The sequence below is a fragment of the Podarcis bocagei genome (assembly GCF_964188305.1).
Source record: "Podarcis bocagei genome assembly, chromosome: 7".
Lineage (NCBI taxonomy): Eukaryota > Metazoa > Chordata > Lepidosauria > Squamata > Lacertidae > Podarcis > Podarcis bocagei.
Window position 1 is genome coordinate 13,896,677 of NC_138132.1, and position 72,089 is coordinate 13,968,765.

General features: G+C 41.5%; 1 protein-coding gene across 3 annotated transcripts; it reads right to left on the bottom strand.

Moving 5' to 3' along the window:
• Positions 1-19,725: 19,725 nt before the first annotated feature.
• Positions 19,726-24,422, bottom strand: LOC308590575 (phospholipase A2 inhibitor and Ly6/PLAUR domain-containing protein-like). Of its 3 annotated transcripts, XM_081200744.1 has the most exons (5): positions 24,290-24,420; positions 23,522-23,629; positions 22,412-22,555; positions 20,401-20,532; positions 19,726-19,960 (listed from the first exon to the last, which is right to left on the bottom strand). In XM_081200744.1, the coding sequence occupies exons 1-5, from the start codon at positions 24,309-24,311 to the stop codon at positions 19,797-19,799; spliced, it is 570 nt and encodes a 189-aa protein (XP_081056870.1). In that variant the 5' UTR covers positions 24,312-24,420; the 3' UTR covers positions 19,726-19,796. The 3 variants fall into 3 exon arrangements, 1 of the variants encoding a protein (XP_081056870.1); XR_014009795.1 differs by lacking the exon at positions 23,522-23,629 and having other exon boundaries at positions 24,290-24,422; XR_014009796.1 differs by lacking the exon at positions 22,412-22,555 and having other exon boundaries at positions 23,541-23,629; positions 24,290-24,422.
• Positions 24,423-72,089: the final 47,667 nt, after the last annotated feature.

A 72,089-nucleotide genomic window follows, 5' to 3' on the forward strand; every position in this document is an offset into this window, starting at 1 on the left:
ACATTTGAGCAGAAAAGACTGGACGGGATACTGTTGCAAGCACCTCTTATGAAACTTTGTTGAACTATAAAAGGTGCTTGGGGAAACTTTGAGTTTTTGAAGGGACTGATGGACTACTGGATTTATTAACTTAAAATAATTTGGAACTTTAATGACGGATTACTTCCTTCTTTGTCTCTGAAACCTGGTGGCACTCCCCCTACAGGGCTTACGGATTATAAAATCCTGGGAACTGACTTTTGTTTTGAATTCCACTTTACTGGTTGTTTACTCCTGAATTTGTCTCTTCCATGGAACAATAGACAATCTGACCTTGAACACTGACAGATGTGTAATGAGTGGTGCAGGGAGAACAAGAGCATCTAAAGCTAAGGAATCTAAAGAGGCCAAGGAAAAAGAAAGAGAAAGAAAACCAACACAATTTGTACAAACGACACTGACCCAAGGACGCCGATCGTCGGTCCCAGCTGTACTGGTATCTCAGAGGGAAGGGGAAATAACAGAGAAGTCCACTGAAGAAGTTATGGCAGCAGGTGGGTCAGACACATTATTAAAACAAATATTGGAGCAACTATCAAGTTTAAACCAGAAAGTGGACGACCAGTCTTTGAAAATAGATAAAGCGACCTCTTCGATTCAAAAACTAACCGAACAAGTTTCCCAACACACACAGGCTATTGAGAATTTGCAAGGAGCAACAGCGGAAAATCGGGAATTAGCTGGAGAAGCAATTCAGAAAGTGGGAGCTTTACAAAAAGAAGTTGAAGAAATTAAAGGAGAAGTCAAGCCCCTGCACAAACAGGTGGGTGAACAACAAATCTATCTGTCAATGGTGGAACTGAAAAATCGCGAGAGCAACATCAAATTGAGAGGCATCCCGGAACTCGAGCAAGGAGACTTGATTGGATACTTGACGCAGGAATTCACGAAGTTCTGGGGTTTAAAGGAGGACACAGACTTCAAGATTGTCTCGGCATATAGATTGGGAAGATTGGTAAGGAAAGACAGATCCAGAGACTGTTTGATAATTTTAAGATCAAAGGAAGAGAGAGACAAGATCCTAGGTCTACACTTCAAAAAAGCAATTGAAATACAAGATAAAAGGGTGGAAATTTACAGAGATATTCCGAGACAGTTGCTGGACCTCAGAGCCACCTACTCAGAACTAGCAAAATTGCTGAGACACAACGCAATTCCCTATAGGTGGGAGTTTCCACAAGGATTATCCTTCACTTACAAAGAAAGGAAGGTTAAAATTAGAACACCTGAAGATAACCAAAAGTTCCTTCACGACCACGGAGAAGATCTCCAAAAAGGAGTGGATTGGCTTCCAACCTTACCAGTACCAATACTGCCTGGAAGCGGGCCAACGCCTGCACCCTCGGGATCTGAGCAAAAGGAAGACACCTCATCCTAAGAATATCTTAATTAGAACAGGATGTCTCTGCAGCTACTTAGTTGGAACATAAATGGCGGGAATTCTCCCGAAAAAAGGAGGAGGATATTTCATATCCTGAAAAAAGAACAATTGGATGTAATATGCCTTCAAGAAACACATGTGACTAGGCTCCATAGGAAAGTATTAATCAATAAAAGACTTGGCCAGGAATTTATCTCATCAGATAAAGTTAAAAAAAGAGGCGTTGTAATTTATGCAAAGGAGAACCTGTCACCAAAATTTCTATTCAAAGATGATCATGGAAGAATTCTCGCAATTGAAATCCAAACACAAGGGGAAAAGATTTTGATATTAGGAGTTTATGCGCCAAATGATGGAAAATCAGAATTCTATAAGAAGCTGCATGAGACAATGATGGACTATTTGGACTATTCTAACATTATTGTGATGGGAGATATGAATGGGGTGGTGTCTACAAACATGGACAAATCCCAAAATCAAAACTTAACAACAGACGGCAGACTCCCTAAAACCTTTTTCGAAATGACAGACAATATGGACTTGATTGACATTTGGAGGACAAGGAACCCCTTGGGTAAAGAAGGAACCTTCTTCTCTGAGGCCCACTTGTCATGGACACGAATTGACCAAATTTGGATATCTAGAGGGCTGGCCCCGAAAACAAGAAAAGTGGAAATCTGCCCAAAAACCTGCTCCGACCATAATGCCTTAAAAATGGAATTGAGACTTTTTCCAACTGGATCCTTCAGGTGGAGAATGAATGACACCTTGCTAAGAGACCAAGAGATTGTTAAGAAGGCCCAAAAAACGCTAAAGGACTACTTTGAAATAAATTTGAACACTACGGTGGAGAAAAGAACAATCTGGGACGCAAGTAAAGCCATAATGAGAGGGTTTCTGATACAACAGAATACAATAAAGAGGAAATTTTGGAATGGAAAAAAAGAAAAAATTCTAGAGAAAATAAGCGAAAGAGAGAAAAAGCTGAGAACCAAACCAAAGTCAAAAGAGGTGCTAAGAGAGATCAAATTCCATCAAGCACAATATTCGAAACTGATCAATCAAGAGATTGAGTGGAAAATTAAACAAATGAAGCAGAGATCGTTTGAATCAGCAAACAAATGTGGAAAGTTGCTAGCTTGGCAGCTGAAAAAAAGACAAAAGTTAAACACTGTCACAAACTTGGAGATTCAAGGAAAAATAGTTCAGAAACCAGAAGAAATAAGAAAGTGCTTCCACAGATACTTCAAAGAACTTTATGCACAGGGGCCTCAGAAAGAACCGGAAATAGATCAATTTTTGAGGATAAATGGACTACCTAAAATAAGTCAAGATAAAAGATCAATTCTTAACAGCAAGATAACTCAACAGGAAATTGAAGGTGCCATCCAGAACATGCAGCTGGGCAAATCTCCAGGCCCGGATGGACTTACCTCCAAATATTATAAGACTTTGAAGGACTACTTGACACAACCGTTGTTGGAGGTTTGTAACCAGATCATGGAGGGGAGAAAGGCACCGGAAACGTGGAAAGAAGCATTTATCACATTGATTCCCAAGTCAGAAAGGGAAAAGACTCAGCTTAAGAACTACCGTCCCATCTCACTCCTGAATGTGGATTACAAAATATTTGCAGACATTTTAGCAAATAGACTTAAAAATGTACTAAATGAAGTAATTCACAAGGACCAAGCAGGCTTTCTCCCTGGCAGACATATGTCTGACAACACTAGGAACATTATTGATATACTGGAGTTGTTGCGAATTAGAAACACAAGGGCTGCCTTAATCTTTATTGATGCGGAGAAAGCATTTGACAACATTTCTTGGATGTTTATGAAGAAAAACTTGAAAGGGATGGGAGTGGGACGGGGGTTTGAAAATGGACTAGAAGCAATCTATTCAGAACAAAAAGCTAAATTGATAGTGAACAATGTGGTATCGGAGGAACTCCAAATTGAAAAAGGGACACGACAGGGGTGCCCTTTATCCCCTCTGCTATTTATTTCTGTTCTGGAGGTATTGCTGAATATGATCAGGGAGGACCAGTTGGTGCAGGGTATAGTGGTCGGAGCGAAACAATACAAACTGAAAGCTTTTGCAGATGACCTAGTCATCACAGTACAGGAGCCAGAATCTAGCACAAAAAGAGTTCTTGAACTTATTTTGGAGTTTGGTCGGGTGGCGGGATTCAAGCTAAACAAACAAAAAACTAAGGTTTTGGCCAAAAATTTGACGCCTACAGAGATAGAGGGGTACCAGAGAGAGACAGAGCTAAGCGTGGTTAAAAAAGTGAAATACCTGGGGGTATCTTTGTCCACCAAAAATTTAAATCTATTCAAAGATAATTATGAAAAATGTTGGTCGGAAATTAAAAAAGACTTGGACATTTGGTCAAGATTGAAACTTACCTTGTCAGGCCGAATCGCAGCTATAAAGATGTGTGTTCTGCCAAAAATGCTATTCTTATTTCAAACCCTCCAGGTCATGGACAGAATGGAATGTTTCGGAAAATGGCAGAAGGATATATCTAAGTTTGTCTGGCAGGGCAAAAAGCCCCGAATTAAATTCAAAATACTAACTGACTCAAAAGAAAGAGGGGGGTTTGCCCTGCCGGATTTAAGGTTGTACTATGAGGCTGCAGCCTTCTGCTGGCTGAAGGATTGGTTTTTGTTGGAAAACACCGATGTCCTAGATCTGGAAGGGTTTGACAATGTTTATGGTTGGCATGCATACTTGTGGTATGACAAGGCGAAGGTTCATAAATTGTTTAAAAACCATATTGTCAGAAAATCAATTTTTGCCGTCTGGATGAAGTATAAGGACTTATTAGAAAGCAAGACCCCGAGGTGGTTATCACCAGTGGAAGCCAAGATCTCAAAAAAAAAGGCCCAATATGGAGGCCTACTGGCCAAAATATTGGGAATTGATTGAAAGAGTTGGAGATAATTGGAAGCTCCAAAGCCAGGACAAACTAAAAAATAAGGTGCGAGATTGGTTACATTATGCTCAAATTCAAGAGGTATTTAAAATGGATAAAAAAGTGGGTTTCCAGTTGGAGAAATCGAAACTGGAGACGGAGTTACTAGAACCAAAGACTAAGGTACTTTCGAGGATGTATGACTTGCTGCTTAAATGGAACACACAGGATGAGACAGTTAAATCTGCTATGATAAAATGGGCACAGGATGTAGGACACAACATTATGTCTGAGGACTGGGAAAGGTTATGGAACACCGGCATGAAATTCACGGCATGTAGTGCCTTGAAAGAGAACATTATGAAAATGGTATACCGGTGGTACATGACCCCAGTCAAGCTGGCTAAAATATATCATCTTTCTGATAATAAGTGTTGGAAATGCAAGGAGGCAGAAGGGACATTCTTTCACCTCTGGTGGACCTGCCCGAAAGTAAAGGCCTTTTGGGAAATGATACATAATGAGCTGAAAAAGGTATTTAGATATACCTTTTCTAAGAAACCAGAGGCCTTTCTTCTGGGCATGGTGGACCGGAAGGTGCCAAAGAAGGACAGAACCTTATTTATGTATGCAACCACAGCAGCTAGGATTCTTATTGCAAAGTTCTGGAAGACACCAGATTTACCCACACTGGAGGACTGGCAGACGCAGCTGATGGATTACATGGAGTTGGCAGAAATGACTGCCAGAATTCGAGATCTGAGCGAAGAAACAATGGAGGAGGACTGGAAAAAATTTAAGGGCTACTTGCAAAAACACTATAAGTTGTTTGAATGTTAAGATTGTGCACGATTAAGAAACGTTATGCTTCTGCAATTTATTTAAGTAAATGATAAAGTAAGTATTGATGGAAAAAAACGAGACAAATTAGAAACAAAATATTATGTTTAATAAGAGTGTTAAAACTAAATTACAAATTTTCAAAGTTGGTAACATAATAAATTTAAAGGTATAATAAGATGGGAAACAAGATAACAAATTGCTGAACTGGCTAGAATAATGAATGCAATGCCGAGAGGATGCGAGGAGGTCCAAAAGCGAATTGTCGAAAGATGTTATGAAAGTTTCTTAACTTTTTCTTCTTTTTCTTTACTTTTCTTTATATATAAAAAAATGTTTCTTGCATGTTGTTATGTAAACAAATCTGTTAACCTATGGAAAGAAACGCAATAAAATTTTTTTATAAAAAATAAAAATAAAATTATATTATGAAACGGAATGTTTAATTTGGGTAAGAGATTGGATTAGATTGGAAAAAACTAATATACTGGATCTTGAAAGTTTTAATAATAGAGCAATGGGAGAAACTGCTGAGAGGATATATGATTTACTGCCTCATACACAATTAAATAAAATTTTGTAAAGGTGTTCTATAGGTGGTACTTAACGCCAGTTAACTTGGCAAAGATATACAAATTGAAATCCAACCTCTGTTGGAGATGTGATGGAGAAATAGGAACAACAATACATATGTGGTGGAGGTGTGAGGAAATTAAGAAATTTTGGATAGTAGTACACGAAGAACTAAAGAAGATGTTGAAAAATTGTGCTTTAATGGGACAAGATTCCCATTCTCATGGATTTGTTCTTCTTTAAGCACAAAATGGCAAGGGAGTGGCATAAGGTGATCTATCACCCATATCCAGGTAGCTGACCAGTGGCCTGACTAAAGAAGCTCCTTTTTACTATGTACTACATTTCTGAGAGACATGAGAATAAGACAGTTTGTCCTCTGTTCTCTTTTCCTCTAATTTTCCCATTCTCTTGATCTCACGTCTTTCTGGCTATCTCACCATAAGAACTATTTTTGTTGGCAGCAGCTCATTGGAAACAGATTCTGAAATGAGAGAGTGGGGGGATGGTTTTGAGTTTGGTAGTCCTGGGTGATTTTAACATCCATGCTGCCACAGCCATACAAGGGAAAACTCTGGACTTCATGGAAACCATGGCCTCCATGGGGCTGTCCCTGAATAAATCTGGACCTACTCATTGCCATGGACATGCCTTAGATCTGGTGTTTACCTCTGTGGTCATGGGTGATCTGACACTAAGTTTCAGTGGAACAAGAGAAGTACCATGGTCAGATCACTTCCTGGGGCAACTGGACTTTACCGCAATCCTTCCTCTCAGCAGGCAGGTGGGACCAATTTGAATGGTTTGCCCCCGCCACTTAATGTAGGTTTCTTTGCAGATAAAGTCACAATATATGTAGGAATATTTATGTGTAAATGAATGACGGAAGTAACACACTCTATTAGTTACTGACAAGGAAATGACCCATCTCAGTGACTGCTCCTGGACTCCTGAGTGTTTTAATGAAAGACCATGCATGAGACATAAAATGGAGCCATCAGTCAGAAACCCTATTCCTCATTGCAATGTAGGCTCAATAGCCACTCACTTATGAAAAGCCTCATCATAGGCTTGCCACGTTTCCACCCCTGGGGAACCCTATAAATCAAAACTAAATATTTGCAAAGAATAGGGGCCAAACTCCAACCCTGACAAGCCCATGGCAATTGAGGGTGCCACCCTGCACAATCCCTTAGCAGGGAAGAAAATGCCTCACCTGTAGCAGTATCAGCAGCCATGACCGACTCCTGTGTGACTTCCACAGCTGGCCCTTCCTCTGTAGCAAAACCAGTACCTGCCTCCAAGGCATCCAGACATGCTAAAATTAAATCAACAACACCCTGGTTAGGCTTTTCTATTCCTGTTGCTGAAAGCTGCGGGGCACTTCCCACAGCTGTTGCCAGCGTGGAAGCTGCAGCTGTGACAGATGTTGATTTCTGCCTTTCCAAGGCCTCAAGGCACATCAATATAGCCCTCCAGTCTGGCTCTTCCTCCTCCTCAGAGGGGGTTGTCAGGGTTGGCTGTGCCTGCATCTTCTGGGATGCAGGAGCTTTTGGTTGGCCTTATGGACTCCTCTACTCCTGCTTTTACCTGGAGCCATGCTCAGAAACTGCACCCTTCTCCTAACAAGACTCCTCAAGTTGGAGAAGAATTCGCAAATATAAAAGATTCCCCTCTGCCTCAGTCACTATGAGACAGAAGCACACTTGCAAAATGAACCCTCAAGAGCCAACCACTAAACGATACTTAACATGAGCTTTGTGGTTGCGTGGGGAGTTTTGAATCTGATCTCTCTCTACTCCTGGGCTTAGGACACAAACCATTATACAACACTACTTACCAATAAATATCAAAACTGTTGTCTAGCCACAGCAAAAATTGGTGAGGAGGACCTGAAGAAACCCCTTTCAACCATCCCTGTACCACTCCTCAAGCCCAGGCTTCAGGGATGATATTCCAACCGCCAGCCCCTGCTGCCTAAATCCCCGGTCTGTACTAAAATGATTTTTTGCCAGCCGCTAGAATCTAAGAGTTGCTGACTTAGCTCGTTACATATTGCCAGAAACTTTAGAACTCCTAAGATCTATCACAAAAGGATGCCTGGATGTGAAACTATTTTCTCACTATAGGCCCTAACTACTGCAGGCACATTCTGATCACGCTCAAAAAAAGAAAAAATAATTTAATTTGTGCTTATGACAATTTGAGCTTAGCTAATTTAGCTAAGTTTGTTATAATGTTATGATGGACCACTCATCTTAGAATGCAATGGAAGGTGATTCCTAAGTACTTGAAACTTTTTACTTCTTTGATTTCTCAATCACCAATGCACCATTTAAAGGAATGAATTCTGAATGAACCAGAGGCAGGGGGTGGTGTCTATATGTGAAAACATACCCAATGCCAACCTCATGAAACAAAAGAACATTCTGTCAGACCTTCTCCCATGCGTTTCTGGTCTCCTCCCACCCTCCAAAATTTAGAGTCCATTTCCCCAGTGTTCCAATATTTTGAGCTTCCTTTATCCTTCATAGAGCCAATATCAGTTTGCATTGCCTATCCTACTGCACATCCCCTCCCAGATTTGATTTTTTTTTTCAAGATTTCAACTTTCTATTCACCTGGAGAAAGGATGGCCAAGAGGAGACAAGCACTCAGGAAAATTTTCATAGTGCTAGAGAGATCAAAAGCTGAGAAGCACTCAGAAGAAACAAGCAGGTAACACGGGGCAACAATTTTTTACTTTTTGAATGTTGTTTAGATTTCTACAACTGATTTAGGGTATTTTTGCACTGCTGAATCAGGAAATGGCATCCGTTTCTCTCCATCAGGTCAGGTTTTCTGTAAACTGAATGGTGGGCATTGATAAAGGTAAGTACACGTAAATTGCATGTTGCTTCACCATTTTTCAAACTTCAGGGTTTGAACTTCTGTTTCTTGGAACTCCTGGAATGCTCAGCGGCACGGAGGTCTCTCTTCAGAGTCCAACAGTAGTCAGTCATCATGACTGCGTCCCAGCGACCCTGATACCTGGTCTCCATCTCTTTCATGTCCTGATGGAATCTCTCCCCCTGCTCGTCACTCATTGAACCCAGGTTCTCAGGAAACCGGTCCATATGTGAAAGTAGGTAGTGCATCTTGATGCTCATGTTGCACCCCAGGTTTCTGAAAGCAGTCAGCATGTTGTTGGCAAGTTCTGCGTAGCTTCTGGCCTTATTGTTGCCAAGAAAGTTCGTCACTGCCAGAACAAATGCCTTCCACGCTTCCAGTTCCACGCTTCCACGCTTTCAGTTCATTGAGTTTCCGAACTCTGGATCTCTGATGAGCTGACGGATCTGAGGACCATCAAAGATGCCAGCTTTCAACTTCTCCATGGTCAATCCTGGAAAAGCCTGGCACAAGTAAATGAAGCAGTCACCATCCTTGTCCAGAGCCTTGGTGAACTGCTTGATTAAGGCGAGCTTGATGTGCAGCGGTGGGAAGAGTATTCTGTCTATGTCCACCAGAGGGTCGTTGGTGACGTTCCTTTCTTTGCAAGGCACCAATTCCTCCCGCACAGGCCAGTCCTTCTTCGTGTAATGCTGAGCACAGTCCCTACTATCCCACATGCACAGAAAACATGGGTACTTGGTGAAGCCAGACTGTTGTCCCAACAAAAAGTTCACCATCTTCAGGTCAACACAAATAAACCAGTTATGCTGATCATAACCAATTTTCTCCAGCACATACTTCACCGCTTCATAGTTCTCCTTCAGTGTACTCGAGCGAGCCAGGGGTATAGAGGCAAACTGGTTGCCGTTGTGTAGCAGAACACATTTCAGTGATCGCTTGCTGCTGTCAATGAACAGTCTCCAATCTTTGGGTTCGTACTGTGGCACTCCAAGCTTGAGCAGAAGCTGTGCAATATCTGCACAGACACCAAGTCCTTCCTTCGAGAAAAAACGGAGATACTCTTGATGCCTGTTGTGGAAGAAGCTGATGCGAGCACTGTCAGAGAGGAGGTTTTTTTCCTTCAATCTGGATGCCAACAGTTTGGCAGAGTCCTTTGACAAGCTGAGGTCACGAACTAGATCATTCAACTCCTTTTGGGAAAATGGATGTGGAGCATCATCTTCAAGAACCACTTCTTCTTCATGTCCTTCAACATGGAGGCATCTTCGTCACTAATGTCAGGAAGTTCTCTGAAGATAGGCACTAGAATTTCATCACAATGAGCTACAGGACGACGTGCTGATTGAAGATCAGGATACTTTGTGGGGTGGCTGCCCCATTAACTTAGTTTTGATCCCCCAACTTTATACTTTGCTGCACCAATTTATGGAAGATTTCGAGGTTTTATGACTTCAAATTGATCCCTTTTCGACATAATCACCCAGAACTATCGGACCTGAATACTTCTTGTCATTAAAATAATCATTTCCAATCAAAACAATTATTTGACAAGGCATTTTACCCCCACCAACTTCTTCTAAAATGCTCCACACAAGCGTACATGTGAACAAAAACGTAAAAAAGACATGTGGCCATAGCTCAAAAACTTGACCTGATTGAGCAAAACCAATGTGATTTTTTGATTCAGCGCATCAGATTCGTCCTAAATCAGCTGAAAAAACGCAGACAACAAATTTGTTGTTGACCAGTGTAATCAATGGAGGAAGAGGCTGACTTGGAGGGATTTATAGGCCAAGAAGAAGGTTGACATGGAAAGAAATGGTACAGTGAGGGGGTGGGAAATGATGAAAGCAATGATTGCATGCCTTCCCAGACAGCCTGTAATTTTATCATGGAACAAAATGCATAGTGTGAAAATTGAATTAAATATTTCTGGGAACCGCATGAATTTTGCCAGCTACCTTTTCTATTCCACCCCATTCTCGGTACTAAGAAACATATATTTAAAGATATTGAATCCCTTTTGGGAACCCCATGAAATTTAACCAAAGAACTTTCTGCAATTTTACGTATTTGAGTCGTTTGCCACCATTACTTCTCATTTGCGCGCACGCACACACACACACACAAACCATTGTCACCTTCACCTGGTCCTTATTTTTTCTTAAGAAAAAGTGCACTCACCACCTCTGTCGCCAACCCAGATGCCGTCACTGCCCACTGGTGGAAGAAGGGGGTGCGGTGGGTGCAGCACGCCCCAGTTGTCATCCTTGGGGGTGACATTGTTGCACTGGGATGTCCACTGTGGGCAGCGCCCCCCTGGGATACTCGCCCCGCCCCCACAGGCAGCTAGCCCCACCCCCAAGTGCACAGCCAGAGCAGGGTGCCGGAGCAGCTAGCGCCACCTCTGTCACCACCATCTTGAAACCAAAATCACGTGAGAAGAAGCCTGGCTTCACCATCTTCTAGGGAGATCTTGATTGTCTCCCAACCCCAAGTATTTTTGTTCATTAACAGACAGAAGGTCAACATGTACTCCCCTGGGCTGCTGTTTAAAATCCTGCTATTTTCTACCCTTGTTTCTTTGTGGACGAATCACTGTGTGAAGCTTACCCAGCAGTGCTACTTGGCGGGCAACATCATATTGCACTCTACCATTACAGCTGCTGGACACTGCAACCTTCATCTTCCGCCTCCTTCATCTTCTGCCTCCATGCATGCACCCTGGCCTCTGCATGGCTTGCGCTGCTGAAGCACCCTTAGTGGGGTGAGCCTCAACCACTGGTTCTTTGCATCATGAGGCAACTGTAGTGGCCCCTTTGCCTCACTGCTGCTGCTGCTGTATCTCTCCATTGTTCTCACCAACCGCTCAGAGGCAGAATGTTCCACAGAATGATATTGTAACCAAGAAGCACTATCATCGTCAGGAAGCCAGACTGCAATGGTGTCAACCCTCAAGATGCCAGAAGTGCATTCTGACGTTCCGACAGGGAAAACATCCACCATGCCTTCACCTGTTTTTCCTCCTTTCCCCACTTTAATGCTCTCTTGCACACAGACAACTCCCCTTTCCAGGTTTCCTTCTCTCTGCTATACTGCAGTCTGTTTTGTGCACATACCTTACATTGATATGTTATTCCACTTATTTCAAATCCTAAGAGGAATCCTGTCAGTTAGTTCTTCAGTTAAAGGTAAAGGTACCCCTGCCCGTACGGGCCAGTCGTGTCCGACTCTGGGGTTGCGTGCCCATCTCGCTTAAGAGGCCGGGGGCCAGCGCTGTCCAGAGACACTTTTTTTTATATATAAATTTTTTATTGGTTTTACAAATTTTTTATAAACAATACAAACAAATAAAAAGACATACAAACATGTATAATTTCATAACCTTTTTTTCATATCCCTCACTTCTCAGACTCCCCCATACCTCCCCTTCCTGCAACCCAATTTCCAAAATTATTTCAGCAACTTCTAAATGGTTTTATCAAATATATGTCTTCCTAATCTTTCCTTCAACTTAATCTTATGTCGCTGTAATCTCCTTTTCTTTCTCAAAACCTCGACATTTTAGCATTCATCAATTTTATAATAGTTCTTAAGATAGATTTTAAATTTCTTCCAATCTTCTTCCGCCGTCTCTTTCCCCTGATCACGGATTCTGCCAGTCATCTCAGCCAGTGTCATATAGTCCATCACTTTCATCTGCCATTCTTCCAGGGTGGGTAGATCTTGTGTCTTCCAATACTTTGCGATGAGTATTCTTGCTGCTGTCATAGCATACATAAAAAAGTTCTATCTTTCTTTAACACCAATTGGCCGACAATGCCCAAGAGAAAGGCCTCTGGTTTCCCAGAGACACTTTTGGGTCACGTGACCAGTGTGACGAAGCTGCTCTGGTGAGCCTGCACCAGCGCAGCACACGGAAACGCCGTTTACCTTCCCGCTAGAAAGCGGTACCTATTTATCTACTTGCACTTAAGTGTGCTTTCGAACTGCTAGGTGGGCAGGAGCTGGGACCGAACAACGGGAGCTCACCCTGCCGTGGGATTCGAACCGCCGACCATGCGATCGGCAAGTCCTAGGCGCTGAGGTTTTACCCACAGCGCCACCTGCGTCCCTAGTTCTTCAGTTAGAGTAGGCAAAGTCCAGTTTATTGAAATTCTTTGCCTCCGTTTAATTAAATATTTCTTATAAATTACTACATTGAAGCTGGAATTTCATGTTGAAGACAACACATTGTTCCATGAGGCAAATACAGTGCACAAATGTCCTATAGAATATTTGAGGGCTCAACGTCTCTTTCACATGAGGCAGCACAGGAATGGAAGAAAGACATTTGGGTACAGCAGAAAAAGTCGGACAAATAAGGTGAAAGAAGGGCTTGTTTGAAACAACAGCAATACTCCATGAAATATCACGAATTGCCCTGCCAGTCTATCCCCACCTCAGTTTCACCACAATGCCCATGGGCATTGCAGATGCTGTCAATCAGGTACAAAGTTGGAACATCACATTCACATATATTTATCTTTCCAGTGATCTTGTGATGCTGGAACCTGTTTACATTCTGGTATCCCACCAATTCTATGTTTAGTTTCCAGAGCTTAACTATGAAAAAGCACCTTGCTCCACCTGTCCTGAATCTTCCAACATTCAATTAAGTTCTATTGTTATCAGAGAGGGAACAAAAACTTTTCTCTGTCCATTTTGTTCAGCCATGCATAATCTTATACACCTCTCACATCTGTTTTTTGCTTCTCCTCTAAACTAAAATGCCCCAAATTTAATAAATTTCCGGGGGGGGGGGTAATTCCATTCCCTTCAGCATCTTGATTCCTCTTTTCTGAAAATTTTCTGAATATATAATGCCCTTTTAGTGGTGAGGTGACCATACTCATTATTGCAAGTATGGTGTCATAATATATTTCTATAGAGGTGTCATTGATATGGGCAGTTTTATATTGTATTACTTTTCTAGTGAGCTTAGGTATGGAATTTGCCTTTTTCACAACTGCTGTACACTAAGCTGGCATCTTTATTGATTTCTATCTGCTATGACCTCAAGACCCTGTTCCTGGTCAAAAACTGCCAATTCAGATTCCATGAATATCTGAAGCTTTAAAATTTAAATTAAAAATTAAAATTAAAAAAGCTTTAAAAATTACACTATTCAAAGGTAAGAGAGAGAGATTTTTTTTAAAAAAATGAGTGACTAAACAACTGCCTTCTTTGAAACTGCTGGAACCACTTCTTCATTTTCTGAAACATCACATTCCTTCTGGGGGCCACAGCATTCTTTTTAATCCTCATTTTTCAATTATCTTTTTTAAAAAAGCCAACAATCATTAAATATCATTTATGATTAAAATACAGCAAATTAATATTCATTTCTTGTAGAAAGGGACCCCCAAAGCTCCAGTGGTCGACATTTGGATTTTAAAAAGCAACTGAGAGGTGATTGGGGTGACTTGATCCTCTTTTTATTTTTAATTATATTTCATTAGTTTTCCAAAAATAACAAAGACTAAACAACAACAATACATGTTCATAATTAAACAAAGCAAGAAAAGAATTGACTCCCCCCTAGTCCCTTTCCTGATTCCATTGTTTATCATCATACCGCATGTCCATTTTAAATTGAAAAATCATTGAAAATTACTCATTCTCCCTTCATAGTATCATTACAAGTAGTTCTAGAAGCCGGCTAATGTACTAACCTGTGTACATTGCTTCTGTATATATGCAATAAAGTCCTTCCAATCTTCCTTAAATTTGTTATTGTCTCTTCCTCTTAGTTTCAATGTCAATTTTGCCATCTCAGCATATTCCATTAGTTTAACTTGCCAATCTTTTTCAGCTGGGACCCTTCTTCTTTCCAATGTTGTGCTAGTAGTATTCATGCGGCTGTAGTTGCAGACTTAAATATGTGCTGGTATAACTGCTCCTGTAATACCTATTTGGAAGGTTTTCAATTTTAATTGGTTTCCTATTTCTGTTAACAACCTTCTATACGTAGCCATATTTATTTTTTTTCACTGATATTGCCTATGTACGATAGTCACCATGGTGTTTTTTGTTCCAGTAATCCTTTATACTTTCTCCAAACTTTAAATATCACTTTCCTTATTATATTATTTTGGAAGCCTTGATGAATTCTTGCCTTTTCATACCATAAGTAACTATGCCAACTCAATCTATTATCATACCCATCCAGATTTAATAAATCTGCATTTTTTTTAATTTGATTCATTCTCGAATTCAACAAATACATAAGGCTTCATAATAGCGTTTCAGATCTGGCAGTGAAAAGCCTCCTCTTTCTTTAATAGCTGTTAATAATTTGTATTTTATTCTTGGCTTCTTCCCCTGCCAAATAAATTTTTTAACATCTTTTCGCCAGTCTTCAAAGCAAGGGTCAGCAAACCTGTTCAGCAGGGGGCCATTTGTCAACCTGGGAGGAATCCTGCTTGATCTTGGTGGATTATTTCCAACAATAGACCTTTCATTCTCTTTGCTAAAATATTAGCAAATATTTTACAATCACAGTTTAGTAATGAAATTGGTCTATAATTTTCAACTTCTAATCTATCTGCCTCTTGCTTTGGGATTAAAGTAATGTATGCCTCTTCCCATGTCTATGGTGTCTTTCCTGTTGCTAATATTCTACTCATTACATTTTGTAATGGTTGCACTAGCCAGTTTTGTAATTTTTTAAATAATATTTTGCTGTTAGACCATCCGGACCTTGGGCTTTACTTGTTTAATAGCTTCTAGAATTTCCGGATTACTAATTAGAGTGTTTAATACGTTTAATTTTTCATTTAGAATTTTTGGCAGCTTATTTTGTTGTAAATATATTTCAATATCTATTTTATTTTCTGGGCCTTTGGGGTATATATCTGTAAAATATTTAACAAATGGATTCCTGACCTCTTTCAGATTATCTTTTATCATTTGCTTTTATCTCATGAATCGAATTATTTCCTTTTATTTAATTGCCATGCTGAAAGTTTCCATGGCTTATTTCCATACTCAAAATTCTTTTGCTTTAATATTTTAATTTTCCACATTACTTCTTGATTATCATTGAGTATTCTGATTGCAATATTTTAATTGTCTGTTTAATAGTCTCCTTTTGTGATTTTTTACTCTTTTTCTTGTTTAATTATTTCGTCAAGAATTGCTTTTTTCTTCTGATCTCTAAGTTTCTTTTGATATGCATTTTGGCTAATAAAGAAGCTTCTAATTACTGCTTTACTGGCATACCATATTATATTGTCTTCTGTCCTTTTATGGCTATTTAATTCAAAATAGTCTTTTAAGATTTTTTCTGCCTTCTTAGTTATTTCCTGATTGTTTAATAAGTCTTTGTTTAACCTCCAGCTTCTCAAGGTATTACCTTCTCCTGGGTTGTGGTCAGAAAGGCTCCTTGGTAGTATATCTGCTGACTTTACCATTAAGGTAATTTCCTTAGATATCCACACTGCACCGATCAGGTTGCTTGATTGGTGTACTTCTGATAGGAAAGTGAATTCTCTAATGAGTGCTTAAATCTCCAAGCATCAATTAAATTCATATTTTCATTCATTGCAAAGAAGGTTAGTGGTAATTTCCCTTCTTTTGATTCTGAGTTCCTTATTGTTCTATCCATTTCCAGTGAGAATATGCCATTCATGTCTCCTAGCAAATTAATATTTTGATCCATATATTCCATTAATTTATTTTCCAGGTCTTTAAAGAATTCAACCTTCTTTTCATTAGGAGCGTGAATTCCTATAATGATAGCTTCTTGCCCCTGTATTGTAATTTGTGTCACTATTACTCTTCCCAATTCATCTTTAAATAGCAATTGTGGTTGAAATTTGGACCTAATATACAAAACTACTCCTTGTTTCTTAGTGCTATCTGAAGACACAAATTCCAAACTCATTCTTTTATTTATCAATAATCTTCTATGTCTGGGTCATAGACATAGAAGATTATTGAATTAAACAATCTAATTCTAATTGATGTAAAAGATAGAGGAGGCTTTCCCCTACCTGATCTGAAATTATACTACAAGGCAGTCTGCTTCACCTGGCTAAAGGAGTGGTGTACACTGCAAGACCTGGATCTTTTAGAGTTGGGTGGCATTGACAGTCAATGAGGATGGCATGCATACTTGGCTTTTGGGAAAATTAAAGTCCATAGAAACTTTTAGAACCATATTATTAGGAAATCATTAATTATGGTTTGGGAGAAATATAAAAATTTGCTTGAACCCAAAGTACCCTGGTGGATCTCCCCAACAGAGGTTTGTGTGGTTAAGAGGGGGGAAACTCAGGGAACCAGGCCAATATATAAAGCACTCCTAAAGGAAGAAAATAACCAACTGAAATGAAAAAGTTTAAAGGAAATAAGAGAGTGCGTATCTGATTGGCTTCAATGCCACCAAATATTTGCGACATTTAAAGCTGAGAAACTGAAGGGTTTCTCCACTGAGACCTCCAGATTTGATGTGGTGAACTCAAAGATTAAAACACTTTCTAAAGTGTACCGACTCATCCTTGACTGGGAAGTCAAGGAGGAGGAGGTCACAGTGGCTATGGTTAAGGGGTCACAAGGTTTTGGGAACACAATAACTATGAAGCCGTGGGAAAACCTGTGGAAAACAAACTGGAAATTCACAGCTTGTTACTTTCTGAGAGAGAACTGTCTTAAAATGCAAATTCGGTGGTATCTAAATCCATGTAAACTGTCTAAGATGTATAAAAGTGTCCCAAGTAATTGTTGGAGGTGCAAAGAAAAGCCAGCTACTCTATTCCACATGTGGTGGCAGTGTAAAGAAATTAAGGTGTTCTGGGAGGATACCCACATAGAATTGGAAAAAAAAGTTTAAAATATCCTTTAATTAAAAAACCAGAAGCTTACCGTTTGGAAATCATAGATTTGGATATTCCCAAGAAGGTAAGAGAGATCTTTTTATACACCATGGTTGCAGCAAGAGTTTTCATTGTGGTACATTGGAAGAATGACAAAGTTACGTCGAGATTAGAATGGATTCAAAAAATGGCTGCATATGTGGAACTAGATAGCTTGTCAGAAAAAAACAAAAAACAAACCAAAACAGGTATTTGTTTCAAAATGGGAAGTGTTTAAAAACTATTTGAAAAATAACAATCATAGTTTAAGGTCAGTTGCAGCGTTCGAATAATTCCAGCAGTAATTTCCAGTATGATGTAAAAGAAAATATAGATCAAAGACTATTAAACTTTAATAAAACTTGATATGCTATGGCAGTGAACAAATAGAGTAATGAGAAATTGATGTAAAGAGTAGAGGGGAAGTCTGGTTGATAGAAAAAGACCATTATTATTTCAAGATTTTGAGACTACTAGTTGATGTATCGAGTCTTTTCTTTTCTGGTGATGGATATTTCTTTTCTTTTTCTGTTTGATGGGTAAAAATGAATAAAAACAATAATAAAGTAATAATAATCTTCTATGTATTTTAGCAATATGTGTTTCTTGTAAACAAATTAAATCTAAATATTGTTTCATCAAAATATGTGCAATTTTATTCTTTTAACTTTACTATTCAATCGATTTACATTCCAACTTAATAGTATCATACTGAGAGCTGGACCATAAAGAAGGCTGATCGCTGAAGAATTGATGCTTTTGAATTATGGTGCTGGAGAATACTCTTGAGAGTCCCATGGACTGCAAGAAGATCAAACCTATCCATTCTTAAGGAAATCAGCCCTGAGTGCTCACTGGAAGGACAGATTGTGAAGCAGAGACTCCAATACTTTGGCTACCTCATGAGAAGAAAAGACTACCTGGAAAAGACCCTGATGTTGGGAAAGATGGAGGGCAAAAGGAGAAGGGGATGACAGAGGACGAGATGGTTGGACAGTGTTCTCAAAGCTACCAGCATGAGTTTGACCAAACTGCGGGAGGCAGTGGAAGACAGAAGTATCTGGCGTGCTCTGGTCCATGGGGTCACGAAGAGTCGGACATGACTAAACGACTAAACAACAATAACACCAGGCATGTTGATTGTGTTTTGAAGTCGTGCCTTGTCTTTGTTACCTTTCTTTTTCTTCCTATTTTTAGCTTCCTCCTCCTCCTGTCTACACTGCCATCAGATTGCTCTGGGTCCTGTCCTCCTACTGCACCCTCCAAAGTGGGGCCTGTTCCTCCCAAGTCTTTATAATATTTCCTCCAACAAATTTCAGCCTCCTTTGCATCCCTGATTCTATGTTTTTTCTCTTTATAAGTAAAAGAGATACCTTCTTGGTACTCCCAGCGGTACCTACTGTCAATTCTTCTGAGAGTATCTGCAACATCCTAGTTTTCTGGGCTTCTTGTGAAATTCAGGGATTTCTGCACTTAAGATACAGCAGTTTTGTGTGTTTCCTATAATGACTTTTGTACTTCAGCAGGAGAAAATGCTCAAGCAGTGGATAGCTATTGTAGGAGAGCACGGCTTCTCATGAGTAAATTGTTAGGCACTCTGACACCAGAATGCTGAACTAGAGGGGTCTTGGGTGTGATCCAGCAGGGATCCTCTTATGCTCCTGACTCTCTCTCTCTCTCCTGAGTTCTGCCAAACACTAGTAATCTGCCCTAGTTGCCTAGTGCTGTGTGACAAATCTCCCAAAAAGCATCTACAAATGCCTACTGTTGGCTGCATTTTAGAGCTTTCATTAATGTTTCCCTCTTGATAAATTGGAAGGGAAGTTGTGTGTGTGGTGTGTGTGTGTGTGTGTTTGAACTTCTTGTGGTATCTTTAAAATATTGTAAGCCACTCAGAAATTTCTATGAATATGGATTGGTATTTACCAGTACCTTTCTTACCTATTTGCTCCTTCTAAAAGCAATTCCCTTTGCCACCAATTTTGCAAAATACTCTTAATTTGATGAATAAAGGAACAGCACACAGTTTTCATTTGCAACACCAATTTATTTTAGAGTCTCAAAGCTAGACATTACTACTTCAGATTCTCTATCGCCTAAACCCATTTACCCACCACTATAAGCCAAATAGAGGACTCAGGAGTCCTTTGAATGGCAGTCGCTCAATATTCCCACCACCAGGAAAGCAACCTCCACTTCCACAGCTGCAAGAAACAGTGCGATCGAAAAGAAAGAAGATGTAGTTCCCCTCTAACTACCCCTCAATGTTGAGCTGCTCTCCGGAACGCACACTTTCACAGCATCTTGCTTCAGTTATAGTGCCTGAAATGGCATCAATATGCATTGACATTTTGGCCATTTCACAAAAAGATGGAGTTGCACAGGCTCTGACAACCTCATTGGGAACTTCACTGTCATCTAGTAAAGAAAAAGAGAAACAGTCACATGAGTGTCTGGATAATAAAGGATGTGTGTGTAGAAGAGAGAGAACAGAAGCATTTTAATTTTTCTGAACTGCATTGCATAAGTATAGAAAGCATCACAGAATTACATCATGAGGTGAATATGAAACAGATGTTGATTTTTTTCTTATGCAACAGGGGCCCAATCTGTATGAATATTGTTTTGCAGATCAGGATTCCATGGCTGCTTCTTTTAAAAGGCTATTAAAAACACTCCTTTAAAAGATAGTTTTACATGCAATTTTAGCTCCATTATGTTTACAGGAAGAAGAAAACTTGTCTCCACCAATACAAACATAGTACATTTTTTTGTCAGGAGGCCAAAAACAGAGAGAAACAGCTAGCCCCCCCACCCTGTCTCTTCTCTCCCACTCATTGGATGGCAATGCTACTTACCACGAACAAGAACAAACTCAAGGCACCGAGTCTCATCTCCATAACACCTGATGGGCTCTGGACGTTCAGAAACTACTGGGCCAGAAGGACCAAGGATTGGACATGTCAGACCATTTAACTGATGAAGTGGATCTGCAAAAAGCACCACTAAAGTCAACATATGGTTCCAGCTGAGAATGATTCCTAGGCCTCAGTGCTCTAGTCCTGTAAAAGTGTTGCAGCATCTTTACTGCATTCTGTTTCCAGAATTAGTGATGTGATGATGTAGATCTCGCCATCATCCCTAATAAGAGAGAGAGGTGCTGGCAGGTAGGTTATCAAAAGGGAGCACTTTTAGTTGCTGTTATGCAAATAAATGCCAGAGAGACTCCACCCACTCTGTTACTAAATTTTTATTCTGTTTCATAGATGGACCTGAGATGAATAGGCAAGTAGGATTTTTTTTAAGGGGGCCAGCTATGGACTTCATTCATGGCTTGTCACTTAGACTAATTTGCAACTGCTATTTTTGTGTGTGCATTGCTTATTATGTACCATGTTCCATCATGGATTATGTATTCTTACTGTGAAAGAATAATTTATGCATATAATATTGTTAACATATGTTATTTACTTCGTTGCTAGGTTGCATACTGTTTGTGATTAAGGCTAATATAAAGTTCTGAATCAATAAATGACAGAATGAAGCAAGCATAGGTGTTTCTTTCTATATGAAATAATATCTTAATACTAAAACAGAGGTGTGTGGGCGGGTGTATACTGTATATATGAGAAAATGAGAAACTAAACTTAACTAAAATTCACCTTTGAACAAAACAACACTATAGTGTAATAAAGCAATAAAATGTCAAAAAACAAAAACATATCAGCACATCTTGAAGTATATTTCATTTCAAGGACCCCTCCCGTTTTCAGTGATCCTCTTGCCAAGGCATCTCCCAACTCACAAAATAATATGCACCACATTCAAATTCTGCTGCTCATCTTCACAAATATTAAGTATCTGCTTCCCATTCCATATTACTCATCCCATTCTACTCCACAATTGCAAACAACACATCATCCACCCACTCACTCCACAATCTCTCACTCAATCACCAAACAATGATTGCCAGTCACTCCTTCCACTCAACAGAATGTACTGCAGAAACCAAGGAGATACAGTGGTGCCCCGCAAGACGAATGCCTCACAAGACGAAAAACTCGCTAGACGAAAGGGTTTTTTGTTTTTTGAGCTGCTTCGCAAGACAATTTTCCCTATGGGCTTGCTTCGCAAGACGAAACGTCTTGCGAGTTCTTGCGAGTTTTTTCCCCTTTTTCTTAAAGCCGCTAAGCCGTTAATAGCTGTGCTTCGCAAGACGAAAAAACCGCAAGACGAAGAGACTCGCGGAACGGATTAATTTCGTCTTGCGAGGCATCACTGTAAAGAAACTGTTCACTCACTGAGGCATCTAAAATAACAATACAAATAGCCACAGATGTTCCTGGCAGCAATCTGGCTCCCTCCCATGTTGCTGTTTCCCACTCCAGACTCTCACCTGAGGATAGGTGGAGCTATGCAGATCTGGTCCCTGGTACTTCTTCCTCCCACCAAGGAATACCTTCAAACAATTCAACCCGTGTAAGATGCAAATAAAGAGAGAGCACTCTCATCAAAGTCCCAACTCTCATTCACTCTGCAGTGTGCCTTTTGTAGTTCTCTAGCTGGAAGGCCTCCAGCAGCAACAGCTGCTTTTACTTACTAATTCTGCAGTTCTGCTCAAGCAAGATGACTTCTAAGTCCCACAAGGCTTTCCGGGAGCAAAGACATGCGGTCTCATATCTCTCCCCCCATCCCTATATTTACGTATTTGAGACACAGATGGTGATGCTGATTCTAAGCACTTCCCATAAAAACTAGGGAAACGAATCTTGGACTGGAACAGTATTGTTTGTCTAAGGGCAACAAGGAAGAAAGCGGAAACCTCCATGCTATTTATGCTCTGAGATATATGCAGATATATGCACTTACGTGTAATGCTTTTCTTGTTGCAAAAAAGTGTTTGACAGCACTTTGTGAAACTCCTCATGTATTGACCTTGTTCTGTAGTGAAGCTGTAATTTGAGGGGCATTTTTTCACACATCCCATTACTCTTGTGGTGTTTTCAGAGCCATCTGTGAGAGAATATAGAAAGCAAAGACTAGATCAGCAATAAATCCGTTCCTCTGTGTACTCAAATTTATATAATGCTTCTAGGTGATTTAAGAGAAGAGCCTGGCAAGCACTAAATTTAGCAAGCTTATCTTTAAAGTAGTTTCTTCAAGAATCACTTTATAAATATGGCATAAATTCTTCTGCAAAACCATGTGACTATACCAGAATAGTTACTTTTTAAAAAATGTGCTTTGATGGGACAAGATTCAAATGCCCATGGACTTGTTCTTCTGCACACACAAAATGGAACCCATATCCAGCTAGCCTATCCAGTGGCCTAACTCAAGAAGCTGCTTTTTACTATGTACTACATTTCTGAGAGACAGGAGAATAAGACTGTTTTCCCACTCTCTTGATCTCACTTCTTTCTGGCTATGTCACAATAAGAACCATTTTTGTATGCAGCCTTCTATGGAGAAATGGAGTTATGATTCTGTTTATTTTTCCAATAGGAAAAAGATTTCTGTGGCTTCAGTTGCTGTTGGCAGCAGCTCCTTGGAGACAGGTTCTGAAAGGAGAGAGTTGGGAGATGGTTTTGAGTTTGGTAGTCCTGCGTGATTTTAATATGCATGCTGGGCCATCTCAGTGGCTGTTCCTGGACTCCTGAAGTCCCTCCCTAGAGAAGAGAGATTTAGCCCATCCTTGCTGTGCTTTTGCCAGCAGCTGAAGACATTCTTGTCTGGACAGGATTTGGGGGAATGACTGTTTTAATGAAAGGACTGAGACCATGCTGTTTTTACTGTAATTATTGGTACATTTTAAACAGATTTTTTATACAGTTTTTATTCTACTATTTTATTCTGGGGAAAAGTTGAGTTCCTTGACATTGTGTGAGATCATATTCTGTGGTGACCCCTAAATACCCCAGAGATCAAATGGAAACCCACACACTCAGGTTTAATCAGACAGAAAGGCTTCATACTCACTGAAATAGGTTGCATTCACCTGTTCAAAGCAACTGCCTCCTGTGATATTACATCCTTGAAGTGCACCACTCATTTTTTTCACTCTAGCACAAAGTAATATTCCCACTGCTGAGAGTAAAGAAAAAGAAATGTTCAATGCCACATACATGAGTTCTTCCACCTTGGAGAAATGGAATCTCTATTTTCAGTTGGATAAAATCTTATTGGTCTCAGGATCTATGTATAGTGGTGCATTGGAAGCTTTATGCACACCGACACACAGCTTCCCTCTATCTCTGCAAAATGTGCCTGTTGTCAGTTCTATCTATATGGTAAGTGCATGACACATAAAATGGAGCCATCGGTCAGACAACTTTTTCTCCCATTGCAATGTAGGCTCAATAGCCGCACACTTACGAAAAGTTTCATCATAGGCTTGCCACGTCCCCGCCCCTGGTCAACTCTATAAATCAAAACTAATATTTCCAAAGAACAGGGCTGACTGGCTACTGGTGGATGCTAATGGATGAAGGGAGGACATCTCAGTCATCTCTGCAGACCACGTGATTGGTCACATTCACCCCCCAACCTCCATACCTGATTAAAGTCTGCCCACCAAGGCAGCTAACAAGATTCCAGATCGCCCTATATAAGGGGGGATCCTGAGGAAGCCTCAGCCACCACTGGAGGGGACAAAGGCAATTGGGCCAAACTCCAACCCTGACAACCCCATTGGCAATTGGCGGTGCCCCCCTGCCCAATCGCTTAGCAGGGAAGAAAATGCCTCACCTGTAGCAGTATCAGCAGCCATGACCGACTCCTGTGTGACTTCCACAGCTGGCCCTTCCTCAGAAGCAAAACCGGTACCTGCCTCCAAGGCATCCAGGCATGCTAAAATTAAATCAACAACACCCTGGTTAGGCTTTTCTATTCCTGCTGCTGAAAGCTGTGGGGCACTTCCCACTGCTGTTGCCAGCGTGGAAGCTTCAGCTGTGACAGATGTTGATTTCTGCCTTTCCAAGGCCTTAAGGCACATCAATATAGCCCTCCAGTCTGGCTCTTCCTCCTCCTCAGAGGGGGTTGTCAGAGTTGGCTGTGCCTGCTTCTTCTGGGGTGCAGGAGCTTTTGGTTGGCCTTATGGCCCCCTCTACCCTTGCTTTTACCTGGAGCCATGCTCAGAAAACTCACCCTTCTCCCAATAAGAATCCTCAAGTTGGAGAAGAATTTGCAAATATAAAAGATTCCCCTCTGCCTCAGTCACTATGAGACAGAAGCACACTTGCAAAATGAACTCTTAAGAGCCAACCACTAAACGATACTTAACATGAGCTTCCTGGTTGAGTGGGGAGTTTTGAATCTGATCTTTCTCTTCTCCTGGGCTTAGAACACAAACCACTATACGAAACTACTTACCGATAAATATCAAAACTGTTGCGTAGCCACAGCAAAAATGGGCGAGGAGGTCCTGAAGAAACCCGTTTCAACCATCTCTATACCACTCCTCAAGCCCAGGCTTCAGAACAATAGGGGTGATATTCCAAACCCCAGCCCCTGCTAACTACCTAAATCCCCCAGTCTGTACTAAAATGTTTTTTTTTTTTTGCCAGTATTTGCCAGCCTCTAGAATCTAAGAGTTGCTGACCTAGCTCATCACATTTTGCCAGAATGTTTAGAACTCCTAAGATCTATCACCAAAGGATTCCTGGATGCCGACTTCACTATTAAAATATGATATCCATAAAGGCATCCTTTAGAGGAGATGTGAAACTGTGTTCTCACTACAGGCCCTAAGCGCTGCAGGCACATTCTGATCACCCTCAAAAATATAAAACTGTTTAATTTGTGCTAATGATAATTTGTACTTTTATTTAGCTAAGTTTTTTATAATGTTATGATGGACCACACATCTTAGAATCCAATGGAAGGTGTTTCCTAAGTACTTGAAACTTTTTACTTTTTTGATTTCTCGATCACCAATGCACCATTTAAAGGAATGAAGTCTGAATGAACCAGAGGCAGGGGGTGGTGTCTATATGTGAAAATACACCCAAAGCCAACCTCATGAAACAAAAGAACATTCTGTCAGACCCTCTTCCATGCGTTTCTGGTCTCCTCCTACCCTCCAAAATTTAGAGTCCATTTTCCCATGGTGCCAATATTTTGAGCTTTCTTTATCCCTCATAGAGCCAATATCAGTTTGCATTGCCTATCCTACTGCACTTCCCCTCCCAGATTTGAAAAATAATAATAAAATATTTCAAGATTTCAGCTTTCTATTCACCTGGAGAAAGGATGGTCAAGAGGAGACAAGTACTCAGGAAAATTTTCATAGTGCTGGAGAGATCAAAAGCTGAGAAGCACTCAGAAGAAACAAGCAGGTAATCAATGGAGGAAGAAGCTGACTTGGAGGGATTTATAGGCCAAGAAGAAGGTTGACGTGGAAAGAACTGATCCAGTGAGGGGGTGGGAAATGATGAAGGCAAAGATTGCATGCCTTCCCAGACAGCCTGTAATTTTATCATGGTTGTTTGAAACAACAGATGAGCTCAATGAACGTTCACAAATTGCCCTTCCAGTCTATCCCCACCTCAGTTGCACCACAATGCCCATGGGGCCAAGATGCTGTTGATCAGGTACAAAGCTGGTACATCACATTCACATATATTTATCTTTCCAGTGATCTTCTAATGCTGGAACCTGTTTACACTCTGATATGTAGCCAATTCTACATTTAGTTTCCAGAACTTAATTATGAAAGAGCATTCTGTCCTGAATCTTCCAACATTCAGTTAAGTTCCATTGTTATCAGAGAGGGAACAAAAACTTTTCTTTATCCATTTTGTCCAGCCATGAAGAATCTTATACACCTCTCGCAGCTCTCTTTCTTGCCTCTCCTCTAGACTAAAATGCCCCAAATTTCATAACATTTCCCGGGGGGAAGGGGAAGTTATTCCATTCCCTTCAGCATCTTGATTTCCCTTTTCTGAAACTTTTCCAAATCCACAATACCCTTTGTCAGGTGAGGTGACTGCACACATTAATGCAAGTATATAGTCACAGAATATATTTCTATTCAGGTGTCAAGATATTGGCAATTTTAATTTCAATTCCTTTCCTAGTGAGCTCAGGTATGGAATTTGCCTTTTTCACACCTGCTGTATGGAGATGTGAAACTGTTCTCACTATAGGCTGCAGGCACATTCTGATCACCCTCAAAAATATAAAAGTGTTTAATTTGTGCTAATGATAATTTCTACTTTTATTTAGCTAAGTTTTTTATAATGTTATGATGGACTACACATCTTAGATTCCAATGGAATTTGCCTTTTTCACAACTGCTGTATGTTGAGCAGGCATCTTTATGTATTTCTATCCACTATTACCTCAAGACCTTGTTCCTGGTCAAAGATTGACAATTCAAATTCCATGAGCATATATATGAACAGTTTAACATAACACAATTAAAATTTAAGAGAGAGAAAGAGAGAGTTTTTTTTTAAATAAATAAATAAATAAATGGGTGACTAACCAACTTTCTTCTTCAAAGCAGCTGGAACCACTTCTTCCTTTCCTCAAACATCACATTCCTTCTGGGGGTTCCAGCATTTTTTTAAATCCTCATTTTCAATTATAATCTTCTTAAAAAAACCAGCAATCCTTAAATAGCCCTTATGATTAAAATACAGCAAATTAATATTCATTTCCTGTAGAAAGGGGCCCCAAAAGCACCACTGGTCAACCTTTTGATTTCAAAAAGCAACAGAGAGGTGATTAGTGGTGAGTTTGACCCTTTCTCTGCCTTTCGAAGTGAAGAAATAATTAATAATGTTAATAATAATGAAAACACACAGAAGTTTCACCTGTTCTTACTTCTGGCTTCCCTCACTCAGCCACATGAGCAGTTGGCTCAAATGAGATAAAATTATGAAAGCACACTTCTTCAGCAGATACATTATGAAACTAATCTTCAGCACATACACTGGGTGAGCACCACTTTGAGGCAAGAAAACGGTTTCCACAGTGGCTAACCAGATACCTGTAGGTAGCCTGAAAGCAGGACCTGAGAGCAAGACCACTCTCCCCACTCTACTAGCTCCCACAACAGACATTCAGAGCCATACTGCCACCAACAGCATAGGTAGGAGGGAATTGCCAGAAGTTATTCTTAGGGTGCTTTGTTGATTTTGTTGAAATATGTTTTTTTATACTTGGTGGTTACAGGTATTTATCTTCCAAGTCATTTTGTGGTGCTGGAAATTGTTTGCAATCCTGGATCCAGCCAAGTTTACATGTTTAATTATGTGGTCTCCATAGTTTAACATCCCATGCTTTGAAAATCACCTTCCTGTATTTGTCCTGAATCTTCCAACATTTTCTTGGGTGGCCACAAGTTCTAGACTTCTCAGAGAGGGAGAAAACGTTTTTTCTATCCATTTCACCCACAACATGAATAATCTTACACACTTTCTAAACTCTGTTTTGAATTCCTCTATGCAAAAATGCCCAAGATTTGATAACCTTTCTTCAAAGAGTAATTATTCCGTCGCCTTCAACATCATGATTTAGTGTCTGAGCGGAATGTTCAGAAATTGTCAAAATGTCTGGATTTAAAAAAAAATAAAATATGGCAGCCCTTATGGTCACAGAATATATTTCTATACTGGTGTGGTGACATCATCAGTTTTATATATAAATCCTTTCCTTATGAGCCTTGCGCCACATCACACATGAAGTTTTACCTCCCCACAAACTTCCAGCTTTCCTCTAATAGACCTCACTTATAATCCTTTTATTTCTTTAATCCAGAGGGGTCAGGTATTAAGTCGCTGAAGGCTTTAAATAAGAATAATAACATTAATAAAAAAATAAAGATCTACCCCTCTCTTCTCTCCATTTTCACCTATGACCTCATACTTCATCTTGGATTGTCTGATTAAGTTTGCAGTTTGGGGAAGTTTTTTTTTAATGTTTAATGTTTTAATGTTTTTTTTAAAATGTATTATGTTTTTACATATGTTGGAAGCCGCCCAGAGAGGGTGGGGTATAAATAATGGGTGGGGTATTATTATTATTACTAACAACAACAGAATAGGATGTCCCTGCTTACACTGGAGAAATGTTGGAGGGTATGTATGTATTTTAACCTTTGTTTTTATAATGTTTGTTATTATAAAGTTGCATTTATTGTTTTAGGTGTTTGTGTACACACACACACACACACACACACACACACACACACACAGTTAGTTGCATTTATTAATCTGGGGCTTTCTTTCCCCCCTCTTGCTTCCCTAATTGCAATACAGAAATTATAATATTTCTGCAATTAAAATACCACAGTTTTGTGTGTTTCCTCTAATAACATATGATCATGAGACAGAGCTGCCAAGACCCTCATTCCTGCTTTAGCTTCTCTATCCCGTGCATCCCATTAAACCTCCACTAAAAGCCAAATAGGAGTCCTGTAAATTGTAGTCACTCTTCCTCTCCCACAACCAGGCAAGCAACCTCCACCTCCACTGCTGCAAGAAACAGTGGGATTCAAACGGAAGAAGACATTGTTCTCTCCTAACTACTCTTCAAAGTTGAGCTGCTCTAGGGGAGTCAGAGTATCACTGCATCGTGCTCTGGTTATAGTGCCTGAAAGGGCATCAAAATGCATTGAATTCTTGGCCATTGCACAAAATTTTAGTGATGCACAGCTGTGGAAATGCTTGTCAGGAATTGAACTGTCATCTAGTAAAGAAAAAGAGACATTTTCACATGAGTGCCTGGGTAGTAATAAGTGAGTTTGTGTGCAGAACAGAGAGAGCAGGATCATTTTATTAAGTGTATTGAGCAAGTATAGAAAGCATGTCAGAATCGTTCATGAGAAAAATTTGACACAGATGTTTAAAATTTGGAAAACGAAATATCCATTTTTTGTTATGGGACAGGGTCCCATCTTCATCAATATTGCTTTACATATCAGGGCTCCACGGCTGATTTTACTTTTAAAAGGTTAATGAAAATAGTGCATTTTCTGGCAGAAAGCCACAAACAGAGCAAGAGAGCAGCCCACCACCCTGTCTCCACCTCATTGGCTGGCAGTGCTACTTACCGTAAGCAACAACAAATTCTATGCACGAAGTCTCATTATCATAATACTTGGTGGTCTCTGAGCCCTACGTCCATGCCCTGTGAAAAGCAATAACTAAAATCAGCACACGGTTTCAGCACTTTTCTTTCTTTCTTTCTTTCTTTCTTTCTTTCTTTCTTTCTTTCTTTCTTTCTCTACAGTTCCATGTACCTGGTTGCACTTCCAAAAATATTTTGCAACATTTAGCCAATTTTTAGGTGATAAAAACCATCTATACAATTTTTTATTTTTTATTGTAATTTCCTTTTAGAGTAAAACAGGGAGGACATTTCATATCATTTCCCCATAAACTTTCCCATGCATTCATTTCTATATTATGTCCTAGATCTTTAGCCCCTTGTGTCATTGCAGATTTAACCAGCTCATCTTTCGTTTCCCATTATAGTAACATTTTATGAATTTTTAAATCAATTTCTCTCGTTCTTCAAGCAGAACCTTTTCAAAGTCAGAACTTTGATCCATAAAACCTTTTAATACATGTTTTCAAAAATACACATTAATTTGAAAATACAGTGGTACCTCAGTCTGCAAACAGTCAAGTTAACGAACACTTTGGGGAACGGCCTCTGCAAAACGGGATGTGGTTGTTCTGTCTGGTGAACTTTGCCCCGGAAAGTGAATCGAATCCGAATGGGGGATTCCGCATTAGTAAAAGTGAGCCCCAGTTTAAGAATTAAGTTCACAAATGAAGGTACCACTGTATTGGAAAAGTCCTTTTCACTTTACTTCATTTGATCTGGGGAGCATTACTGAAGGTTTTCAGCTTTCTTTTCCCCAAGGTCATGGTTGAGGGATCTTGCAATACCATATTAGAAGAGCCAGGATGTCACCCTGTAGCTGGTGTTCCAGAGGTGGAGTTACTACTAGGGAAACAATGTGTCCATGTGCTCTAGCTTCCATTACAGTGTCCCATTGCACCAGAAGTAATTTAGTCATGCTGGCCACATGATCTGGAAAGCTGTCTGCAGACAAATGCCAACTCCCTCACTCTGAAAAGCGAGATGAGTGCTGCATCCCATAGTCTATTTTGACTGGACTTAACCATCCAGGGGTCCTTTACCATATGTTGTGTCGGAAATTAAGCCTTTATCAGGAGAAACTGGCAACTCTCCCAGGCACCCGGCTTGGTCTCCTGTTGACCTCCCTGTCTGCTTTCCTGGCAGGACCCAGGTAGAGGTCGCGATAGGCGATCCTTCTCAGCTTGAGAAGAACACACCCCTCTTTCCTGCCCCCCCCCAGGCAGGGGAAAGAGATAGACAGAAATGTATTTACATGCCTTTATTTCTGTCTTTGCAGCATTACAGAAAACATGACTGCTCTCTTCAAACTCCAACAGTCGAGAGAGAAACTCCTCCTGTACTTCCTGTACAGCTCATATTACACTCTGGGCTAATTCCGGTGCCCTCTGCACTGTGAATTGACTGTCCCTCTGTTTCCCACGGAACAGTCCCAACATTCCCATTATGTTTTGCTTTCAAGCTACCAGCAGTTTCAGTTCCACCCTTGGAACTACCCGCCACTGGTTTCCCCAGTGTACCTCTCTGGTTGTCTGACTTCCAAGGAATGAGTGCATCTGCATTACCTTGGCTAGGGAATGTAGTGTTACGCTTAGCAACTCCCTGTTGTGTCTTTGTCTCTGACTTAGACACAGCTTCAACCTGTCTTGAGTTGTCAACAATAGTAACACATGCAACAGCTGAGTTAGCAAACTCTTTTGAATACCTCTTGGGTGGTACACCCTTTGTATCTCTCTCGGACCTGCGTATGAGGTGCTGATCCTCTCTGCTCACTGGTTCAGTCTCAGGACTCTTTGGAGAACCAGTTCCAATAGTAAACAGTGGTTCATCCTTCACCTGTGAAGGTCTATCCATTGTATGAGATTTCCTCTCAATGACTGTGTCAACTGAGCTCTTTGAACTATTACTGTCATTCTCAGTACCACTGTAATCAGTAAAATCATCATCATCATCTGAATTGTCCTCAGTGGGAAATGTTTGAACAATTACTCTCTCCTGTTCAGGAGCACTCTCTAGAAATTTCGTGAGAATCACCTGACCAGATTCAGACAAAATTACTCTGTAGAGACCCTTTTCATATCCCACAAAAATGCCTCTTGCATTCTTTACTCCACCTGGAGCTTCAGTCTTCACATGAGACCCAAAAACCTTAAAATGGGCAACAGAAGGTTTTCTATGGAATAGCTTTTCAAAAGGAGAACTTCCCAAATCTTTTGAAACCTTTCTCATCCAAGAGTAACAATAACACAATATCGACTCCGCCCAATACTCATGTGGCAAATGTGAACTCAGCAATTGCGCCTTCATCCCATTTTGCAATTCTTTGTTCACTTGCACACAGACACTTTTGTTCCATGCTTCTGCAGAAACAGCAGTCTTGTGCCTTATCCCTTTCTTATCCAGGAAATCCTGAAAATCCTGTAAAAGAAAAACTGGCTTTTCATCTGTGAAAAGACAATCAATGTTAGCATCATGAACATTTTTAACCTTGTCACAAAACTCTTTAAACCTTTCTAAGGCTTCTTGTGGTTTCTGCAATATATATACCCACACATAATGAGAGAAATAATCCACACACACAAGATACTATCTTGCATTGCCTCTAGATGGTGCTAGAGGACCAATCACATCAGCATACACTCGCTGAAAAGCTTTGAGTAGCACCTTAAAGACCAACTAAGTTAGTTCTTGGTATGAGCTTTCGTGTGCATGCACACTTCTTCAGATACTTCAGATACTTCGTGCATGCACACGAAAGCTCATACCAAGAACTAACTTAGTTGGTCTTTAAGGTGCTACTGGAAGGATTTTTTTTTATTTTGACTATGGCAGACCAACACGGCTACCTATCTACTACTGAAAAGCTTTGGTTACTTTCGTCGTCTTCTGGACATTTTTTGACACACCTGCGAGAGAAATCATGTTAGAATCAGATGCATTACAATTCATGCAATCACTTTGATCAAAAGTCAACAAATACAGTCCATCTTTCTCTCTGGCAGAAAGATACAGCTCTCCATCTTTGAAGATTTTGCAGCTTTCTCTATCATAGGACAAAGTCAGTCCTTTCTTTGTGATCTGCGAAACACTCAGCAGATTGAACTTTAAATCAGGAACCAAATAGTAATTGTTAATAGTCAAGTTCAGACTCTCAAGATACACAGTTCCAAACCCGGTCGCTTTCAGCTCCTGGCCATTGGCCTGTTTCACAGTGAAGCTTTGCTTCTTAAACGTTGAAAACAGATCTCTGCGCGACGTCATGTGTTGCGTTGCTCCAGTGTCCAAAATAAAAGCGTTCTCCGTTGAAAATGCGGCTTTTGTTGACAGCAATGCTTTTGCAGGTTTCACCTGGGACTTGGTACGAGTTTTGCCTGACGCCTCAGGCTTTGCAGAGCTCCCCTTAGCTCCTTTCTGTTGACGTGGCTTCTTACAATTCCACTGAAGATGCCCAGTCTGTCCACAATTGTAACAATGGATAACGTTCAAAACAACAGCCTGTTCTTCACTAGCAATAGCAGTGGGGGTGTCAGAACTCCGAGCTTCTCTCCCCCTGTCTTTGACATCTATTGCAGCAAGGCGATCTTTCTCATTGAGAATCACGGCACAAATTCTCTCCGTCGAAAGATCTCGAGCAGGTAGAGAACCCAGCTGACTTGCAACTGTTTTATAAGTCTGATTAAGGCTGTTAATAATCATGAAGCAGAATATCTCTTCCTGAAGAGTGAAATTGTGTTGCGCCATCTGCTGGTGTAAGAATTTCATTTCTGTCAGATGCGCCTGTACATCTCCATCAGGCGCTAGCCTTAGATTGGTCAGCTTTTCAAAATGCAGCAACACTAAAGAACCAGCATCTCTTTGCCAACGAGCAACGTTTGCCAAATCTCACGCGCGTATTCCAAATCCTGAATATGCACGAGTCAATCATCTGAGATACACAGAATTATGGCCGTCCTGGCTCTCACATTCTGTGAATTCCAACCTGGCATTGGTGCAGCAGGGATGGGGTTTTCAATCACCCCCAAAATCCTCTGATTCTGAAGCAGGGCTTTCATCTTTACAGACCATGAGGAATAATTGTCATTAGTCTGTGGAGGTGGGTAAGGTAAGCCTCCCCCCTTCTTGGCATCCATTTTGAATCCAAGCCTCAGCTCTCACTCTCGAGCCTGTAAAATTCCAAAAGTCACTTGGCAGCTAAACGCAGGCTGTTTTGAAAGTCCCTCCAAGAGCAGTGAGATAATAGACAAAAGCTGTTTTCTCAGTGTTTTTCCAGCCTCTCACTGTTGGCTAGTAAATTTCCACTTTACTGACGTTTCGTTGCTTAGCAACTGGACTAGCCTTATCAAGACTCAGGAATGCGAGGATTGTGGCTCTCTTTGAGTGCTGGTTTCATCCAAAAGCAGACACTCAGTGAACCGAAGAATGCTTCAATTCGCGTTCACTCTCTCTTTTTTTTATATATATAAATTTTTATTGGTTTTACAAAATTTTTAAAACAATACAAACATATAAATAGACATACAAACACGTATAGTTTCATAACCTTTTTTTCATAAACCTTGTTTCTCGGACTCCCCCATACCTCCCCTTTCTGCATCCCAATGTCCAAAATTTTCCAGCAACTTCTAAGTTAGTTCTGTCAAACATATGTCTTCTTAATCTTTCCTTCAGTCTAATCTTGTATCGCTGTAACCCTTTCTTTCTCAAAACCTCGACATTCTAACATTCATCAAGTTTATAATAGTCCTTAAGATAAATTTTAAATTTCTTCCATTCTTCTTCCGCCGTCTCCTTCCCCTGGTCGCGGATTCTGCCAGTCATCTCAGCCAGTGTCATATAGTCCATCACTTTCATCAGCCATTCTTCCAGAGTGGGTAGATCTTGTGTCTTCCAATACTTTGCGATAAGTATTCTTGCTGCTGTCTTAGCATACATAAAAAAGATTCTATCTTTCTTTGACACCAATTGACCGACAATGCCCAAGAGAAAGGCCTCTGGTTTCTTAGTGAAAGTACATTTAAGTACCTTTTTCATTTCATTATATATCATTTCCCAGAAAGCCTTAATCTTCGGGCACGTCCACCAAAGGTGATAGAAAGTACCTTCAGTTTCTTTACACTTCCAACACTTGTTATCAGGCAAATGATAAATTTTTGCTAGCTTGACTGGAGTCATGTACCACCTGTAGATCATTTTCATAATATTTTCCTTTAAGGCATTACATGCCGTAAATTTTATACCGGTGTTCCACAACCATTCCCAGTCAGCAAACATAATGTTATGACCGATGTCCTGTGCCCACTTAATCATAGCCGATTTAACTGTTTCATCTTGTGTATTCCATTTCAGCAGCAAATTATACATTCTTGACAAATTCTTAGTATTGGGTTCTAACAATTCAGTTTCTAATTTCGATTTCTCCACCTGGAAACCAATTTTCCTATCTTGTTTGTAAACCTCCATTATTTGGTAATAATGGAGCCAATCTCGTACTTTAGGTTTCAATTTCTCATGACTTTGTAATTTCAATTTATCTCCATCTTGTTCCAAGATTTCCCAATACTTTGGCCATTCGGCCTCCATATTGAGTTTCTTCAATGCCTTAGCCTCCAAGAGTGACAACCATTTAGGGGTTTTGTTTTCCAACAAGTCTTTATATCTTATCCAAACATTAAATAACGCTTTTCTGACAATGTGATTTTTAAAGGCCCTATGCACTTTGATTTTGTCATACCATAAATATGCATGCCAACCAAATGCATTATTAAAACCTTCTAAATCCAAGATATCTGTGTTCTCGAGGAGCATCCACTCTTTCAGCCAGCAAAACGCTGCTGCTTGATAGTACAGTTTTAAGTCCGGCAGGGCAAATCCCCCTCTTTCTTTTGCATCTGTAAGTACTTTAAATTTTATTCTGGGTTTTTTGCCCTGCCAGACAAATTTCGCAATATCTTTCTGCCACCTCTTGAAACAGTCCATCTTGTCGAGAATCTGCAAAGTTTGAAACAAAAATAACATTCTAGGCAATACATTCATCTTAATAACTGCAATTCGGCCTAACATTGACAATTTCAAATTTGACCATATTTCTAGATCTTTTTTAATTTCTGACCAACATTTTTCATAGTTGTCTTTATACAAGTTCAAATTTTTAGATGTCAAATGAACCCCTAGGTATTTCACCTTCTTAACCACTGTCAAACCTGTCTCTTCTTGAAATTTCTCCTTCTCCATGACTGTTAAATTTTTTTCTAAGACTTTAGTCTTTTGTTTGTTCAGTTTGAATCCGCCTACCTGGCCAAATTGTTGAATTATCTCCAACACCCTTTTCGTACTAGTGTCTGGCTCTTGTAAGGTCAATACTAAGTCATCTGCAAAGGCCCTTAACTTGTAATGTTTAGCTCCGACCTGTACACCTTTAACCTGCTGGTCATTTCTAATCATATTTAGCAACACCTCCAGAACAGAAATGAAAAGCAATGGGGAAATTGGGCACCCCTGTCGTGTTCCTTTTTCTATCTTAAGTTCCTCAGTTATCACATTATTTACAATCAGCTTAGCTTTTTGTTCAGAGTATATCGCACCCATACCATTCTCAAACCCTTGACCTACCCCCATCCCATGAAGATTCTTTTTCATAAAACTCCAAGAAATATTGTCAAAGGCTTTCTCCGCGTCCACAAAGATCAGCACTGCTTTGGTGTTTATGTTCACCTCTAGTAGTTCCAGAATGTCTATTATATTCCTTACATTGTCTGATAAATGCCTTTTTGGGAGAAAGCCTGCTTGGTCCTTATGAATCTTCTCCATCAACACTCTTTTAAATCTTTTTGCCAAAATGTCTGCAAAAATTTTGTAATCCACATTAAGTAATGATATTGGGCGGTAGTTCTTAAGTTGAGTCTTTTCAGTCTCTGTCTTTGGTATGAGTGTAATATACGCTTCTTTCCACGACTCTGGTGCCTTTCCCCCCTCTAAAATCTCGTTGCAGACTTCCTTTAACGGTTGAACCAACCACTCCTTCAAAGCTTTGTAGTATCTGGAAGTCAGTCCATCTGGTCCTGGAGATTTGCCCAATTGCATATCCTGAATGGCACCCTCTATCTCTTGTTCTGTTATTCTCTGGTTTAAATCCACCTTGCTTTTCAATTCGTGTTCACTCTCACAGCCATAAAATCACCATACCTTGTGGGTTCCGTTGGTCAGCAAAAACACCTCCTCCAGTGCTCAGCCATCCTTGTAGCTTTCATCCGCCCGCTACCACATTCTTGCTTTATCTTCTTGCAGAGGATGAAGTACGATCCATCAACCTCTCTTGCTGCTTTCATGGATCAAAACCATCGGCTACGTGCTACCAGATGTCGGAAATCAAGCCTTTATCAGGAGAAACTGGCAACTCTCCCAGGCACCCGGCTTTGTCTCCTGTTGACCTCCCTGTCTGCTTTCCCGGCAGGATCCAGGTAGAGGCCGCGGTAGGCGATCCTTCTCAGCGTGAGAAGAACACCCCCCTCTTTCCTGCCCCCCCCAGGCAGGGGAAAGAGATAGACAGAAACGTATTTACATGCCTTTATTTCTGTCTTTGCAGCGTTACAGAAAACATGACTGCTCTCTTCAAACTCCAACAGTCGAGAGAGAAACTCCTCCTGTACTTCCTGTACAGCTCATATTACACTCTGAGCTAATTCCGGTGCCCTCTGCACTGTGAATTGACTGTCCCTCTGCTTCCCATGGAACAGTCCCAACATTCCCATTATGTTTTGCTTTCAAGCTACCAGCAGCTCGCGGCTGCATTGCTTCAATATCGTAACACGTTGCTCCTTACTAAATGGTATCATGAGTACCACCTTTTGTGTCCTCTAACCAGCTACATGGAAGCTGTAATCTAACTTGTGCTTCATCTAAGATCTCCAGTGCAATCTGTTTGATATCATTTGTCTAAGGGCAACCAAGGAAAACCCCTAAAGCCTGAATACTATTTATTCTCAAGGATATATACAAATACACACATACTTACAAAAACCGAACTGTTGTAAGCAATGTATAGGATGGCAGCACTCCCTGAAATTCAGTATAAAATCACCTTCACTTGTGGTGAAACTGTAGTTTTCTAAGGTGCAATTTGTAGTAAATCCTGTTTGAGTTTTGAATTCTAGAGAATCATCTGTGAGAGAGCAAAGAATGCCTACATCAGCAAAAATTCAAATCATTATTCTCCTGAATGAATTTTTTGTGATGCTCCCTTATATACATACATTGAGCAAATGGGTGAACAAAGGGGGGGGGGAATCCGGCAAGTATTGAATTTATGAAGCTAATCCTTAAAGTAGTTTATTCCTGAATCAGTATAAATTCTTCTGCCAAACCATGTGAATATTCCAGGTTAGTTCCTTAAATGAGACATTTTTGACTTGTTTTTCCTGCACACACAAAATGGCAAGCGCCTGGAATAGGTTGATCTGCCACTCATCTGATCTCCAGCTAGCTGATCCACTGGCTAACACAAGAAGCTGTCTTATACTATGTAATATATTTCTCAGAGAGTGGAGAACATAGTTTTCTCTTTCCTCTAATTTTCTGATTCTCTTGATCTTACTTCTGACTGGCTATCTCAAGGTAATAAATCTTTTCCCATGCATCTTTCTGTGGGGAAATGTCTGAATAAGTTTTCCTTTTTCATAAAAAAAGATTTCTGTGCCTTCAGCTGCTGTCACAGTGTAACCAAAAGGGTTTGAGGCTTTGTGTTGTTACTATATATTGCAGGCCTATTTAGCAGCAGCTGCTGCTTGCTCTCGGAACCTGCTTACTCTGAGAATGACTGGTGGGGTGGCTTTGAGAACAGTATTCATTTGATGGGGCCAGGATCAGGTAAATTCTTTCTGATTGATCTGAGAAACTTCATTCCATCCCTCCTTTCCAGGAGTGCAGTTTGCAGCCCAGCATGACAGCAGACGGGTTTGGTGTCTGATGGTTTTAAGCATCAGTTTGCTGTGTCAGGCAGTTCCAAGATGATGGGACGACAGGGAAGTGGCCTTGTAGACTTGCTCAGTGTTTGGATAAGACTGCAAATGAAAGAGATGTGTAGAGGGGAGCTGTTGATCCCGTCTGAGTTAACAGGAACTAGAGGAAGATGAACCATGTGATACACCAAGATTTGCAATCCCAAGGCAGTTGTGACATTCAATGCCCTGAGACCATGCACAAAGAGGGGCTTTTTGCTGGCCAGATGAAGTTCACTTCTCAGCTGCTGGCTGCAACATGTGAGTAATAGACATCCATAATAGCATGCCAGACAAGTTCCAGGTTTTTGTAGGTTTGGCAGTGATTTGGTGGTCACCACTTTGTGTGGAAAGGACCTAACAGAAGCAGAAGACATCAAGAAGAGGTGGCAAGAATACACAGAGGAATTATACCAGAAAGATATGGATGTCTCGTACACCCCAGACAGTATGGTTGCTGACCTTGAGCCAGACATCCTGGAGAGTGAAGTCAAATGGGTCTTAGAAAGCACTGCTAATAACAAGGCCAGTGGAAGTGATGATATCCCAGCTGAGCTATTTAAAATTTTAAACGATGATGCTGTTAAGGTGCTACACTCAATATGCCAGCAAATTTGGAAAACTCAGCAGTGGCCAGAGGATTGGAGAAGATCAGTCTACATCCCAATCCGAAAGAAGGGCAGTGCCAAAGAATGCTCCAACTACCGCACAATTGCACTCATTTCACACGCTAGCAAGGTTACGCTTAAAATTCTACAAGGCAGGCTTAAGCAGTATGTGGACCGAGAACTCCCAGAAGTGCAAGCTGGATTTCAAAGGGGCAGAGGAACCAGAGACCAAATTGCAAACATGCGCTGGATTATGGAGAAAGCTAGAGAGTTCCAGAAAGACATCTACTTCTGCTTCATTGACTATGCAAAAGCCTTTGACTGTGTCGACCACAGCAAACAATGGCAAGTTCTTAAAGAAAGGGGAGTGCCTGATCACCTCATCTATCTCCTGAGAAATCTCTATGTGGGACAAGAAGCTACAGTTAGAACTGGATATGGAACAACTGATTGGTTCAAAATTGGGAAAGGAGTACGGCAAGGCTGTATCTTGTCTCCCAGCTTATTTAACTTAACTTATGCAGAATTCATCATGCGAAACGCTGGGCTGGATGAATCCCAAGCTGGAATTAAGATCGCCGGAAGAACTATCAACAACCTCAGATATGCAGATGACACAACCTTGATGGCAGAAAGTGAGGAGGAATTAAAGAACCTTTTAATGAGGGTGAAAGAGGAGAGCGCAAAATATGGTCTGAAGCTCAACATCAAAAAAATGAAGATCATGGCCACTGGTCCCATCACCTCCTGGCAAATAGAAGGGGAAGAATTGGAGGCAGTGAGAGATTTTACTTTCTTGGGCTCCATGATCACTGCAGATGGTGACAGCAGTCACGAAATTAAAAGACGCCTGCTCCTTGGGAGAAAGGCGATGGCAAACCTAGACAGCATATTAAAAAGCAGAGACGTCACCTTGCCAACAAAGGTCCGTATAGTTAAAGCCATGGTTTTCCCAGTAGTGATGTATGGAAGTGAGAGCTGGACCATAAAGAAGGCTGATCGCCGAAGAATTGATGCTTTTGAATTATGGTGCTGGAGGAGACTCTTGAGAGTCCCATGGACTGCAAGAAGATCAAACGCATCCATTCTTAAGGAAATTAGCCCTGGGTGCTCACTGGAAGGACAGATTGTGAAGCTGAGGCTCCAATACTTTGGCCACCTCATGAGAAGAGAAGACTCCTTGGAAAAGACCCTGATGTTGGTAAAGATTGAGGGCACAAGGAGAAGGGGACGACAGAGGATGAGATGGTTGGACAGTGTTCTTGAAGCGACAAACATGAGTCTGACCAAGCTGCGGGAGGCAGTGGTAGACAGGGGTGCCTGGCGTGCTCTGGTCCATGGGGTCACGAAGAGTCGGACACGACTAAACAACAACAACAACAACTTTGTGTAGCAAAAGTTCCCTTGGACTGGATCCTTAGTGAAAATGATGATGGAGAAAATAATAATTTCAGAAAACGGCATCATTCAAATGATTTCGTTTTCTTTTGAGACTATGGCCTAGCTAAAGCAACAAGGTCGGTGTCTCCCCACATTTGACAGTACAGAACTAGCTGCTTTTAGGTATTGTATGCAGCAAATGTCCCTTCAATAACACTGAAAAGGATAAACTGTTAGAGTCTATTGTGGCCATCTATTGTTAGAGACGGAGGGGGTGGGGTTTTACTCAGAGCAACACCATTACTCCAACAGGCTGCATTTCTAAGCTTCTCTCTAAGCTTTTTAAAGTAACTATTCTGCTATATTTGCATGGTTTTGTACTAAGAACTAAATATCAATAACAAAGAAACCAGAGACATATCTCCTTAGACTGATAGATGAAGAGATACCACGGGGGGGGGGTCGGAGTGAATTTTTCTAAATGCAAGTACAGCTGCTAGAATAGTTATTGCTGCTAGGTGGAAGTCACAAACTATACCACAAAGGAGGAATGAATTTGTAAACTAAATGAATATTTAATTTTGGCAAAATTAACTGCAATAATAAGAAATCAGTCGAATCAAAAATTAAAAAAGGAGTGGAAATGTTTTGATGAATATATGGCAAAATATTGCTCAAAAAAAGATACGCTAATATGCCTAGATTAAAATGTGAAGTACTGGAAGAAAGAAAAATTAGTAAAGAAAGATAATCAGAAAATATAGATGATTTGAGAAGATTGTAGAATGCAAAGATTATTGTAAATTGTATACAGTGGTACCTCAGGTTAAGTACTTAATTTGTTCAAGTACTTAACCTGAAACTGTTCTTAACCTGAAGCACCACTTTAGTTAATGGGGCCTCCTACTGCTGCTGCGCCGCCGGAGCACGATTTCTGTTCTCATCCTGAAGCAAAGTTCTTAACCTGAAGCACTATTTCTGGGTTAGCAGAGTCTGTAACCTGAAGCATATGTAACCTGAAGCATATGTCACCTGAGGTGCCACTGTAATGCGGAGGAAATCGAGTGGGGGGCGGAGGGAAGTGGGCAGAAGGAGAAAAGAATAATATGATGGATTGAGGAAATAGAAATGTAAATGTATGAGGGGATGGGAAGGAAATGGTGTTGGCTTTGGTACATCTGTATTGTAATATAATACTGGCGGTTCCCTCATTACGAGAAGCGAAGCTACAGGGAACCAGGCAGAGGGCCTTTTCGGTGGTGGCGCCCGCCCTGTGGAATGCCCTCCCATTGGATGTCAAGGTGATGGACAACTACCTGACATTCAGAAGACATCTTAAGGCGGCCCTATTCAGGGAAGCTTTTAATGTATGATATTTTAGTGTTTTTTGGTTTCTGTGGAAGCCGCCCAGAGTGGCTGGGGAAACCCAGCCAGATGGGCGGGGTACAAATAATAAATTATTATTATTATTATTATTATTATTATTATTATTATTATTATTATTAGTGAAAACCAATTTTAAAAAAAGAAAAGAAAGAAAAGAAAACTATTTTCACAGTCAACCAGATACATGTGTATAGCCAGAAAGCAGGATGTGAGAGCAACAACACTCTCCCCACTTGTGGTTCCCAGCAACAGACATTCAGAGCCATGCTGCTGCCAACTGCAGAGGTAGAACATAATCATCAAATTTAATAGCCACCTCTGGACAAAGTCACAAAAAATTAGGTCATAGATCATAGACTTGTAAAGTTGGAAGGGATCCTGAGGATCATCTAGTCCAACCCCTGAAATGCATTCTTGGATGAACCTGCAACCTTGGCACTATCAGTAACATGCTGTAACTATCTAAACTATAGGGTAATCCTCTTTCACATTAACACTCATGTCCATGTTCCCATAGCTCAGGCATAGGCAAACTCGGCCATCCAGATGTTTTGGGACTACAACTCCCATTATCCCTGACCACTGGTCCTGTTAGCTAGGGATGATGGGAGTTGTAGTCCCAAAACATCTGGAGGGCTGAGTTTGCCTGTGCCTGCCATAGCTCCTTTCTCCCCTCCTTTCCTACAATCCCCCCTGTGCTTCAGAGAGAAACCAGCCTATTGTAATTTCATGCCACTTCCTCCTTATTTATTGAGAGGAAACCTGTCAGTTGGTTGTTAAATTAGAGAAGATTAACTGTCTGTACAGTGGTGCCCCGCAAGACGAATGCCTCGCAAGACGAAAAACTCGCTAGACGAAAGGGTTTTCCGTTTTTGCGTTGCTTCGCTAGACGAATTTCCCTATGGGGAAATCTTGCGTCTTGCGCTTTTTTTAAAAAGCCGCTTGAAGAGGCGCAGTTGCCTGCAGGTGCTTCACAAGACGAAAAACATCGCAAGACGAAAAGACTCGTGGAACGAATTCTTTCGTCTTGCGAGGCACCACTGTACATGAATGTTCCATTGTTATTGAAATATTTGTTATAAATTCAATCCTGAAATTCATGGTGAAGACAACAAATAGTTCCAGGTTGTAAAAACAACGTGTAAAAGGTCCTTTAGAAGATTTGAGGGTTCTACATCCTTTGCCTCTCTCACATGACACCAGTCTGAAAGGATCTTCACTGGCTCCCACAACATTTCTGAGCACAATTCAAAGCGTTGGTGCTAACCTGTAAAGCCCTAAATGGCCCTGGCCTTGTATGCCTGAAGGAGCATCTCCACCCCCATTGCTCAGCCCAGACACCGAGGTCCTCCTCCGAGGGTCTTCTGTCAGTTCTGTTACCATATTTTTTGCCCCATAGGGCGCACATAGTTTTTTTTGGGGGGGGGAATAAAGAAAAAAAATTATTTCCCCCCCAGGCGTGGGGCTGGGGCAGGGGAAGCCCAAGCTTCCCCCGACCCCAGCCCCCAGAACAGGCTGCTATCCGCAAGCCTTGGGAGCCCGGCGGAAGCTCCCCAGGCTTGCGGATATCTGCCCGAAGCCCGGGGCGCGCTTCTCAGCATGCACCAGACTTCAGGTTGCAGGCTGCTATCCGCAAGCCTAGGGAGCCCTGCGGGAACTCCCGTGGGCTCCCCAGGCTTGCAGATAGCTTCCTGAAGCCTGGAGAGCGAGAGGGGTCCTGCGCACCGACCCCTCTCGCTCTCCAGGCTTCAGCGAAAGCCTGTGTTCGCCCCATAGGACACACACACATTTCCCCTTCATTTTTGGAGGGGAAAAAGTGCGTCCTATAGGGTGAAAAATACGGTAAGTTGTGGGTGAACATATCAGACGACACAGCGATTCTTCAAACAACTCTTGTTTATTCATAGGCCAGAACAGAACTGAACTAAAGGGTTCAGCTAGCCTTCTTATATAGAGCTCCACTACAACACCACAGTAACACTCTTTCTGTAACTATCCAATCACTGAACGTCACTTTCAATCCCTTATTTGCATATGTGGACCTGAATGAAAACTATCTACAGTACCCCCCTGCTGGCCTAGGGTGAGAACTTCAGTACATAACACCCCTCCCTACCAAGATAAGGCGTTAGTTACAATTGTAATGGTTCTGTTATATACAGCACTGCATGTAATGGTTCAATTAGGCACAAAAGCATATTGGTTACATTTCACCTACTTCCATTAGACCGACAGTGTTACGTGTCTAACAACATAGTCCTTTAAATAAGCTGGGCGCTTGGAAACTCTGCCGGACCGCCAGAGCCCGGTACCCAGGTCCGGGGGGTCACCCGATTCTTGATGAGGCTCTCGTGCGACCCTAAGTGGCATTGAAACCAAGTCTCCTGGATCCGCTGCTGTGGGTGGAACCTCCGTGAGTGGAGTTGGCAGAATGTCAGGCATGGCAGTGGTCTGAGTCTATGGGAAGTCTGGCAGACCCTCTGATGCAGCTTGGTTTGGCTCCATGCCTGCAGTTTGTGAGAGAGGTGTAGGTGGAGCCTCACCATCTGTAAGTGTCTGTTCCAGAGCCATGAGTGCAGTTGGGGCACCGCGGTAGTGTCCAAGTCCCCAACCCTGCACCTAAGCTGGTCTATGTGCCGGCGCCACAAACGTCCATTTTCAAGTGCCACCTGGTACGAGCGAGGTCCAGTGACTCCCACTATTGTAGCTGGCACCCAAGGAATGTCCCCCACAAAGTTCCTGGCAAAGAGCTGGTTTCCTGGAACAAAATTAATTAGTTCATTATCAACTAAAACTGCACTAGTGTCCACCTTCCAACATCTACCACCTTCCAGTAAGTATCTCACCAGCTCTCTCTGTTGGAATTCTGGAAGCCAAGACTCAAGTATGGGGAAAGTATTTTTTTGTGACATGACAAAACCCCAAACCAAAATTTAACACCATAAAGCATGCATCAAATGAAAACATGGAAATATTGGCTGTAGAACCTCTAAAATGTGCCTTTCCAGTGGGTCCCAAAATCTCCCCTTTTAATTGTTATTTCCAAAGCATTCACACATCCCTGGCATAGAGAGAATTGACCACAAAGTCATAAAAGAATTTTCATACAAATTTCTTCAAAAGCCACATTCGTGTGCTTTTCCAGACTGCAGTCAAACCAGATGCGGAAGCAGTCAAAACCACTGCTTAGTTAAATAATGTAAAAGTTTCTAAAATACTAGTTTCAGATTCCATTCTGGACTGGGGGGGGGGGGAGAGGCTAGGTAAAGCCATGGGCCAGAAAGACCGGGTCAGAACTCCTCACTGATTGAATTGACATGGAAAAGAGAATAACAAAGGCTTGGCTTCCCATTTCCTGCCATACTGAAGGGAAGTGACATAGGCTAAGCTTGGCAGGACAGCTTAGTCTTGGATTCAACCCTTTCATGTGTTGGGATACTGCCAGGGAGACAAAAGCCATCATGCCCCCACGCTGTCTCCGGACATCCATTGACCTCCCGTAGAAACACAGTATCAATCAATTAGCGACATGAGCTCCAGAAATAGCTTGCCACATTCCAGAGCTGATGCATGCCCTATCAGCAAAATTCGCACAGCGAAAGATGCACACAGGAGAGCATTATGTACAATTTTATTCAGCTTTGGTCAGAACAAAGAAAAAACATGACTGCCTGCTTCAATGTCTCAGGCACAGAGAGAGAAACGAAAGCAAAGACATAACAGAAACATCCTGTGAACAGGAAATACGCAGGCTGTGACACAAACATCCTGCTCCCTTTTAAGGTGGAACGGAAATATCCTAACATCATGCACTAATCACAACTTTAATTGGTTACAGATGTGAGTAGATTGGCATAGGCATTGGGCAAAGCTAGTTTAAATCACTCAAGCCTGTGTGCTGGAAGTGCATATACGGTATACATCCATTACAGGCAGCCCTATGACCTATAACAAATAGGGGTGCCCCCTGAGGGGTCTCCGTTGGAGCAGTGCTGTGGCCATAGCACCTATCTGGTTGTCAGATGGAAACCACTCCCACTTGATCCCTTTAACAATATACCCTTAACCAGGAGGGCCAGGCAAAATCTACGACCTCCTCTCCACTCAAGACCAAGTGTTACCCAATGACTAGCCACTAATTGAGACAAACCAGCTTGCTGCTAAACCCTTAATACCTTCAACCAACCCCTGAGACCCTCTACAATGTTATTTAACCAAATTCCGTTGCCCAGATTGGACAGGTGCACCCATTTGTTATGGTACAAGCCTTCTGGTCAACGGTGATGGTAGGGTGCTTTATCACCCAGCCCCTTAGCTGCTGCATCTTTCATTCAACTCAGTGAAAGTTCTTCCTTGGTAGTCTTTAGACAAATGTTTCTGTTCCTGGCAAAGATTCATTCCCCTGGTTTGTATGGGAGATGCTCAGAATCAGCATCACCATCTCTGTGTTAGGGAGAATGTAGGTGTGATGATTTAAGTATTTATTTTATTGTATTTTTTCATCTTTATGTAGATATAGATAGATGATAGATGATGATAAATAGATAGACAGATAGATAGATGTATAAACATATACACGTTTTCAGTATTAAGCAATGTCATATATATATAGCACCAAGGCGAAAGTATAGTGTCCAGATCAAGGGAAGTAATAGTACCATTCTATTCTGCCTTAGTCAGACCACACTTGGAATACTGTGTACAATTTAAGGTTGGTGTTGACAAGTTGGAACATGTGCAGAGGGCAACCAAGATGATCAAGAGTCTGGAGACTAAGCCTGGTTCCATGTAACCTCATTTATTACCGTGACGGAACTGCTAGAAGGCCCTTGTTGCTGGATCTCAGTGTCTGGGCTGAATGGCAGGGGTGGAGATGCTCCTTCAGGTATACTGGGCCGAGAGCGTTTAGGGCTTTAAAGCTCAGCACCAACACTTTGAATTGTGCTCGGAAACGTACTGGGAGCCAATGTAGATCTCTCAGGACTGGTGTTATGTGGTCCCGGCGGCCACTCCCAGTCACCAGTCTAGCTGCCACATTCTGGATTAATTGCAGTTTCCGGGTCACCTTCAAAGGTAGCCCCACATAGAGCGCATTGCAGTAGTCCAATGCAGTAGTCCAAGCAGGAGATAACTAGAGATTGCACCACTCTGGCAAGACAGTCCGCAGGTAGGTAGGGTCTCAGCCTGCATACCGGGTGGAGCTGGTAGACAGCCGCCCTGGACACAGAATTAACCTGCACCTCCATGGACAGCTGTGAGCCCAAAATGACTCCCAGGCTGTGCACCTGGTCCTTCAGGAGCACAGTTACCCCATTCAGAACCAGGACCAGTGAGTTCCCCACACCCGCCCGCCCCCTGTCCCCCAAAAACAGTACCGCCTCCAGGCACTCACACAGGACCTTCACCGCATTCACTGATTCTGATTTACTGGTTCTGATAAACAAAATAACACAAAATAGCCTTTCCAAACTCCCTTCTTGCTGGTGACTCTTCTGTTCAAATGCCACATACCACTGCCCCCTGTCAATCCCTGCTTGTTCTATTCAGAACACTGTCATGGAGTTTTTATGGAAGTCTTTCAGATGCCCCATCCAGTGCATCCTACTCTCACTGTCAGAAAACAGGAACTGTAAATAGATGAGCCCTTTTCTGGAAAACTGTGAAATTTCACTACATGCCTTTCTAGTCTATCCCCACCTCTGTTTCTCCACAATGTCCACAGGGCCAAGGTGTTCTCAATTACAAACAAGTCATCAATAATTAGTGCATCACATGCACATATATTTATCTTCCCAGCGATCTTGTGATGCTGGAACCTTTTTATATTCCTGGATCCAGCCAGGTTTACGTGTTCATTTGTCTAGTTTCCATTGCTTAATTATGTATGGTTTGAAAAAGCACCTTCCTTTGTCTGTGCTGAATCTTTTCATTCCACAATCCAGCCAAGGTTATAGAGTCAATTTCGTAGTTGCCCTCGTTTAACTATGCACACTTCAATAAAGCACCTTCTTTTAGCTGTCCTGAATCTTCCAGTATTCCATTTCCTTAGATGTCCACAAGCTCCACCATTATCACAGAATGTGAAAAAGTCTTCTCTATTCATTTTGTCCATTTCATGCAGAACCTTAAACACCTTTCTCACCTCTCTTTCTTGCTTTTGATCTAAAATAAAATCCACTCAATTTTGTAACCTTTCCATTTCCAAATCTATAATATGCCTTTTGAGGTCAGCTGACATTACACATCAGGCATGACAGGTTCCTCTGGTGAGATATCAGGTGGACGGGTGGAAGCGGAGCAAACTGTGGCTGCCGAATTTTGCACTTGGCCTCAATTCACCTGCATGACATTAAAATAAAAGTAGCATTTACATATCTAAACTAGGTGCTGAAGCAGCAATCACAGTAGCTAAATGCAGGCACATTTATAACTACTATCTAAGTTACAAAAGTAAAAAATATAAGCAAAAACGACACTGAATGCCCTCTCTGCTGCAATGCAGCCAACTCCCCCATTATTAATTATCCCAAGTTTTAAAAATTCCTATTCCTATTCCTAGTCTTTAAAGGCTGAAAAATACTGCTCCTATCAGCCTTGAGATTCTGTACTGGGAGGGTATGTTTTGGTTTTTTTAATGTTCTGAATGTATTTTAATATTTTAAATATGTGTTTATTTTATTTTAATTCTATAATTTTTTGTTGTTGTTCGCTGCCATATGTTCATTTGGAAGGGAATGTGGGACAGAAATAAATGTAAGTAAATCTGCTTAAAATATCCAAACCCAATATTGATCCTTCAGAGACTCCACTTCCGACCCCTCTCCACTGAGGGTACTGTCCTCTTATCTAGCTTCCTGCTCTCCAACCAATCACAGGTTTTTATATGAACTGGCTTCTTATCCAGTAACTGCTAAGCTTCCTCATGAGTGTTTCATAATGAACACAATGGAAAACTATTTGAATATTCAGCCATGCTTCTTTTTGCAGGAATGATGGGAAATAACATTAATAAACAAAACAGATGATGAATAAAATATTGACAGTCTGGGCCCATTTAGATGACAAAGGGACTGCAAAATCTTCTAAAGTTCCCAGTCTTTCGGTATAGTGAGACTCCAGAAACAGAGTTATATAGGGGCCACATTTAGCTTCCAGGCCAGTGGTTCCTCACCCCACGTATAGATTACAAAAAGTTTCTATAGTCTCTCAACCTGTTCACTCTTTGGCTTCCCTCACGCAGCCACATGAGTAGTTGGCTCAAATGAGATAAAGTTATGAAACCACACTTATTCAGCAGGTACATTAGGGAATGACTCTACTTCAGCAGGTACATTAGATGAGCACCGCGTGGGGGCAATTAGGAGTTTGGCTGCTGTAGGGAGATTTCCTTAAATTTCAGCTGGCCAGAACTTGCATAAGCCTTCTAAATCAGGCCATCTGCTCAAGAAAACCATTTTCACAGTGGACAAACAGATGCCTATGCAGAGCCAGCAAGCAAGACCACTCTCCCCACTGTTGCTTCCCAGCAAAAGACATTCAGAACTATACTGCCCCAACAGCAGAGGTAGAACATAACCTTCTGGTGGTTCCCTCATTGTGAGGTTACAGGGAACCAGACAGAGGGCCTTCTTGGTAGTGGTGCCCACCCTGTGGAACGCCCTCCCTTCAGATGTGAAGGAAATAAGCAGCTATCTTCTCTTTAAAAGACATCTGAAGGCAGCCCTGTTTAGGGAAGTTTTTAATATTTAATGCTGTATTGTTTTTAACACTTGATTGGAAGCCGCCCAGAGTGGGGTATAATTAATAAATTATTGTTATTGTTATTATTATTATTATTATTATTATTATTATTATTATTATCATCATCATCATCATCATCATCATCATCATCATTATTATGTTACCTTTTGTGTTGTATCCATCTCTGCTATTTGCCTTGATACAACTTATTATGATTACTAATCCTCCATCTCACCTTTACTTCTGTTGTTTAAAACCTCCATTATTTTTTTTAGTGTCCTTCATCCTTGCTTTACAAAAATCTCTGCTGCTGTTTAAAACAAGCCCTTCTTCACTTTAATTGTCTCACTCTTCCTGCTGTACTCACATGCATCTCTTCCATTCTCCTACTGCTTCATATGAGAAAGAGACAAAGGATGTGGAGCCCTCATAATTTTATGCCTGGTTCCGTGCCCAATAAGCATATGACACCTTTGCCCAGGTTTTGCCCAGTGTTATCTCTGTGTAATGGGCTCATGGGAAAAAGCTGTTCCGTGTGCCCTTGCAAGGGGGAGGGAAAAGCCTATATAAGGCTGCTTCCCCTGGAGCTCAGGGCCATTTTGTCTTGAGAGCTTCCCACCCAGCAGCCCTCAGGTTAGAAGTTTCACTGAGTGAATCTGGGCCATTGCTTGAAATTTCTTTTTCTCTGAACCTAATTGTCACTTGGTTGGACCCCCCCCCCCCTTTTCCCTCTGTGAAATTATGACCTTCCTTAGTTACTTGAGGAATATTGTTTGTATGAGGGTGGAAATTGCATTCTGCAGGATCAACATAGTATAAGGGCACCACCATAAGGGGCCTGAGGGGAGGATTGACCACAACACCCCCAAGCTTGGGGTATTTGATGCCTGGTAGGAATATGCACCCTGGTTGCCCAGTGAGACCTTGCTTGCTTGGCTTGCTTCACAGGAAGGTTCAACACTGGTTGACTTCTGCGAATCAGGTTTGGGGCTATCCAAGCCCAGCACATCCATTCTACCAACATGGGGCTTGTGGAATGCTGAACTGATCCTGGGACACAATGCCATGCCAACCCTTACCCTGCCTGCTGCTGCCAATAAAGATTTTGCCTGATTTCATCCCATTGTCATTGTACAATCTTGTTATTTTGCTGCTCACATGGGTCACACAATGTGCCTGCGTAGGCAAATGACCTTTGCACAATGTATTTGCCTTCTGAAACCATGTGTTGTCTTCAACAACATAAAACTCCAGTTTTGGTATTCGTCAGCAGACAAGCAGAGACCAAGTAACACCGTGGAAATGTCAAAAAGAAATCCAAAAATTGACCTACCCTATGTATTTATCAAGAGGTCAATACTGAATAAGGTATTTAAATGCAGATGTCTTGGGGCTCTTGTGCCCCCTTTTCCGGAAATATGCTACACAGCATTAGGCAACCAGAGCAAATTCCAATTATTTGATAAGCCTCTGGAGAAGCACAGAGGGAATCAGGAGCCATAGGAGGATCCCTGCTGGACCACACAAAAAGCTCATATAGTCTGAGGTTATCAAGAAGCTGCAAACGAGCTTGCCGAGCACCTGCAGCCTTGAAGCTTAGGTGAAGAGAGCAAGATTATATCTGAGATTGTTTTGTGTGAAGAAACCAACATTATGTCTTAGATTGGCTTGTGTCGAAAAAGCAATAATATGACTGAGACTGTCTAGCACTTATGGCATTGTAGCTTTCTGTGAAAAAGCAACATTTTCATTCCTTACAGTGGACATGCAATGAAATGGAACAATAGAAAATTCAGGACAGGTTAAAGCAAAAACAACCTTAGACATTTAATTAATCTTGTGAATTTGGTATCACAAGAAGTAATGGTGGCCATCAACTAGGATATGTTAAAAAGTGGTTTACCCTTTTCTTCCATGAATATGTCTGTAGGTGGCTACTAAACCTGATGGTTATGAAATTAACCGAGCCTCCCCCCCCCCCACAAACACTCAATCTCATTGCACTCTGTGTGCTTGTCGCACAACACACCAACCCTGAAAGTCAGTTGCACTATATTATTTTCCGTTCAGCAGCCTAACAGCCCATGGATAGAAATTATTTTTTAGCCTGTTGGTACGACTGATTATACTTCTATATCTCCTGCCCAAGGGTAGAAGATGAAAGAGGTGCTGGCCGGGGTGTGAATCGTCCCTGAGAATTTTTCTTGCTCTCCTAAGGCAACGATCCCTTGCGATGTCATTTAGTGGGCTCAGGGGACAGCCCATGATATCATGTGCCCTGTTCACCACCCTCTGTAAAGATTTTCTGACTGTGGTTGTCAACGTACCACACTGTGATACAATATGAGAGGACACTTTCTATTGTGGACCAGTAGAAGGAGGTCATCAAATGTTTTTTAACATTGTTCTTTTGCAAGACCCTGAGAAAATGGAGTCTCTGTTGGGCCTTCCACCTGAGTTATATTGTTTTTCCAAGTGAGGTCTTCACTAAGGTAAACTCCCAGGAATTTAAAGGAAGAGACTCTCTCCACACAACGCCCCCTGAGATCCTCCGAAAGTCCAACACCATCTCCTTTGTCTTGCTTATATTTAGGTGCAAGTTATTCTCTAAGCACCATGTAGATACTTTTTGAACCTTCCCCTGTAAACTGATTCATCTCCACCTCCATTATGGCAGTATCATCTGCAAACTTAATAATTACAGTGGATGGATCAGATGAAATACAGTCATATGTATAGGAGTACAGGTAGGGACTCAACACACATCCCTGTGGGGTGCCAGTGCTGAGCTTCAGGGAGGTAGATGTAACAGGCCCAATCCTCACTGTTTGTGTCCGATCCCTCAGAAAGTCTTTAATCCAGTCACAGATGGTAGAAGAAAGGTCTAGTTCCATCAGCTTTTTCATAAGAATGTCCGGAAGGAAGGTATTAAAAGCCAAGCTATAATCAATAAACAACATTCTAACATAATTCCCCGGTCTCTCCAGATGACTCGCTGCAAGGTGAAAGGCTGTAGCTATGGCATCATCTGTTGACCTATTCCTCCTATAGGTGAACTGTTGTTTATCAAAAATCCAGTGAAAAACATGTCCTAAGGTGCTGAAGGACCAATCTCAAAGCATTTCATCACTACAGATGTTAATGCAATAGGTCTGTAGTCATTTGGCAGTTAGCTGCTGTTTTCTTTGGGACTAGGACAATGGTGGCTGCCTTCAAGCATAATGGAGCACATGCCGTTTGCAGAGAGATGTTAAAAATCTTTCTGCAAGAAACCAGAGGCCTTTCTCCTGGGCATAGTTGGCCAATCGGTGTTAAAGAAGGATAGGACTTTTTTATGTATGCTACAGCAGCAGCAAGAATTCTTATTGCAAAGCATTGGAAGACACAAGACCTACCCACTCTGGAAGAATGGCAAATGCAATTAATAGACTACATGGAAATGGCGGAAATGACTGGCAGAATTCGAGACCAGGGAGAAGAGTTGGTGGAAGAAGATTGGAGGAAATTTAAAATTTATTTACAGAAACACTGCAAAATTTTTGAATGCTGATGACGTTGAAATGAATTGAAGGGGTTTTAGCAACAAGGTAAAATGTAAGATGGGATTGATAATAGAGAAATTAAATTGGATATGAATTTGCTGAACCAATTTTTAAAAAGGGATACAAAAAAGGGAGGCGTGAGGAAGTCAGGAAAATAAGTTAACTAAAGATGAGAGACTAAAAAAGAGGGAGTTTTGTTTTTTCTTTGTGTTTTTCTTTTTTCTTTTCCCCCCTTTCTTTTTATGTTTAATGTTTGTATTTTTGCATTTTGATTTTGTATTTCTCTGTTAATGTATTTTTTTTTGAATTCTTTCACTGATAAAACTTAATAAAATATTAATTGGAAAAAAAAAGAAAAAGAAATCTTTCTGCAAAAATTTTGCTACTCACATGGGTCACACAATGTGCCAGCCTGGGCAAACGACCTTTGCACAATGTATTTGCCTCCTGAAACCAAGTGTTGTCATCAACAACATAAAAGTCCGGTTTTGGTTTTGGTGAGCAGATGGAGCAGAGGGGAGACAGGTAACACAATTAAAATGTTACAAAGAAGTCCAAAAATTGACCCATCCTATCTACTTATCAAGAGATCAATACTGAATCACGGATTTAAATGCAGATGTCTTGGGGCTATTCAGACCCTTTCCTGGAAATATGCCACACAACATTAAGCAACCTGGGCAAATTACAATTATTTGATAAGCCTCTGGAAATTAATGTAGGGATTCATTTTTCAGAAACATAAAAGGATCCCTGCAGCATCACACAAAAGCCTCATTTAGTCCAGCTTCATGTTCTCAGAGAAAGGAAACAGATGCCTGAGGGAAACACAGAAACCTAGGCATGAACAGAATAGCCTCTCCCACCTGTGATCTGCGAAACCTGTTACTACGAGGCTTAATGGCTGTTATTCAGGGTGAAATAGAGCCATCGTGACTAGTAGCCTTCATTCTCCAGCTTGTCTACATCCAACTTAAACTGTGGTGCCCAGAATTGGACACAGTATTACAGGTGTGGTCTGGCTAAGGCAGAATAGAGTGGTACTATTACTTCCCTTGATCTGGACCCTATATTTCTGTTGATGGATCCTAGAATAGCATTAGCATTTTTGCTGCTGCATCACACTGTTGACTCATGTTAAGCTTGTGGTCCACCAAGACCCCTAGATCCTTTTCACATGTACTGCTAGTAAGCCAGGTGTCCCCCATCCTATATTTGTGCATCTGATTCTTCCTGACTAAATGCAGAACCTTACATTTGTCCTCATGAAACTCATTTTGTTTGCTTGTATCCAATTCTCTAATCTGTTAAGGTAATTTTGAATTCTGATTCTGTCTTCTGCGGCATTAGCTACCCCTCTCAGTTTGGTGTCATCTGCAAGTTTGATGAGCATTCTCTCAATTCCTTCATCAATGGGCCCAGGACAGAACCCTGCAGCACCCCACTTGTCACCTTTTCCCAGGATGATGAGGAACCATTAATGAGTACTCTTTGGGTTTGGTCAGACAACAAGCTACAAATCCACCTAACCTTGCTTAAGCCACATTTTACCAGCCTCCTCGCGAGAATATCAAGGGGGACTTTGTAAAAGCCTTGCTGAAATCAAGATACACTATGTCCACAGCATTTCCCTGATCCACCAAGATTGTAATTCCATCATAAAAGAAAAGGAAAAAAGAAATCAGATTGGTCTGGCATGACTTATTTTTGAAAAACCTATGCTAGGCCTTAGGAATCACAGCATCCCTTTCTAAATGCTCACAGTCCAACTGTTGAATTATCTGTTCTAGGACCTTCCCTGGTATCGATGTCAAGTTCACCAGTCAGTAGTTACCTGGGTCTTCCTTTCCCCCCTTTTTGAAGATAGGGACAACATTTGCCCACCTCCAGTTCTCCAATAATTTTCAAAGATAATAGACAAAGGCTCTGAAATTACATCTTCAATCTCCTTTAGTACCCTTGGTTGAAGTTTGTCAGGTCCTGGACAATTGAATTCATTTACGGTAGCTAGGTATTCCCTTACTACCTCTTTTCCTATCTTGGTCGGCAGCTCCCTCCTTACATCATTTATTCTGTTATCACCAGGTTGGGCATCACTTTCCTTTTGGGTGAAGACGGAGGCAAAGTTAAGTAGTTCCACCTTTCCTCTGTCACCCAAGAGCATGTTCCATGCAGAGGACCTACAACTTGATTCTCCTTACTCCTATGTTAAACATAGCAGAAGAAACCTTTATTATTATTTTTAACCTCTCTTGCAAGCCTGAGCTTATTCTGAGCTTTAGCCAGCCTGACTTTCCCCCTGCAACTGTTGGCTACTCATGAATATTCCTCCTTTGTGATTTCCCCTTTCTTCCATTTCTTATATATACCTTCTTAACTCTCAGGTCTGGATAGTGGAACAGAAAAATGGGCCTTTTCTGCAGTGGCTCCCCGTTTGTAGAACATACACCTTTAGGCACCAGGTGAAATCTTGTCTCTTCAACCAGGTCTTTGACTGGTTAATTTGCGTGTTCAGACCCAGAAACCCCCCTCCCCCACTAAATAAGCTGCTGCTTGACCAGCCAATGCAAAAGCCTTACGCACCAACGATTGCTAAATCCACAGATGCTGACTTCTTTTGGGATACACTGCGGAAATGACTCCTGTAAATACCTGAAAGGCATTGACTGAGACAGGCCTCTAATTACCCTTTTTGAAGGGAGAGCAGGACTAGGATTCCTTTTAACAGGCATCTCAATAAACTCTCCCACAATACAAAATAAATAAATAACTCTTAACACGTTAAAATGGTGCTCCCACCAAAACAAGATGGCACTGCCACCAGAAATGGCACTATCACCAGTGCAAAATGGCACTTCTGCCAAAACAACCTGGGGAAATCGGCTGCTGGCCCCAGGAGTTTCCCAAACCAGCCTTAAACCAATGGGCGGGTTTAGAATTCACCAAGCTTACAGAGAGGGAACTCTCAAAAAGCCGAAATAGCAAACAAAAATATCACTATAACTCAAAAACAAAAATTCTGCCCCCACAAAAACTCAACTCAAGACTCTTTGAAATAAAGGCGTGGCTAAAACCACTTAAATTTGCTGCTCCCAGAACCCAGGGAAATGGAGGAAATTCCACAGTTAGAAGCGCTAACGGCCAAAGTCCTGTTGGCAAAATCTCTTCCAAAAATAATAAGAGGGGCCGCTAAGCAGAGGTTTTTTTCGGGCCACAGCAACACCGCACACCGGGAGCCCCCAGATCAACTGGCTCGTGAGCTAAGGCCCTTTAAGGGAATAGCAAATGCTACACAAAGTCACCAATATCAAATTGGAATCCATGGCAAGCCCCACAAAAGGGAGCACTCGGGGGAACCCCAAGGACAAACACCCTATAGCAGAAATATAAAAAGAGCGAAAAGCTCTGAAATGGAGCTCTAAGGGGCTGCAAACCCCGTGGGGCGAAAGCCCCTCTTACTAAGGGAAGGGCAAGGATGAGAAGGATTAACTCAAAATTAAAATGAGGGAAGAGGGTGAAAGGAATTAAAAGAAGGGATAATGGAAAGATATCACCAAGATGATCTGGGTCATGGGCATGGGCATAAATAGGTCCCTTGAACGACTTGGACTGTGTCCCATTGGCCAGATTGCACCCAGCTTCGAGGGACCTACCAATCAGGTGTTGTGGCTGACCTATCGTACCTACCCACAACACAGGTTGTCAGTTTTCCAGGTCTCACCGCAATACGTGCCCTCTTTAAGGGAGGACCCGATATCCGGTAGACATGAGTGGTATTCTGGGTTCTTGCCATTTTGTATGTGCAGAAAAACAAGTGCATCAAATCCCATTTATGTGCAAGTTTTTAAGGAACTATATGCATATGGTTTTGCAGAAAAGGTATGCTGTACTTCTGAGGTGATTCTTGAAGAAGCAACTTGAAGGATTGTTGAATTCAGTGTTTGCCATGTCTTTTCTCTCTCACAGATGGCACTTTAAAGGACCAATCTGAGTTCGGATGTACTAAAAATTGTACCTCTAGGATTTACAGCTTTACTTCAGTAGCAGATGTATACTTGCGGAGTTACAGGGACCACTGTTTCGATAATCTTTGCAACATGGAAAGGCCAAAATGTAAGTGTATATATCTGTATATAATCCCAAGGATAAATAGCACTGAGGTTTCAGATAACTTCCTTGGTAGCTCTTAGACAAGCTTTAGGGTTCCTGGTCATGATTAATGCCCCTAGTTTGTATGTCAGATGCTCAGAATCAATATAAACAGCTGTGTCTCAGGGATAAAGCAGGTTCCCTTATTACCCAAGAGAGTCAGATGACCCCAGGGAATGTGGAAGAGACCACACTAGATAAAATGGGGGGTGGCAGAGAGAGATCAGAACACATGTCCCTGTACCCTGACAGCCTTGCCGACCCTGGGAGTCATCCTGCTGGGACAGAACTGCAGAGGTAGTAAGTGAAACCAGTTGTTGCTGCTGGATGCCCTGTACCTAGAGAGCAACAAAAGCAGCACCACAGAAGAAAAGCTTGTTGGGATTGTGATCAGGGTGCCCTCAACCAAGTTTTTTGTTTGTTTAACTGCTCCTTCTTGTGTGGGTTGAATTGTCTAAAGACACTGCTTGGTGGGAGGAAGGAGTACCAAGGAATGTTTGTATGCAGTTCCTCCCATCCTCAGATGAGAGTCTGGAGTAGGAAACAGCACTGTGGGATGGAGTCAGATTTATGCGAGGAACATTTGTGTGACTGATGGGTAACAATTTCTATTGTTATTTTGTGTAGTTCAGTCAATGAAAAGTTTCTTTGTGTCCTTGGGTTTGCTGCACATTTTTGTTGAATGGAAGGAGTGACTCGTGATATTGGTGGTGATGGAAACAAAATAAAAAAATTCCTTCCAGTAGTACCTTAGAGACCAACTAAGTTTGTTATTAGTGATTGAGTGAGAGATACTGGAGTGACTGGATGGATTATGTGTATTTGTGGAGTAGAATTGGATGTGTGATAGTGAATGAGAAGTTGATACTTTAAGGTTTGTGGATATGAGAGGCAAGATTTGTGAGTGGTGTGAAGTATTTTGAGAATTGGGTGATAGGAGCATTGAAGACAGAAGGACCTCCTAACTCGAACAATATTTCAAGATATGCTGATATTTGTGTGTGTGTGTATGTATGTTTTGAAATTTTATGTTTTATTGCATTGCAATGTTGTTCCGTATAAAATGACACTTTATTTTACTGTAGTTTATGAGTTTTGTAAACCACTTGGATATTCTTTTTAGTGTTAAATGATATAAAATAGTAATAATAAATAAACCAAAACCCACCAAGGTTTTATTTATTCATATAAGGAACTTTACATATTGCCCTTAATCACAGGACAGTTTACAAAGTAGTAACAAAGTAAACAACATAATATACTTAAACAATATTATATACGTACATCTAATTCATAAAGCAATGCAAAAGAATACATAATCAGTGATGGAACATCGTGCATAATAAATAATGCACAAAAAATAGCAGAGGCAAATTAGTCACATTGCCAACCCATCAAAAAACTCCTTAAAAATACTACTGTTGGTCTGCCCATATCAGGTCCAACTTTGTGCATCATCATAAACTTTAATTGTGGAGAAGCTGCAACCCTCTGAAAGGGAAGAGAACTGAGGCCCAGGAATCATTATAGAGATATATGGGCTGGAACCATGAGTTGACATTAGTTGTTGCATTTGTCTTTTTTTAAAAAAATGATATTTATTAAAAGTTTGAAAATTACAGAAAAAGAAAAAAAAAACATTAAAAATGAGAGAAAAAAACAAAAAAACATATAAAAGCGATACAACAATACAGCAAAACAAAACAAAACAAAAACTAAAACAGAGATCCAATATTCCATATCTTTACCTTTCCTTTACTTGTTTCATTGACCTCCTCGCACCTCCCTTTTTTTGTATTATAGTTCAATTCACTATTTCAGCAAGTTCTTCCCATCTTTCTCAATTTTTATTCTATAATTTATCTTAACGATCTAACCTTGAGTTTTTTTATTTTAACCCATTATCAGTCCACTTTTACTTAATTCTTTGTTGCATTTCTACTAAAACCATATAACTTCATTCCAGCATCTTTCTAACATTCATTAATTTTACAATATTTCTGTAAGTATACTTTTTCCAATCTTCCAAAAAAATTTCCAATCTTCTTCCACCGACTCTTCTCCCTGGTCTCGGATTCTGCCAGTCATTTCTGCCAGTTCCATGTAGTCCATCAGCTTCATCTGCCATTCTTCCCTGGTGGGTAAGTTGTTGCATTTGTCAGGGCCGGATCAACAATTAAATGGGTTGGAGTGTCCAATCTATTGTGATTGTGGCTCAGAAGGTGGTGAGGGCCCAAAGACCGTCAAGTGTTCTGATGATGGGACTCGATGCATGGACTTTGTTCTTGTTCATGGTAAGTAGAACTGCTAGCCAAAGAGTGGAAGAGGGGAAATTGGGTGAGTAGCTGGGTTGCTCTCCCGTTCTGTTTGGGGCTTCCTGCCAAAAATAAACTGTGTCTGTACTGGGGGCGGGGGGGGGGGAGTTCTTTTTCCTGAAAATATAACTGAGTTGAAATCAGCTTTCCTTTTTATGTATAAAGATGAGACACAATATTTCTGGAGTGCAAGTAAGAGAAAGAGAGAGAAATAATGTGTTACCAGTAGTTAAATTGCATGTAGAAGTGTCTTTTAAGAGAGGCCTGATCTGAAAAGCAATATGGATGTGGGTTGGGCTGCTGTCCCATGATTTATAAATTGGACTTTTTCCTTACTATTAAACATCTCATGATGTGATTCTCAGATGTGATTTATACTTGCAAAATACAGTTACCGGTAATAAAAATTAAAATGCACCTATTCTCTCTTCTGCACATGCACAGACAGACATCCCTTACTACCCAGAGGCTCCTATGACCTTGTCTCTTTTTCTTTCCTAGATGATGCGGCAGTTCCTGATAAAGCTTACAAAGGCTGTGCATCACAATCTTTTTGTGATTTAGCTATGAAATCAAAGCTTAACAAGTACATCTCAGGCAAAATAACCCGAGTACGGTGCTATGAATCTCTGTCTTCCTCAGAATAGCCCAGCTTTGAAGGGTAGTTAGGAGAGAACAATGTCTTCTTCCTTTTGGATTCCACCATTTGCTGAAGTAGTGGAGGTGGAGGTTGCTTGCCTGGTGGTGGGAGTGCAGAGCGACTTGGATTCACAGGACTCCTGAGTCCTCTCTTTGGCATTTTGTGGAGGATTAATGGGATGCAGGGGATAGAGAAGCTAAAGTAGAAATGTGGGGCTTGGGGGCTCTCGCTCATGATAATATGGTATATGGGTTAACATTTCCTTTGTTCATAATCAAAATAAATTGGTGTGGCAAATAAAAACTGTGTTCTGTGTCTCTATTTAACAAATTAAGAATACCATATTCAAGAATACCTACAAGTTGGCCAGATTGTTTGCAGGAGAAAATTCCTCCCTCTCCCTGAAATACGGAGACCAAATTAACCAGAGCAAGGTCCATAAGCAACGTGCCCACTACCCCTCTGGGTGGGGCCCTAAAGACCGGGTGAGTGGGTGGAAAATCCTGTGACAATCAGCCAAGAGGGCAGCTGACACCTGGCTGCCCCCTTAAAAAGGCTGGGGGTGGGCTACTCCCAGCCCAAAACCCCAGACTCTGATTGGCTGAGCAGGCACTAACTTGCCTTACCTGAGGGTCCAATGCAGCTGGAGGTGGGCAGTGCCAGCCATGCCCTCTCCCGGATGTTGGCAGCCTCCCTGAACCCACCCCACCCACTCCATAAGGCAATGGCTGCCCACCCAGGGCCCCAGGTGAGGGGATATTGTCCTTGCTACCACCCAGTATTACAGTGGTACCTTGGGTTAAGAATTTAATTCGTTCTGGAGGTCTGTTCTTAACCTGAAACTGTTCTTAACCTGAAGCACCACTTTAGCTAATGGGGCCTCCTGCTGCTGCTGCACCACCACTGCACGATTTCTGTTCTCATCCTGAAACAAAGTTCTTAACCCGAGGTAATATTTCTGGGTTAGTGGAGTCTGTAACCTGAAGCATATGTAACCTGAAGCGTATGTAACCCGAGGTACCACTGTATTATTAAAACCCTCAGTGTCTCCCCATCTCTCCTTTACCTTTGCTGTTGTTTAAAACAAGCCTTTCTTTCACATTAATTGTCCCACTCTTCTAGCTGCACCTAAATGTCTCTCTTCCATTCCTTGGCTGCTTCACAGCAGAGAGAAAGGATGTGGAGCCCTCAAATAAATGACATTTGGGTCCCTTCCAACTAAAAGTCTCTATGATTCTTGTTATACATTACTATTACTATTACTAATACATTACTATTGCTGTTTAAAATAATATGATCTGTTAATAGAATTGCATTTTTAAATACATGCACATATCATCATTTGCTATCAGAACCTTAGTGCAAACTGTCTTCCTGGCAGACCCTTGGAACTGCAGTGCTGTGATGTCTTCTAACAGCAAATTTGATTTGGTTTCACTGGACTACAATTCAAAGGATCTTTTGGAGCATGATTCTATGTCTTTTGAACATGGATACCTCCTAAATGGAATGCATAATCTGGAGTAGATATTAGGATGACATATGTTCAGAGCAGATTTTGAGATGGCCTGATCCTTCAGGCCATGCCCTGTAACATTTCTCCTATGAAAATAAGGATATTTTTTCAGGAAGCTTTTGCGAACCCACACACTAAACCCTGTCCCTGGAGCTTACCCCCCAGGAAGGAGACATGACAGCAGTGGATGGGTTTAAAATTAGGCTACAATTTTATTGAATTTCAGGTGTAGGGACCTTGGCTTAGGCCTTGGAAGATATCTCTCTCATAATTGACAGGGGCTGAGGATGTGCAGGGCAGTCAGGCATTGTGGGAGGGGACTATAAATGTGAACTTATACAACATGCCCTCCCACTTCACCATAGCTGTGAGTTTGACCTTATGACACCACTCCAGGGCCAGTGACTCCCACAATCCACCCTTTAATTGACCCTGCTAAGGCCACCATGTGGGGGTGCATGAAGATGCTACCCCCAATCACAAAGATAGACTTTAGAATACCGACCTAGGCCTAAAACTGCCACCCAAGACCCCAAACTGCAGACTTGCCACCAAGATACCTACAGCTGAAGCCCCCCTCCTAAAGAGAAGGGCTGTGCCCTGCCAGTCACCAGTCATTGAGGCCCCAATGCACATCGTGCAACCAAAGGGGGGGGGGTCAAATGTATTCCATCCACACGTAACAGTTCGGAATTGTCCATTGTAATTTTGGGGTGGCGAATGGAGACACCGCTGATTCGGTGCATTGGCCCTATGAATTTTTTGCAGTGTATAATTGATGCGAGAAGGTTTATTGGCCCCTCTCCAGCACTGACAGGGAAGGAGATTGGACCAGAGGATGGTCAATGCGGGGCATAGGGCATGCACATTTTCGTGGTCCGCCTTCTCAGATAGAACCAGGCTGATGCCTTTTTGCGCTACCAGGTCATTTCCTCCCAGGTGCAGTATCAATGTCTCTGGTGGGTTGTGGGCAGTGACGGCTCTGTATAGCATGGGCATCAGTGCACCCCAATGCATGCCTCGTTGTCCTATCCAATGTATGCGGGCATTAGGGTGGATGTCAAGGTTAGGTCCCCAAATGTGCGAGGTGACATGGATCATGATCCAGGGTACAATGCTATGTCCCACAACCCAGATTTTTGTGCTGGGCACACCTGCAATAAAAGTCAAAGGGAAACAGTAAATGAAAATATGTGGGTACGAATGTAGCCCTTGTAGGCCACAGAACACCATCAGCCCAGAGCCTTGATACTGGTAGAGTCCCAACCCTGGGCTGCTGCTGTTGTGGCTGCACCAATGTGGAAGGAATGACCGGAGAATTCCCTTGGATTGCCACCACAGGCCTCAATGGCCATAGGTAAGATTGCCGAGAACTGGCAGCACATCCAAGGTCGTTTGTCTGCATGGATGAGGAAGGCACCCCAGTGGTTAGGACACACTCAGAGGAACCTGTGCGTGTCTTGCCACAGGCAGGGGCCATCCTGCTCAGAGGGGGCCAGTGTTGTGGTGTTAGAATCATAGAATCATAGAGTTGGAAGGGCCATCGAGTCCAACCCCCTGCCAAGCAGGAAACACCATCAGAGCACTCCTGTCATATGGTTGTCAAGCCTCTGCTTAAATAATAATAATAATAATAATAATAATAATAATAATAATAATAATAATAATAATAATAAAAAATTTTATTTATATCCCGCCCTCCCCAGCCGAAGCTGGGCTCAGGGCGGCTAACAACAATCAAAATAATCCGACATTCTAAAGACATTCATTATAAAATTAATTAAATAAAATTAAGATCAAATTAATGGCAACCATCAAGCAAAATTCTGTGCAGATTGCCGATTGCCAGAGGAGGGGGTCAGGCTGCGCCCTGACAAAAGGCCTGGTGGAACAGCTCTGTCTTGCAGGCCCTGCGGAAGGATGTCAGGTCCTGCAGGGCCCTGGTCTCTTGTGACAGAGCGTTCCACCAGATTGGAGCCGCAGCCGAGAAGGCCCTGGCTCTAGTTGAGGCCAGCCTAACCTCTCTGTGGCCCGGGATCTTTAGGATGTTTTTATTTGCAGACCGTAAATTTCTCTGTGGGACATACCAGGAGAGGCGGTCCCGTAGGTACGAGGGTCCTAGACCTCCAAAGATGGAGACTCCACCACACTCCTTGGCAGCAAATTCCACTGTTGAACAGCTCTTACTGTCAGGAAGTTCTTCCTAATGTTTAGGTGGAATCTTCTTTCTTGTATTTTGGATCCATTGCTCCGTGTCCGCTTCTCTGGAGCAGCAGAAAACAACCTTTCTCCCTCCTCTATGTGACATCCTTTACATATTTGAACATGGCTATCATATCACCCCTTATCCTCCTCTTCTCCAGGCTAAACATGCCCAGCTCCCTTAGCCGTTCCTCATAAGGCATTGTTTCCAGGCCTTTGACCATTCTGGTTGCCCTCCTCTGGAAACGTTCCAGTTTGTCAGTGTCCCTCTTGAACTGTGGTGCCCAGAACTGGATACAGTACTCCAGGTGAGGTCTGACCAGAGCAGAATACAGTGGCACTATTACTTCCTTTGATCTAGATGCTATACTCCTATTGATGCAGCCCAGAATTGCATTGGCTTTTTTAGCTGCCGCGTCACACTGTTGGCTCATGTCAGGTTTGTGGTCAACCAAGACTCCTAGATCCTTTTCACATGTACTGCTCTCAAGCCAGGTGTCACCCATCTTGTATTTGTGCCTCTCATTTTTTTTTGCCCAAGTGCAATACTTTACATTTCTCCCCGTTAAAGTTCATCTTGTTTGTTTTGGCCCAGTTCTCTAATCTGTCAAGGTCGTTTTGAAGTGTGCTCCTGTCCTATGGGGTGTTAGCCACCCCTCCCAGTTTGGTGTCATCTGCAAATTTGATCAGGATGCCCTTGAGTCCATCATCCAAGTCGCTGATAAAGATGTTGAATAAGACTGGGCCCAAGACCCCTCCACAACTCGTCGGTTTGGATGAATGAATCTTAATTTTTAGGTGGAGCCCTAAGAAACATACATCAGTGTCTGTTAAACCTGAGTGTGGTGAGGAGGGGCTACTGACAATACATTCACCAATGCGTAGAGCCTCAAAGAAGGCCAGGGAGAATGCTGCATGGAAGGGGTCTGTTTCGAAGTTCGACCAGCCCAGCACTGGCAACTTGTCCCAAATTAACCTCAGTGTATCTGGTGTTATAGGCTTCCTGCCATCTTGGCGGGGAGGGATGATACAATGCCACCCCACGAACAGCTTCTTGACATGAAAGCTTTCACAAGGGTCAGGCCACCGGAAACATTTATGGAAGAATGAAATAGCTGCCTTGTAGAGCAGTAACGTTTTGATGGCCAAGCCTCTACATTTTAGATGGAACCAGAATTTTAGCATGTCAGAGTCAGAGGCACATCTGGAGACCGAGCCATAGCGGCTGCAGAAATGCTCCAAGGATGACCAAGCTCTGGCATATGAGTGCCTAGTGGAGGGTGATAATGCCAAAAATATTCCCTGCATTACTTCTCGCATCCAATCTGCCACAGGTCGTCTGGGAAGGGGTCAGGTATCTGTGCTGCCTCGGGTGCCAGTTTGTGGAAATGCTCCATCTGGAAATGAGATAAAGCATCCACAATGTCATTGTTATGACCTGGTATGAAACGTGTCATGAAGGAAAAGTTGTGCTGAAGGCATTCTAGCACGAACAGGTGTAACACCCTGATGGCTTGGTCAGACTTCACTGACTGCCTGGCTATAATCCTTACCACTGCTTCATTGTCCGACCAGAAGCAAAACCTTGAATTCCTGAAATGGTTTCCCCAGATGCGAAGGGCAGCTAGAATAGGAAAGAACTGGGGAAAAGTTAAGTCCCATGTGATGCCTGCTGCATGCCTGAGTAAACAGTGTAGGGCTCCATTACCAATTAAGGAATCAATGCTGCATTTTCTGAGAAGTGGTTGGTGACTAAAGTATTGCAATTAAAGAATTTAAAGTGGATTGGTGACCTTTTCCTTCAAAATTTTAAGAAGGGCTTCATATGTCAGTGTCACCATTTCCTTCCTTTGGTACAATTATTTGTACTTTTATTTATTAGATTTATACACCACCCTTCATCATACAATTGTAGGGTAGAAATAGAACAAGGAAGAAATAGAACAAAACTTCAAAACAACCCCCTCCCTTTCCACAGACACATTTAAAAGAAGGTGGATTCTCTAACTATGCACAGTTAAATCAGGGAAACTATAAAATTGAACACGTAAACTTGGCTGGATCCAGGAATGTCATTAGGTTCACAGGCTGGGAAGAATGAGCATGTGATGCATTAATTGTTGATTATTTTGTGGCTGACTGAGAACATCTTGGTCCCAAGGACATTGTGATGAAACTGAGGTGGGGATAAAATAGGAGGGCATGTGGTGAAATTTCATGGAACTCCAGAAAATAACTCATCTACTCACAATTCCTGTTTTACAAGAGTAAGGGTGAGATGGACTGGAAGGGGCATTTATCTTGTATTCATCTCTGTAATTTCCTGGCACAGGCATATCATGAACATGGCAGGTGACAGGAGGGCCAAAAGAATGACATAGGAGACTGGTATTGGGTTGAATTAGACCACAACTTTATTGATGACAGGAAAGAGGAGGTTTGACTAAGGCATTGGGCATGTATCTTGCAACAGGCAGCCTGCTTGCTACCTGAGAGGATTAAACTAACTGGTGGGGTCAACCCCCTAGTGCGGAGTCAACTGCAAAATGGATTGGATGCCCCAACCCTACACAAGCTGCCAGTGTCACCCTTCCTGGACCCCTCTAATGGGGTACCCTTGTGACTAAGGATGCAGTCCAATGCCTAATCCACCAAAATTATAACAGTTGCTACAAGGTGGGGAAAAACATGCAAACCGGCTAATTTGTTTGCAGGAGAAAATTCCTCCCTCGCCCTGAAATAGGTAAAGGTAAAGGGACCCCTGACTGTTAGGTCCTGTCGTGGACGAGTCTGGGGTTGCTACACTCATCTTGCTTTAGTGGCCGACTAAGCCAGCATACAGCTTCCGGGTCATGTGGCCAGCATGACTAAGCCGCTTCTGGCAAACCAGAGCAGAGCGGAAACGCCATTTACCTTCCTGCTGGAGTGGTACCTATTTATCTACTTGCACTTTGACATGCTTTTGAACTGCTAGGTTGGCAGGAGCAGGGACCGAGCAATGGGAGCTCACCCCGTTGTGGGGATTCGAACTGTCAACTTTCTGAGCAGCAAGCCCTAGGCTCAGTGGTTTAGGCCACAGCGCCACCCACGATCTGAAATACAGAGACCTAACTAACCAGAGCAAGGTCCATAGGCAACGTGCCCACTTCTCTCTTTTTTTAAATAATATTTTATTAGGGTTTTCCAAAAAGTTAACATCAACAAAAATCAACAAAAATCAGAAAAAACAAACAGCAAACATCCAAAGAAAGAAACAAAAAAAAGAAAAATACAAAGTATTGCACTTGCACTTGCCCAAAGTATTGCACTTGGGCAAAAAAAATGAGAGGCACAAATACAAGATGGGTGACACCTGGCTTGAGAGCAGTACATGTGAAAAGGATCTAGGAGTCTTGGTTGACCACAAACTTGACATGAGCCAACAGTGTGACGCGGCAGCTAAAAAAGCCAATGCAATTCTGGGCTGCATCAATAGGAGTATAGCATCTAGATCAAGGGAAGTAATAGTGCCACTGTATTCTGCTCTGGTCAGACCACACCTGGAGTACTGTGTCCAGTTCTGGGCACCACAATTCAAGAAGGACACTGACAAACTGGAACGTGTCCAGAGGAGGGCAACCAAAATGGTCAAAGGCCTGGAAACGATGCCTTATGAGGAACGGCTAAGGGAGCTGGGCATGTTTAGCCTGGAGAAGAGGAGGTTAAGGGGTGATATGATAGCCATGTTCAAATATATAAAAGGATGTCACATAGAGGAGGGAGAAAGGTTGTTTTCTGCTGCTCCGGAGAAGCGGACACGGAGCAATGGATCCAAACTACAAGAAAGAAGATTCCACCTAAACATTAGGAAGAACTTCCTGACAGTAAGAGCTGTTCGACAGTGGAATTTGCTGCCAAGGAGTGTGGTGGAGTCTCCTACTTTGGAGGTCTTTAAGCAGAGGCTTGACAACCATATGTCAGGAGTGCTCTGATGGTGTTTCCTGCTTGGCAGGGGGTTGGACTCGATGGCCCTTGTGGTCTCTTCCAACTCTATGATTCTATGATTCTATGATTCTACAAAGAAAAAAAAAATTAGCATAAAAAAGAACACTTTTTATATTAATAACTTTCAAAACCTTATTCTCTTTGCTTCCACCCGCCTTCCCTTCTTGTATTCTACTTTAAAAATTTGTTCAGCAAGATCGTTCATTATTCCTTTTAAACCTTTATCCCTCCCTTACAATCTTATTTGTCTTAATCGCTAGAATCCCTTCATTTCATTTTCAGAGCCTTCAACATTCATAAATTTTACAATATTTTTGTAGATAAACTTTAAACTTCTTCCAGTCCTCTTCCATCTGCTCCTCTCTTTGATCTCGGATTCTGCCGGTCATCTCTGCCAGTTCCATATAGTCTATCACTTGCGTCTGCCACTCTTCCAAGGTGGGTAGATCTTGCGTCTTCCAATGCTTTGCAATAAGTATTCTTGCTGCTGCTGTAGCATACATGAAAAAAGTTCTATCCTTCTTTGGCACCAATTGGCCGACTATGCCCAGGAGAAAGGCCTCTGGTTTCTTCAGAAAAGTATACTTAAATACCTTTTTCAGTTCATTATAGATCATTTCCCAGAACGCCTTAATCCTTGGGCACGTCCACCAAAGGTGAAAGAATGTTCCTTCAGTTTCATTACATTTCCAACATTTATTATCAGGCAAATGATAGATTTTTGCAAGCTTGACTGGTGTCATGTACCACCTGTAAATCATTTTCATAATATTTTCTCTTAAGGCATTACACGCAGTAAATTTCATACCGGTGGTCCACAACCGTTCCCAGTCAGCAAACATAATATTATGACCAATGTCTTGTGCCCATTTTATAATAGCAGATTTAACCATTTCCTCCTCCGTATTCCATTTCAACAACAAATCGTACATTCTCGACAGTATCTTAGCATTGGGTTCTAACAATTCTGTTTCTAACTTTGATTTTTCCACCTGGAAACCGTTTTTCTTGTCCAAGTTATAGGCCTCTCTTATTTGAAAATAATGTAACCAGTCCTGCACCTTATCTTTAAGTTTCTCATAACTCTGCAATTTCAACCTGTCACCTTCTTGTTCCAAGATCTCCGAGTATCTTGGCCATTTGGATTCCATATTGAGCTTTTTCAAGGCTTTAGCCTCCATTGGCGACAGCCACCTGGGGGTCTTACTTTCCAACAAGTCTTTGTATCTCATCCAAACATTAAATAGTGCTTTTCTAACAATATGGTTTCTGAAACCTTTATGAACTTTAACCTTGTCATACCACAAATATGCATGCCACCCAAAAACATTGTCAAACCCCTCTAAATCCAATATGTCGGTGTTCTCAAGAAGTAGCCATTCCTTCATCCAGCAAAAAGCTGCTGCTTCATAATATAACTTAAAATCTGGCAGGGCAAACCCCCCTCTGTTCTTAGTATCAGTAAGAATTTTGAATTTTATTCTGGGCTTTTTGCCCTGCCAGACAAATCTGGAGATTTCTTTTTGCCACCTCTTGAAACAATCCATCTTGTCAATAATTTGTAACGTCTGAAACAGAAATAACATTCTTGGCAATACATTCATTTTGATAACCGCAATTCTACCTAACAAGGAAAGCTTCAAATTGGTCCAAATTTCAAGATCTTTTTTCACTTCTGACCAACACTTCTCATAGTTGTCTTTAAATAAGTTGACATTTTTTGAGGTCATATTCACCCCAAGGTACTTCATTTTTTTAACCAGTAATAGACCTGTTTCTCTCTGAAACTCTTCCTTCTCAATTGGTGTCATATTCTTCTCCAACACCTTTGTTTTTAATTTGTTCAATTTAAAACCTGCCACCTGACCAAATTCTTCTATTATTTCCAACGCTCTATTAGTACTAGGGATTGGCTCCTTTAGTGTTAGTACTAGGTCATCTGCATACGCTTTAAGTTTATATTGTTTAGCTCCGACCCGTATACCCTGGATCTGCTGGTCCCTTCTAATCATATTCAGCAAGACCTCCAAGACAGAAATAAAAAGCAGCGGGGAAACTGGGCAGCCTTGTCGTGTCCCTTTCTCTATCCTAACTTCTTCTGTAACTGCATTGTTCACTATTAATTTTGCCTTTTGTTCTGAATAAATCGCACCTATACCGTTTCCAAACCTTTCTCCCACCCCCATCCCTTGTAGATTTTTCCTCATAAAACTCCAAGAGATATTATCAAAGGCTTTCTCCGCATCAATAAATATCAGAACAGCTTTTGTGTTTATGTCCACTTGCAATTTTTCCAAAATATCAATCAAGTTTCTTGTATTATTTGACATATATCTACTTGGAAGAAAGCCTGCTTGGTCTTTATGTATCATCCCATTTAACACTTTTTTCAATCTTTTAGCCAAAATATCAGCAAAAATTTTGTAATCCACATTAAGTAGGGATATGGGGCGGTAGTTCTTCAGTTGCGTCTTTTCAGCCTCATTTTTCGGTATTAGTGTGATAAATGCCTCTTTCCACGATTCCGGCGCTCTCTTCCCCTCCATAATTTCATTACAAACCTCCATTAACGGTTGAATTAAAAAGTCTTTCAAGATTTTGTAATACTTGGAGGATAATCCATCTGGGCCTGGAGACTTGCCTAGCTGTAAATTTTTTATGGCGCCTTCAACCTCTTGTTCAGAAATTCTCTCATTCAAAATTAATTTGTTCTCTTGAGATATTTCTTGTAATCCATTTGTTTCTAAAAATTTCTCAATCTTTACCTCATTCTGTGGCCCTTGTGCATACAGTTGTTTGAAGTATCTCTGGAAACAGTCTTTAATTTCCTTTGGGTTTTGTATATTCCTCCCATTTACTTCAAGATTAGTCACAGTATTTAGTTTTTGTCTTTTCTTCAGCTGCCAAGCTAACAATTTTCCACACTTATTAGCCGATTCAAATGTTTTTTGTCTCATCTGTTTAATTTTCCATTCTATATCCTGATTAACCAATTTCGAATACTGTGCTTGGTATGATTTAATTGCTCGCAAAATCTCTTGTGACTTAGGTTTAGATCTTAGTCTCTTCTCTCCTTCTTTAATTTTTTCTAGAATCTTTCCTTTTCTCTCCTCTTGAAGTCTTCTCTTTATAGCATTTTGTTGAATCAAAAAACCTCTCATTACAGCTTTGCAACGTGCCCACTTCTCCCCTCTGGGCAGGCCACTAAAGACTGGGTGAGGGGATGGATAATCCCGTGATGATCAGCCAGGGTCTCAGGTGAGGGGATATTGTCCTTGCTATAACTTAATATTATTATTAAAACCATCACTGTCTCCCCATCTCTTCTATACCTCTGCTCTTGTTTAAAACAAGCCTTTCTTTCTCTTTAATTGTCTCACTCTTCTTGCTGTACCCAAAGGTATTTCTTCCATTCCTCGGCTGCTTCATAGGAGAGAGAAAGGATGTGGAGCCCTCAAAAACTCTATAGGACCCTTGCACAATGTATTTACTTCCTGGAACAATGAGTTGTCTTCAACATGAAATTCCAAATTCAGTGTAGTAATTTATAATCAATATTTCAATAACAAGGGAGCACACTCACTCTCTTTCATACACACTAACTTCAGTAAACTGGTTAACTTTCTCTAACTAAGCAACCAACATGCAGGCTTCCTCTTAAGATCCAAATAAATTTAAATATACATTAAAGATCATCATGAGATGTGTGCAAAATAGCAGAAAGCAGGAAACCAGGAAAAGGGAGGGCTTTATGTGCAAGTGAGTAAGAAAAAAGAGGAAAGGTGAAAAGGGGGGTGAAGGGGGTGGTTGTGAATGTTGGTGTGTCTGTGAAAAGGAGACTGCAGAAAAGGAGAGAGGAGAAAGAACGGAAATAGGGGGATATGTGTGCAAGGGAGCAGTGAAATAAGTAAAGAGGAAGGGAGGAAGAGGAGGTGAAGCTGAAGATAAGTGAGCCAAGTGGTTTGCAAAAAGAGAGTA

Coding starts and splice junctions, on each gene's coding strand:
- LOC308590575 (XM_081200744.1), bottom strand. CDS start 24,311: ATGGCTGCTGATACTGCTACAG. Junction 23,630..24,289: donor GGCTGCTGATACTGCTACAG/GTGAGGCATTTT, acceptor CTTTACTCTCAG/CAGTGGGAATATTACTTTGT. Junction 20,533..22,411: donor CAACAAGAAAAGCATTACAC/GTAAGTGCATAT, acceptor TGCTTTTTGCAG/ATCCACTTCATCAGTTAAAT.